Below are 70742 nucleotides of genomic sequence, written 5' to 3'. Positions count from 1 at the left end.
CGACATGATAAGACGAGCGTAGTGGTCTGATTTCATGTTCGGTAGTGATTTTGTTTTGGGCTTAGTCCAGTCAGTCGAACTTGCGCCTTCTTCGACTAGACTTGAAGGGGAGGCTTGTGATATGGAGATGGTTCAGTGGCAGAGAAGAGATTAGGAGAGAAAGGCAGGGGTATTTAGGTCTTTGCACAAGTTAGGGCTTGAGGGGAGAAGGAGCACTGTTCATGAGAGAGAGGGGGTTCGTGTTTGCCAGGGGGAGCTGGGCCGCCACCATAGGGAAGCAGAAAACAAGCTCCCTCTTGGTCCCTCGTCGGGGCCACCACTGCTCTTCTCCCTGTCCTCCTCGCGACATCGGCGATGACCGCCCCTCCTCTCCTTCACCATCTCGCGTCGCAACCACCTCGAGCAGAGGGAAGGGAAAGCTCCCTTCCTCTTCGCGGCGCCGCCCCCGGGCGGACTCGATGCCTCTCTCGCTCACGTACCTCGTCGATGCGTCTAACGACCTTTGTCATCTCCGCCGCTGCTCTCGTGGATCCTCCTCGTATGTCGTGGCCTCTTCTCGCCATCGACACCACTGACAGCATGCCACAGCCCCTGGGCTAGCCACCTCCACGCGCCGCAGCAGCCTCTGCGTGCCGTAGCTAGCGGGCTTTGCTGCCAACGCGCACCACCGCCCCCTCCAATGGGCGCCGACACCACCTCCAGCAGCGGGCACCGCCTCTCGCGGTCGGCGCCGCTCGTCCTATTTGCCTGCGCCGGCCTTCGAGCCGAGATGATGTTCGGTCGGTGAGCCGATGTAGTTCCGGCCATCGAGCCGTTATGATTGCGTTATTCGCATCGTTATTATGTTTGTTACTGGTATTATCCGTCCTACGTGTCACTACTGTATTTCAGCCTACGAGCCGCTCTAGACTAACCGCGTGCCATCTTGCGGATACATATCGCCTCCGACTTTGAGCCGCCTAAGCCAGCTCCTCAGCTGACCACTCTCGTCTACTCTTCACGGCCGCGACGACTCGATCAGCACTGCGATCAGCTCACCGATCCATCCGAGGGCGCCCCGGGGCCAGGGTACGTCACTGTACTTGTCTTGTATTTATTTAGTTTCTCTACTATTATTCGATTGCTTATATATTATTGGGATCCGCCTCGAGTATCGGGGTACCAGAGAGCGGGGCAACCCGGTCGCTGGCTACAGGTACTGTTGACCGGAGGACTTCAGACGACTTGGTCAACGCAGAAGACAGCTCGCCATCGAGTCATGGAGATGCGGTCAACCTTCCAAATACGACACACCGGCAGGTCCGTCTTCTCAGCTTGACAGGATCAAATAGTAAATTTTTATATTTTTTTACGTGGCACATTAATGAGGATTATAAAAAAAAAACTCGTCTAGAACTCTATAAAATGCCCCAAAAAATATTATTTCATAAGGGCATTTTTTTTCTTTTTAATTAACTCTCAAAGAACCCCATAATATATTCCTCCTGACGAAGTTCCTGACGAAGTTAGCAATAGAATTTAGCAAACTAAATGCTCTTGACGAAGTTCTCGATCAATCGATGGAATCTCTATCTTAGGAGCCACTGACACAGATTATGGTGAAGACAGTGGAAAAGGTTTCACGAAACATGTGATCCCAATATTGTCACCAACTAGGGCGTTGGATGCATGGCCGCAAGTTGAATCCTCAAGGAGGGCTATGACTCTAGATCCTTAGAAAGCCCTCAACGACCAAATTTACATAGATATCGATCAATACAACTAGCCTTTGAAGGGGGAAAGGGGCATAGTATCCCCAAAAAGCAATTCCTTTTCACAAGAAATATTGGCAGAGGAACTACCACACAATTTCCAATTGCCGCATGAGGAGAATGCAATGGCTCTTCGATCCTTTTTGTCATTTTGAGAATGCGGTACTTCTAACCCTACTGCACAATTTTCAATTTTCACATGTAGAGAAATACAATGGCTCTTTGATCCTAAGAAACTTTTTTGTCATTCTGAGAATGTGATACTTCTTTGTTAATTAATATCCATATATACAGGTGAGCTCGATTAAACCAAACAAACCGATCAAAAAAAATTAAAAAATTCAGTTCAATATTTTCAAAATTTTATTTTTTTAAATAAATCCATTAATTCAGTTAATTTGGTTCGGATTTGATTTTAAAATTTCTTATTTGATTAAATTGAATAGACCGAATAAATCAAAATTTTAGACCAAATTAAATTTTTAGATCCTAATTAGAAAATTTTGGTTAATTCAATTTTTTAACTAAATTAAATTGATATTTTATCTGTTCGATTTATTCGATTTTTATTAAAAATTCAATCAGTTCTATAGGATTGAAAAAGTAGGTGAAATGCATGTGTCACTTTTTCATGATTTTTGAAAAGTACATAGCGAAAATGAAATAAACACGAGCGCAATGCTAATACCAATTCTATTTACTTGGTTCACAACATATGCTACTAGTTCAAGGTCCGCGATCGTTGATCGCTTTCGTCAGAAAATTCACTAAGTATTCATCAAGTATAAAAAATATAAATATGAAAACAAAATACAAATATTAATAATATTGACAATAAGAATGAAATGGAGACTTGATTGTAGTTGTTGGAGTAGTACTTCGATGCTGTAGTAGAATTTCAAAGCAACACGAAGATCATTTGAGTGTAGATAATTGTTGTATTGAACTGTTGGTCGAACACTGTATTTATAGTGCATTTGGACCACCTCGAATGACGTAGGTGCCTCTAGAATAAATCTTATCTGATGCATCGTATGTTATCCTCTTCAAGATAAAAATTCTGATCCAGGGCACCTTGGATGATCCAGGGAATTACGATGCCCTGGATGTTCTAGGGCACCTGGAACCTTTCGAGGTGCCTTGAATTGTTCCAGGGCACCTGGAACCTTCCGGGGTGCCCTGGATTATTCCAGGGCGCCTAGAACCTTCTAGTGCCCAAAAACTCCTCCAAGCATCTGGGACTTCATCCAAGCTATTTAATTCCGCTGATTGCATCACAGAATTAGCACACAAGCATAATAACAAAGCAGACATAAACTAATTTGACAGTGTTATGACTGTTTCATCCTAGCTTTTGGATTTCCAATGAAATATTAGGTCAGACTAATGTCTACTGTTCCATTCAAGAAGGTTTACTTAACTTGCCAAACATCTGGTACTCCAGACCTATTTAGACTTTGTGCTTGGCATCCAATCCTCTGACCCCTAAGGCTTTATCTCGATGTCTGGTCCTCCAGACCTATCGAGCTATTAGACATCCAGTCTTCCAGACCCATCTAGTCTTCTTGCCTAGTCTCACCGGCCAAGACTTCTTTGTCTAACCTCAACTATGACTTCCACTTGCCTAGTCATAATAGGATTTTTCCTTTGCCTAGTCTCCACTAAGACTTTTGTCTTGCCTAATATCCATTCAACTTGGCCTACTAGGATTTTCTGGTTGAGCTACCTGTATATTTAGTTAAACTGATTAGATAGCTTAACTTTGAACCTTTTACCATATCAAAACTCAAGTTTGATTAACTGATGCTCCTTGTACCAACTTCAATTGGTTCAAAAAAAATCAATTTAGTTTGATTACTTCGGTTTAATTCGACTTGGTATTAACCAAATACTCACAATTGTCCATATGGTGTGAAGTATGAGTATTTCTTACTAAAGTTGTCAAATGGGCCAACTCATAGCGGCTGGACCAACTTGTAGTGGAGTGGGCCAACCCATAGCAGGTGGTCGCCCATTTGGCGAGGCAGGGGTGGGAGGAGGGGGAGGGGGTGATCCGCCATCTTGGCGGATTGAAAAATCCTCAACCCAACTCAAGACGGGTTACAGGTGCAGGTCAACCCATGAGCCCATAAAAACCACGGAGTCCTTTCACCGCTGCATTACTCTCCTTGTGCTTATGGTGTTATTCACAGGCCACTATAAGCAATGTTATCAAAATCGTGAGTGAACTCGTGAAATCGTACAAAATCGCGAGTTTATTCATGAAAATCGAGTGAAATCATAATAAAATCGTGTATTAAAGTAAAATCGGAGCAAAATCGTAAAATCGGATCAAAATCGTAAAATCGCATTTAAACTTGTAAAAACATGATTTTTGAGATAATTTTATCGATTTTGTGTAGTAAATAAAAGGGAATTATTTTGGACAAAATGATATCATTTTGGGACGATTTTAGATTTATATTTATCTATAAATGATTTATATTAATTTGTTATCGTGTGTTTTTATTTATCTTTATATTTAAATTCAGACTTGAATTTATGTTTATGTTGTATTTACATGGTAAGTATTTAGTTGTTTAAAAGTTTAAATATGGGTATTTTATGATTATATGAATTAAAATATTCTATATATAGATTTACGTTATAATTTGAATTAAAATATTTAATGATCAATTAAAAAGAATATATAATTTCTTTTAAAATTGATTTAAAGTATGATGTAAAATCTTACAATTTTACGATTCGATTTTATGACTGCTCTAACGATTTTATCTAAACTCTCGATTTTGACAACACTGATTGTAAGGCTTAGTCATCAGGTTCATCTACAGTTGATGCAAGATCGTTAGATACTCTCCATTAGGACTATGCTTACCATGTCGTTGTTCATCACCGCACTGGATTTGTATATGATGGCACTGTCCCTTCTAATCTCATCGGTATTAGAATTGCAGCAATATATAAGGCTTAGAAGTGGGAGTTTGAGAAGGAGAGGAGTTGATAGCTGCAAGGAATTTGACATCCCATTTGACATTGTTGTTCAACCTTATGTAAAAACATCCCATTTGACATTGTTGTTCAACCTTATGTAAAAAGGTTGATTCTGATTTACCAGAATTTGGGCAACTCGTCTTCATTCTACTACCATCTTTCTAGTCATACCTACTTGACTCATGTGCTTGGTCTCTGATACGGGGATAAGGACGGGGGACCCTTGTGAGCGGAAGGTCAATGGCACGTGGAGATCAAAGGTCAAGAGATCCAACCCAGAGACCCGTCTGACTGGGGCGAAGGGCGAAGCAGGGCGACCGACCGGCCGTAGTGAGACCGACCGGCCGTAGGGGGGACCGACCGGCCGTAGGGGGGACCGACCGGCCTTGAATCCCCCGCCGAATGAAAGACAACCCGACCTCTACCAGAGGTCGGGTTTCCGATGCTCAAAGGTAAAAAGGTTTCAAGGGCCGATTGGGATGTCCGTTCGGCCGGTGCACAAGGCAACACAGGCAAGAGCAGTCTAGTCCGAGCATACAACCGAGGCAGAGTGATATACCCGCCGAGCGGCCGACACGCTCAGCCTTGGAACAGACAAAGAACGCAAGAGGACAAAGAAGATAGAGGATAACATCATCCTCGAGACACCTGCAGCCGACAAGCAGCAGAGTTGGCGGCCGAGCCGTACACAAGATCATACGATGGAAGCTTCCACCGTCACATCCGGGATATGCTCGGACGATTGCGGAATGACGCCAAAGGTACTTTTCTGACACAGGCTCGTTAAGGTATGTTTGGGGAAGCGTGCACGCATCAGGAAGCGTGCTTGTGTTTCCCCGAGATCCTATATAAGGACCCCCAGACGTTGACGAAGGTATGCGCAACTCTTTACTGTAGCCACATTACGCTGCCTCTCTCGTTGCCTGACTTGAGCGTCGGAGGACCGTCGCCGGGAACACCTTCTGGCTCGGCTTCTTTGCAGGTTCGCCGGAGAGCTACACCACCAGTCGGAGACAGCGGAGCGTGCCACGTCCCCAGCATCCGTCGACTCAACGCTCGGACAGGATCAAATTGACGTCGTCTGTGGGAAGGCACCTGAATTCGAGTCGAGAAGATGGAAGAAGCTGGGCGTCAACTTCTGGTAACGCTCTCTCCCGAAGAGCTCGAAGCACTCGTCCAAGCGCGAGCAGCAAAAATCGTGGAGCAGCAGCAGAAAGCTCAGACTAAGCGGGCAGCACAACAAGCGACATCAGCCTCGGGGGGTCGAGCCCCGCCCGAAGACAGGCAGGAGCAGCTCTCAATATGGGGGCAAAATAAAGGGCGGCACTCAGATGGGGGCGTCGCCCGCTCCGATACCTTTTCACCGGGCTCTGTTCCAGACGCCCTCGGAAGTAGCACAAACTAATCAAGACAAGGAATCTTCATCGGATGAAGCACCCATCCGGGACGTCAGAAAAGGAAAGGCGCCCCGAACAGACTCGTCACCCGAGCAGATCAACTGACAGTTTTCAGACGCCATTCTCCGTGACCCGTTGCCGAAGCATTATGCGCCCCCCGCGATCGGGGAGTACAATGGGACAACCGACCTAGACGACCACCTGGGTAAGTTCGACAGCACCGCCACTCTGGATCAATACACAGATGGTGTGAAGTGCCGAGTATTCCTCACCACGCTTTCGGGATCGGCGCATCGGTGGTTTCGGAGACTGTCGGACAGATCCATCACAAGTTTCAAGAAATTCCGAACGGTGTTCCTCCATCATTTTGCAAGCAGCAGGCGCCACCAGAAGACAAGCGTCAGCCTGTTTGCCATCAAGCAAGGCGCGAGGGAGCCGCTCCGAGCGTACATTCAGCGCTTCAACCAGGTGGCCATGGACATGTCAACGGTCACCTCGGAAACAATGGTGAACGCGTTCACGTAAGGGCTCGTGGATGGTGACTTCTTCCGCTCGCTCATCCGGAAGCCGCCCCGGGACTACGACCACATGCTGTATAAAGCCAACGAATACATCAATGTGGAGGAAGCCCAGGCGGCGAAAAGAAAAGAAGCCCAGAGTGACCAACCAGCTCCCGTTGAGTGGAAGCAGCCCATCAGTCACCAGCCACCCAGAGGACCGAGAGCTGAAGCCGCCCGTCCTCATCAGCACACTCGGCTGCACGCCGTCCAGCAAGTCACGGCTGATCGGCCCAAACCCAGGGGGAAGGTATGGACCCCGATGTTTTGTTCACTCCATCAGTCGGCTACTCACAACACCCGCGACTGTCGGAGCCTCCCCCCCTATCGCTCATCCCGCGCCGAGGAGTTACCATCGCCGATCGCCTTCACCAGACCGGCAACACCGACAACGGAGCCCCGTTCAAAGGATAGAAACGAGATCCCCCGAGCGGCAGCATCATCAGCAGCCCGGAGCTCACCATCGGGCATCACACGAACGACCTCGACCTTCCGCTCGGGAGGAGGAAAATAGGGGCAACGCATCTCGGGGAGAGATCAACATCATCACCGGAGGCCCGACTGGCGGAGATTCCAATAGAGCCAGAAAGGCACACGCACGGCAGCTGAGGATCCACGCGGTCGGCTGCAGCCAGGAAAGGGCGAGCGGACCTGAGAGCAGCTTCGGGCCCAGGGACCTCGAAGGAGTTGAAGTCCCTCACGATGACGCCATGATCATCCAAGCGGTAATAGCCAATTATACTATTCACCGCATTTTCATTGACACAGGCAGCTCGGTCAACATAATATTCAAGAAGGCCTTCGACCAACTGTAAATCGACCGAGCTGAATTACTGCCAATGACGACCCCCCTCTATGGATTCACGGGAAACGAAGTCTTGCCGGTCGGCCACATCCGGCTGGCTATATCGCTGAGAGAAGAGCCGCTCAGAAGGACGAGAACCACAAGCTTCATTATGGTTGATGCTCCTTCGGCGTACAACGTTATCTTGGGACGACCGGCGCTCAACGAGTTCCGGGCGGTCGTCTCTACCTTCTGCCAGAAGATTAAGTTCCCAGTGGAAGATCAAGTAGGGGAGGTGCGGGGAGATCAACTAGCGGCTCGGAGATGCTACGTGGAGATGGTCCGAGCCGAATCCAAGTCCGCTCGGAAGGTGCCGCAGGTCGACGTAAATACTATAACCGAGAAACCTCCTTTGGTTTATGAAGAGAAAGAGGAGGTGCAGATTTACTCTTCCCGACCGGAGGCCACCACCTTCATAGCATCCGATCTGGAGGAGGAGCAGAAGGAGATGCTGATCAAATGCCTGCAGCGGAACTGCGACGTCTTCGCTTGGTCGACCCATGAGCTGCCCGGAAGAAAGTGAAGCCGGTCGGTGACGTGGGCAAGCTGGAGGCTCCTTGGGCGGGACCCTTCAAAGTCGTCGAGAAGCTCCGATCTGGAGCCTACTACTTGGAGGATGAGGATGGGCGGCGGCTGGATAGGCCATGGAGAGCAAACCATCTCCAGCCCTATCGGGTCGGATGAAAGGTGCGCCGATGTAATATATTTTCATGATTATTCTATTCGGAGGTATCTTGTGGCTGCAGGAATGAAAGTTATAAGAACAAAGCAAAGGCATGAACATTGTGCGCCCAGCGGATAGTTGTATAAAGACATGGTGAAGACCCCGTGCCGTTCGGCCGGGAGTATATTATCCGAGCCATAGGCTCGATGGGGAAGACCCCGTGCCGTTCGATCGGAAGTATATTATCCGAGCCAAATGCTCGATGGTGAAGACCCCATGTCGTTCGGCCGGGAGTATATTATCCGAGCCATAGGCTCGATGGCGAAGACCCTGTGCCGTTCGGCCTGGCGTATATTATCTGAGCTAAAAGCTCATTTCTAAAGACCGTCGAGCGGCGACGTTAAACTCTAGAGTCGAACTGGCGACTATAAACCCCCCGGCCTGAAGACCGTCGAGCGGCGACGTTAAACTCTAGAGTCGAACCGGCGACTATAAACCCCCCGGCCTGAAGACCGTCGAGCGGCGACGTTAAACTCTAAAGTCGAACCGGCGATTATAAACCCCCCGGTTTGAAGACCGTCGAGCGACGACGTTAAACTCTAGAGTCGAACCGGCGACTATAAACCCCCCGGCCTGAAGACCTTCGAGCGGCGACGTTAAACTCTAGAGTCGAACGGGCGACTATAAACCCCCCGGCCTGAACACTGTCGAGCGGCGACGTTAAACTCTAGAGTCGAACCAGCGACTATAAACCCTCCGGCCAGAAGACCGTCGAGCGACGATGTTAAACTCTAGAGTCGAACCGGCGACTATAAACCCTCCGGCCAGAAGACCGTCGAGCGGCGACGTTAAACTCTAGAGTCGAACTGGCGACTATAAACCCCCCGGCCTGAAGACCGTCGAGTGGCGACGTTAAACTCTAGAGTCGAACCGGCGACTATAAACCCTCCGGCCAGAAGACCGTCGAGCGACGATGTTAAACTCTAGAGTCGAACCGGCGACTATAAACCTTCCGGCCAGAAGACCATCGAATGGCGACGTTAAACTCTAGAGTCGAACCGGCGACTATAAACCCTCCACCCAGAAGACCGTCGAGCAGCGACGTTAAATCTTAGAGTCGAACCGGCGACTATAAACCCTCCAGCCAGAAGACCGTCGAGCAGCGACGTTAAATCTTAGAGTCGGACTGGCGACTATAAATCCCCCAGATGAGGCAGCGTCGCGTTGGGGCACTTCAACGATACAGTAACGGAAAGTCCATGAAAAATGGAAACGATTTTCCGTTTGACCGATCGGCGCAATAGAAAAGAACACCGACAAACTCATAGAAGTCCCAGGTATAGTATAGGTCATTTAATCGATCGGCGAAATTAAGAAATTACCTGCGGGAAAAGGGTCGAGCGGTCGGTCGGCAAAGTTGAAAGAAACACTTGAAATGGAGGATCAACTCAACAAGAAGAAACACTTGAAATGGAAGGTCAACTCAGCAAGAACGGGCATTCATTTAAAGATAACATTGGAAAGTTACAGATGCCACATGAAAATAAAAGACGTGCAGATCGGAAGCACTCTTGAAAACACTTCACTCAAGGAAGTCAAAGATATGCTTTGGGATGATAGTAAGGAGCGCCGCGTGCTCCGCCGCAGGGATGACCACGGACTCGGGGAGCTGACCTTTGGCCTTCAGATAATCCGCCGTAGCTGTGATGGCCCACTCGAAGGCAATGACCAGCCGGTCGCAGACCTTCTCTACAAACCCCACCGAGCGGATGTAATTTTGCCTCAAGGCGGCGACACGGCCCGGCTCCGCCTCTTGGTACTCTTTGAAGGCGGCTCGAGAAGCTTCAAGAGCCTCATGCAGGTCCTTTAAATCGCCCTTGAGCTTAGTTACCTCCTCCGAGCGGCCTTTCCGTTCGCCTTCCAGCAGCTCGGCTAGCTCATTCACGCGCTGCTCCAGAGCGCGGGCTTCCACGTTCTTCTTTTCCAGATCGGCGATGGCGGTGTTCTTCCGAGTGGTGGCCAGCTCAATCTTGCGGTCATAGGATTTGACCTTCTTGTCCAGCTGGTCCAACATGTAGGCCTGATCGGTCGTTTTCTTCCGCTCGGCCTCTAATAGATCCTTGGTTTTGTCGAGCTCCTTAAGCAGCTCGGCATAAGAAGGGCCTCGGGAAGAGGACGGGCCGCCCTGACTCTTCAGCCTTTTCAACTCGTCCTCCACCATCGCTAAGCGGTTGGAGACAACAATCTCTTCCACCCATCGCTGGAGTACAATGAAAAGTTAAGGAAGCCGATCGGGAAAATTACAGTAAAAAGAAGTAAACCTTACCCCGGTGGACTGCTGCATGTGGCTATCAGCCAGCTTGTCGAGTGGTATCATGGCCACACGGGTCCGAGCATCCGCCCACATTTCAGCGAGGGGCCCCTTCATAGTGATCATATGCTCGGGGGTCGTCGGCCGATCAGACTCAGCCATAAAAGCCTCAGTAGGGAGATGCAAAGTAGCCCTAACTGTGCGTTGCTGGCCCGGAGTCGTCTGAGCGGATGCCAAAGGATTGGAGGCTGGGCTAGAGAAGGTGGACAAAATGCCCGAGCGGAGGACTCGGCGTGGTGTAGGAGGAAGGGAGGCAACCGGAACCGCTTCGATGGGAGTCGCAGGTGCCTCCAGTTGAGAAGGAGTCCGGTCGGAAGATAGCGCCTCGACCGATGGTGCTTGGTCGTGTGGAGTGGTGGTGCCCGTCCGTTCGGACGCTTGCACTGCGGAGGCTGCCGAACGGAGGGGCTTCTCAACTCTCCGTCTTTTCTTGTTAAGCGGGAGTTCGTCCTCGGAATCGGAGCTTTCCTCCCGAACGACCGATGCTTTGCCAGAAGTTGTACCAACGACAGTATCCATGTGCGAAGCCTGAGCGGCCGACTCACCTGCCTGCGCTTCTCTCTCGTCCTCATGAGAGTCGACCGGAGCAATGCCCAGTTGCTCCATTTCCTTGCCCGCTGTCGCTTCGAGCGCGACAGCTTTCTTCTTCAAAATGCCGAACAACACCGACTCCATTACGATATTCGCTGCAAAGAAAAGAGAAAGAAATCAGTTAGAACTCAAGGCAGATATACAAGTGAAGTTCTTACCGAAGCTGCTCGGGAGGGGGGTCCGGCTCGGACTCAGACCAAATATGTACATCACTCTTTCAGGTAGGAGTTTGTTGATGTCGAGCTTCAGACCGGCTAGCAGATTCGCTGCTTGTAGATAGTCCGGTTGGGTCTTGTATTTCTTCAGCTCGGGAGAGATGGGCGGTTCAACCTGCCATTTCGCGCGGAAGGGGAGCCGCCCGGGAACACGAAGGTAGAAAAAATTCTCCTTCCAGTGTTTATTGGAAGAAGGCAACTTATCAAAAAAGACTAAGCCAGGCCGAGCTTGAAATAGATAAGTGTCCGGCTCGGATTGTTTGGGGTAATAAAAATAATAGAAGATCTTTGGACGGAGGGGAATGTTGTGGATCTTAAATAAGACCACAACCCTGCACAGGAGGCGAAAGGTGTTGGGAACCAGTTGGGTGAGCGGGATGCCAAAAAAGTTACAAACTTCAACGATGAAGGGGTGAAGAGGAAACCGCAGACCGACTACAAATTGGTCGCGGAAAAGACAAAAGGCGTCGTTCGGCGGTTTATGAGGCCGAGCGGAAGGTGAAGGTAAAATTAGTTCAAAGTCGGATGGGATATCAAAAGCATTGAACAGGTTCTCGGCATCGCGCCGATCGAACCGCAACTCCATGGTGGTATACCATGGGCCGAGAGCCGGGTCTGCGGGTTGAGAGGAGCTTGCCATCGCCGGAGCAATGGAAGAAGCAAAGACTGAAAGGGAAAGCAAATGCACAAGCGAGAAAAAGAGTAAAACAGTAGCCAAAGGACGAAATGCAGCCGAGAGCGCGAAGAAAAAACAGGAATGAAAAGGAGAAAGGAGAAAGAACCTTACAAAGGAGTTGAGGATCGAAGGAAGGAGGCGGAAGGTCGTCGGAGAAGGGGAAATCGAAGTCGCCGGAACGCTGGAGCACCGAGGAAGGATACGGGACACGCGAAAGCAAGGGTGCGGCGGAGGAAGAAGGTGAAGGCTTTATAAGGTCGGGCCCGATCGGCCTCGACCGTCGGATGCAGGTCACAGGGATTGAGGCCCACATCAGGCCGTCCATTTCAAACCGCCGGTGTCCCCTCGGACACGTCGCCGCACTGTACAAGGACGCCAGCAGAGTCGCCACGTGGCACCAGGCCACAGAGGCGCATTTAATGAGCGCCATTACGGCGCACCACGCGCGTGCTCGGTCTTAATGGCGAAGATTTTGCACGAATTCCGAGGAGATCCGAAGGACGTCAGCGTTGACCATCGACAGAGTTATAAAGCCAGCAGCAGTAATAGGCCGAGCGACCGTTTGGAGGATATTCCCGAGTGGCAGAGCGGTATCACTCAGGCCGGCCGGCGGTCCAGTCAGTCAGACTTAGCGCCTCCTTCGACTAGACTTGAAGGGGAGGCATGTGATATGGGGATAAGGACGGGGGACCCTTGTGGGCGGAAGGTCAACGACACGTGGAGGTCAAAGGTCAAGAGATCCAACCCAGAGACCCATCTGACCGGGGCGAAGGGCGAAGCAGGGCAACCGACCGGCCGTAGTGAGACCGACCGGCCGTAGGGGGGACCGACCGGCCGTAGGGGGGACCGACCGGCCTTGAATCCCCCGCCGAATGAAAGACAACCCGACCTCTACCAGAGGTCGGGTTTCCGATGCTCAAAGGTAAAAAGGTTTCAAGGGTCGATTGGGATGTCCGTTCGGCATGTGCACAAGGCAACACAGGCAAGAGCAGTCTAGTCCGAGCATACGACCGAGGCAGAGTGATATACTCGCCGAGCGGCCGACACGCTCGGCCCTGGAACAGACAGAGAACGCAAGAGGACAAAGGAGACAGAGGATAACATCATCCTCGAGACACCTGCCGCCGACAAGCAGCAGAGTTGGTGGCCGAGACGTACACAAGATCATACGATGGAAGCTTCCACCGTCACATCCGGGATATGCTCGGACGATTGCGGAATGGCGCCAGAGGTACTTTTCTGACACATGCTCATTAAGGTATGTTTGGGGAAGCGTGCACGCATCAGGAAGCGTGCCCGCATTTCCCCGGGGTCCTATATAAGGACCCCCAGACGTCGACGAAGGTATGCGCAACTCTTTACTGTAGCCACATTACGCTGCCTCTCTCGTTGCCTGACTTGAGCGTCGGAGGGTCGTCGCCGAGAAACCCCTCCCGGCTCGGCTTCTTTGCAGGTTCGTCGGAGAGCTACACCACCAGTCGGAGACAGCGGAGCGTACCACGTCCCTAGCGTCTGTCGACTCAGCGCTCGGACAGGATCAGTCTCCTTGCCTATGATGCCACAAATCTCTCTTCTACCAACTTGCCTAAATTAAATTTACAGCTACAAGCTTACCCATGTCTATTAATTTCTCAAATGTTCTTGTGCCTGTGCCTAGTGGTGTAATTTCTAAATGTATGTTGTTTGGTCTAAATGGCTCACCATATTTCATAGATTTGGAATCAGGAAGTATATGCACTGCGTTCTGCCAAGGCCACTTCTCTATTATGGTCAATTTTAGTGAGATTGTTCTTCCTCTGCACCAAGTGAAGATCTAGGGTTCTCTCTGAATCCAGGGTTGTCTCCTGTCAAATTTCAATTAATCTGAACTTCCTTCTGTCATATTTCAACCAATCTGAACTTCATGCCAGCTATCAACCTAGCTAGACTTCAGCTAGGTATTTCCTCTAGACTCATCAAGTCTTGCACACTTGGTAAAAAGATTAGACAAACAACACATCTAATTCTTTAAGCTATTTGTTATACATCAAAACTTGTTTATCAGTGCAACTTGCACCTGTTGGAACCCCAAGGTTGGTTTTGGTGTGACCAACAAGTTAAGTTAGGTCCTATCTGTTTCTAACCTGATGTCTAAGTGTGCAGGAGCTTAGGAGCACAGGTACTCGAGCGGAAGACGCAGCTAGCGAGAAGGATGGCATGAGGGACTAGGTGTCATGGAAGAGTACACCGGGACGAGAAGGAAGTGCGCGGTGGTTCCGAGGTATGAAAGTCGGAGCGGAAGATTGCTCGGGAGCAAGAGACGCAGCCAGCGAGAAGGTTGGCACGGGTGCGACCGAGGGACTAAGTCTGCGGATACGCCGGTGGACGAGAAGGGACACGCGGCAATTCCGAGGGACGAGAAGCCGGAGGGAAGCACGGAAGACCGGAAGATGGGTTCGGTGAGCCCTATTCCGGATGTCGAGATCACCCAAGCAAGCGAGCCGGAAAGACGAGCAGGCAGCCGGAGAAGAGAGCTCGGACCAAAAGTCAACTGGTTGACTTTGGCCCGGCGCCTGGAGTTGCCCGGCGCCGAATCGCCCGGCGCCTGAAGTGACTTTTCAGGATCGAGCTTGACTCGATTCAACCGCTGGGGATAAATTTTATCCCCTGTGGCGAACCCTTCAAGCGCCTCACCAAGGCTATAAATATAGCCTTGGTCCTGAAGCTTTTCAACAATCACGATCATTCTATTTCCAAACACTTGTATGCTTTAGTTGTAGTTAAGCTTCTGTTTTCTGTGCCTAAACGCTGTAAGAGGCTTCTCCGCCTGAAGGAGTTTTTGAGCTTAATCTTCCTTGGATTAACAACCACATCGGTTGTAACCAAGTAAACATCTGGTGCCTCGTCTTTTCTTTTATGATTTTTTATCTGCTTAATTCATTTTACAAGTGTTAGCTTAATCGTTCGAGGAAAGGTTGTTTGTTTTTAATTGACAGGTTATTTAACAACCCTTCTAGCTGGCCCAACGGTCCCACAGCACCAACATGTTAGACCTCATACGGAATCATATCAGGCCCAACTTATAATTGTAGCAGCTATGATTTTATAAATGTAGATCTGCTACATTAACAACCCCCTAATGTTGACCTCACGGATATGGAGGGAGGTACATGCAGGTACACAGGCGTCAGGCGCATGATGAGGTAAACTCCAGGTTGTCAGTTCCTGAGAATCAACCCTTGGCCATTACACCAGAGATGTCATACACTCACCGTCTATGCTACGTTATGAGGACAACAACTATGATTTTATAACTCCAAAAACATGTTGATCTTTGAAAGACCAACAATAACATTGTTACTGACTTAAATTTTAAGAGATCATAACTTTTAATTGAGATTAAATTACAAGATGCACAATATATTAAATAAAAGATCTCCAAATGAACTTCGATATGATACATTTTGCATCCCATGATTTAATCTCAATAAAAAGTTATGGTCTTTTGAATATCAATAGGAAAAACAACAATGTGCTGATTTTTTTAACAACACAATAGTGTTATGTTGGTGATTTTTAGAAAAATCAGCTACATTGCGTTGATTTTTCAGCCATATAAAATCAGCAACATAATACATTATGTTGCTGATTTTTTATGACAAAATTGTGTTGTTTATTTCTGAAATCAACAATATAGTTAAAAAAATGGTTGAATTTTTTTTTAATAAATAGTAAAAATAAAAAGAGATACGTAAAAACGAAGTGAGAAATAAAAAGGAAGAGAGAGATTACATTGAACAGAAAAAATACATAATCATTGACGTTGTTTAGTAAATTGTCAATCATCATATCATAAAATTACAATAATAATAGTGATAATAGTTTTATTGAGTTTTACAATAACAATATCATACAGTATCATAATACGGTAGCAACTGCAATTTAAGCATCCTTCAAATGGCCAACCAATGCGATCGATATCATGTAGTACCAGAACTTAAGACTGCAAATTTTAAAAAGCATCAAAGCAATTGAGAGATATATAACAAAGAATTTGCTTGATGTATAGTTGTAGTTTCGAATCGATCTATTCATCTTTCATTATATATGTTAATTACCAAAGCATTATAGAGGATCCAATGGAGAACCACGTGAAGGAGCCTAGTTCGACGAAGGATGCCCAGCTAAAGTCGTTCCATGTGTTGGGGGTAGTTCCTCATGGCAATGTATGCCAACTAGCCTCCCACCACGATCTACCAGGCCAAGTTGAGCGACACCGCCGCACCAAGAGGCCAAGGTCGAAGTGGCCAATGAGGAACCAACTAAGGGTGATGTGGAAGACTAGGGCGATGACGGCGACCCCAACCATAAGCTCTATGCCTGCAGGAACTTGAAGATGGGGAAGTTGAGGACGTAAGCAAATAATTGTGAGATCAAGTAGAGGACAAAGCATCCAACGAGAACCGCGATGTCGTCGTCCTACTTGAACAGCTAGAAGAGAGGAGTAGCGAAGGTCCAAAGCTTAACATTAATCTCAAACTGTCGCTGACTTACCATGTCTCTTTGTACTGCTAGACGAAGGCAAAGGGACGACGACGGACAACCACTGTCGATGCTCCAACAACGATAGAGAAAACGGAGATAAAAAAGGAGAGATGGGGCCGCATTTGATTTGGTTATTTTCTATTTTCAGTTTTTGAGAAAAGAAAAAATATATTGTTTTATTTTTTGAGAAAAAGAAAAATATTATTTGGTTGATAATTTCTATATTTATTTTCTAGAAAAGTAGATATCATTATTTTATGAAAAAATAGAGAATATCTAAACGTGTCTTTATAAAAAAAATAAAATAAAATACAAAAGAAAAAGGAGTTTTATGAAAAATAAAATAAGAAAAACGGATCAATTTCATAACGGATACAATTTTTGGATAATAAGTAAAACTAACTACTTTGCTTGATAAATTGCCGAAATTTCAAAGGCCGGTTCTGTATTCAATGTTTTAATAATTTTGGATTTTTTTTTTATCATTTACTATGAAAATTAATACAAATAAATAAATAAGAATCAAAAATCAAAACGCACTAGGAATTACATTGCCAAAGCTTCGGGCAAAGCTTCCAAAACACCACGGATCCCGTAACTGAACGGAGATCAAAGAGGGCGCTTCGACATGTAACTGCTTCACGTGATCGCGAGACGTCAGCTTTAACCATTGCAGTTTCTGGCAAATAATTCGAAGCTTGGGCGGAGCAGGTCGGAGGGACAATCTCACAAGATTTGGGGCCGCTATCTCAATGGCATCGCACCAGAGAGCATATCTTGCCTTCAATGTCAGTTCTTCCAGATTAGGGCAGCTCGAGATCAGCCTCGCCAAGCTCTCCTTGCGAATTTCACTCGGGTCGAGCGAAAGGGAAAGCGTCTTTAGATTGCTCAGGACGATGCAATCGGGAAGCCTAAATACGCAGGGATTGTAGGGCACCAGCTGCAGTTCCAGCGACACCAGCGATGGCCAATCGAACAGGATTTCGAATGCGCGAGGGATGTATTCCCAATCGCTGAACCGGAGGAGGGCGACGTCTCGGGCGCCGTGGGATTTGGCGTAGTCGAGCCAGTCGCAGAGGGGAGCTCCGTCTCGAAGAGCGAGTCGGGAGAGACGGAGGCGAGAAATGGAGCAAGAGCCGCTGCGGGAGGCGACGAATCGGCCGATCTTCTTGGCGCTCGGCTCGGTGATGAAGAAGAAGTCGATGGCGGGGACGGAGGCCCACAGGTGGCGCCATCGGCGGGCGAGAAGGGAGGTGCGGACGGATTCGGAGGTGGGGAGGAAGGAGAGGATGTGGAGGAGAAGGGCATCTGGGAGACGGCTGAGGTAGTCTTCCCCGTCCGGCGAAGGGAGGCAGTAAAAGCGGTGGTGGAGGCGGACGCAGCCGTCGTCGAAGATCCAGACGAAGTCGTCCATGGAGAGAGCGAGGGGGGGCGTTCCATTGGGCTCCATATTTATAGCAGAATAATTTAATAAAATTTATGAAAATAAAAATATAATTCAAATATCTAATTTTCACTTTTTAATTAAATATTTATATCTTTTATATTTTTTTGTAATTAAATAAATTTCGAAGATTAATTTCTATAGAAAATTTTACTAATTCAAATCTTAATTTCAGAATTTTATAAAACTTTTCTTATCTTACAGAAAAATCATATTATTATTTTCATCAAGAGTATTTTTAAAAAAATATTTAAAAAAATAACCGATTCCATGTCATCTAAATTTTTCAGTCCATTAAAAAAAATTTATAGTTAAATTTGCTTTTAATGCTCATCAATCATGATAAATAACATATTTATAGGAAATGTTATGAATAAATAAAAAAAATCATGTTATACTGTCAACGTCATTCACAATGATTTTTATTTATTTAGTTTTTAATGTTCATATTTTATTTTTAAACTAATTTCATCCATGAGAAACTAGTCACTGGTCCCAAACCTAGATAAAGAAGGAGAATTGTATTATGTTGTCAGTCAGTGTTAAAATTATGACAAATATTCAATGAATGAATTCATTAAATTATTGTGTTAATACTAGATTGTTCCTTGGAAAGATCACATTATAGGATCCGACTGTAACGTTTCGGTAAGGACCGCTGCATCTTTAGAACTCAAGTATAGTGCTAAATATGCAAGAGTTCGCATTACAGGATCCGACTGTAACGCATCGGCAAAGACCACTATATTTCTATGAGAACTTGGGTGTAGTGTTAAATAAATAAGAGTTCTCACACCATAAGTTAGATAAAAACAAATATGATAGGAAAACTAATAATCTAAAATTTGAAATATGGAACATAGAAACCCTCACTAGTAAATCAATGAAAGTAGTAGATATAATTATTAGGAGAAGTATTAGTATTTTGTAAGTACAAGAAACAAAATGGGTAGGCGAGAAGGTAAAACTAATAGAGAACTCAAGTTTTAAGTTATGATACACAAGAAAGAGTAAAGTAAGAAATGGAGTGGATATTGTTGTAGATAGTTCGTTAAAGAATGATGTTGTAGGAGTAGTTAGAAAATAGGATAGAATTTAGGGTGCATTTGGTTCGGGGTTATCCATCCAAGGTTATCAACGAAAACCATGTTTGGTTTAGGTAATTGATGATTCTCGAGTAATGTTTCATGTCTGATACGTTAGCAAAAGGGATATACAACCCGGAATCGGAAAACCTCGGAAAACTAAGGGTGTGTTTGATTTGCCCCATTTTCATTTTCATTTTCTGAAAAACGCGCGTTTTTCATTTTTTAGAAAATGACTTTTCCGCGTTTTTCGTTTTCTTAGAAAACGTTCTCTTATTTTCTTATAAATGAACGTGGAAAACGCAAACCAAACACGTTTTCCATTTTCTCAGAAAATGAAAACAGAAAATAGCGTGGAAAACGAAAACCAAACACCCCCTAGGGTGCGTTTGGTTCAAGTTATCATGCATAACCTTGGTTATGTGATTACCTGGTAATCACATAACTAAGGTTATATGGAATAAAACATAACCAAATTGTTATTTGGTTCAACATAGGTAATGGTATAATCTAACTTGATATTTACTATATTACCCCTATTTAATTATATGATTAATTGTCTTAGAATAAATTAAATAAAATTAATAATAATAATTATTATATATTTTAAAATATAATTATATATATATATATATATATATATATATATATATATATATTAAATGTTTTAATTCTTTATCTTTTTTACTTTGCTTCTTCCTCCGTCCGATTTTTTCACGCCGACATTTCTTCCTCTCACGCAGCAACGCCTAGCTTCTGAAGAGGAAGCGAAAGTGATCGGAGAGATCGACGACTAGCTTTAGCCCCGATCATCTCCATGATGTAGTGTCGCGTGACCCCATGGGGTTGGGTCGGATCTGTCGCACAGAGCGCTTTGGCGATGTTGATCACGATGAGCTCGCAGTGGCTGTTGGAGGCAAAAAGGAAGACGCCTCTGGAGGCAACGAGGAAGTAGAGGTCCTCGCCGAGGGCGCCGGCCACGCTAGCGAAGGGGATCTTGAACGACCAGCCGAAGCTGTCATTGAATCAGCGCAGTACGGAATTCCTAGGGAGATACGGGTGCCTTGGAGATGGATCGGACATGGAGAAGCTCCGAGAGGGTGAAGCTGAAGAAAAGATCGTGGAGGAAGGAGCTCAAAGGGGAGAAGGAAGAGGCCGACGGCAGTGACACCGCGTTCAGCGTCCCTCGTAATTTACTCCTACTCATATCTTGCTAAAAGGGTAATTTGGGGAAAAAATATTGATAACCCCGGAATGGTGGAAAATCTAAAGTTTCCAAGGTTTTCTGATTCCCGATTATATTCCCTAATTGTTGACGTGACGGGAATATTACATTACCAGGAATTACTGATTACTTAAACCAAACAAGGTTATCATTGATAACCTACTAAGGTTATCATCCATAACCCCCAACCAAACACGCCCCTAAGGTTTTCTTGATTCCGGAGTTAATAAAATTTTTTACCCAAAATACCCTCGAATAAGAGAAAAATGTGATAAAAAAGGAAAATGTAAAGGAAAAATAAAAAATATAAGAAAATAAATTTTTTTAAAAAATTAAAAATATTTAAAAAAACATATAAAATTATATAAAAAATAATAAAATAATAAAAAAGGGAAAATGAAAAAAATAGGAAAAAACGTAAAAAAAAAGTAAAAAATAAAAAATGTAAACAATAATAAAAAATATTAAAAAATAAAATAAAATAAAAAATAAAAAAACTTTAATTTTTTTTTAAAATAAAAAAAAAATAAATCACATAAAAATAAAGAGAAACTTGAAAAAACACATAGAGTTTAAATAATAATAATAATATATGATTGATTTGTAACTAAGGGTAATATAGTAAAATATTAAACTACATTATTTATTAGAACTTTCAAACGAACAAGTTTTTATTGTATTATTTAGCTTGAACCAAAAACATTTGATTATGTTTTATTCCCCATAATCTTGGTTATGTATTATTTGATAATCACATAACAAAGGTTATACATGATAACTTGAACCAAACATACCTTTAAGATAATAGTGGCGAAAGAAACTATGAACATAATTAACGTATATACACCGCAAGTAAGATTAGATGCAACAACCAAATCAAGATTTTGGGACGGCTTAGATAAAAAATTACAAAACATTCTGCCAACTAAAATGATTTTAATAGGAGGTGATTTAAATGGCCATGTCGGAGTGAAAAATAAGGAATATGAGAATGTACATGGGGTTATGAGTTTGTAACAAGAAATGAGGAAAGAAAAACTATATTAGATTTTGTGATAGTATATGACCTTATATTAACTATACACTTTTTAAGAAAAAAAAAGGAACACTTAGTTATGTTCAAAAGTAGGAATAATAAATCGTAAATTGATTTTCTTATAATTAAAAAGAAAGATAGAAAGATTTGTAAAGAATGTAAGGTCATCTTTGGAGAAAGCTTAACTACCCAATATAGGTTAGTAGTATTAGATATACACCTCAAATACAATATCAAAAGAAAGAAAATATATACAACTCCTAGAATTAAGTGATGAAAGTTAAAATATGAGAAACAAAATATATTTAAGGAGAAAGTAGGAGTACAAACATTAGATGAAATATACGATGATTCTAATACAACATGAGATAAGATAGTATCAAAGTTAAAAATAGCAACTAAAAATGTACTCAGTGAGTCAAAGAGGCATGTACCACTAAGTAATGAATCTTGGTGGTGGAATGAAAAAGTACAAGACAAAGTGAAAGAAAAAACAAATAACTTATAAAGAATTAAATATTTGTAAAAACGAGAAAAACAAAAAAAAACATACAATAGCTAAAAAAGAAGCTAAGAGAGTAGTGAATGAGGCAAAGAATGAAACTTTTGAATAATTATATCAAAAATTGGATATAAAAGAAGGGAAAAGAGACATTTATAGAATAATTAAAGTGAGAGAAAGTAAGACAAGAGATCGTATCCAAATGAAATGTATTAAAGATAAATGTAATAGAATACTAGTAAACGAGGAATAAATAAAAGAACTGTGGAAAAGATATTTTTATTAACTTTTTAATGAAAATTTAGATGATCAACTTAACTTAGGTAATTTAAGTATGTCAAATGAGTATAGAAATTTTAATTTTTATCGTAGAGTTTAAACTCCAGAAGTAAAACAAGTTTTAAATAAGATGCACATTGAAAATGTCATTAGACTAGATGATATTCGGATAAAGGTATGAAAGTGCCTAGAAAAATAAGATATTGAATGATTTACAAAATTATTTAACATGATATTGAAAATAAAAAACAAATGTCTGATCAATAGAGAATAAGTACTCTAGTTCCCTTATATAAAAACAGTGGAGACATACAAAATTATGCAAACTATAGGAGTATTAAACTAATGAGTTATACCATGAAATTTTGGAAAAAAAATAATAGAAAAAAAAAAGATTAAGGAAGGAGACCACAGTGACCGAAAATCAATTTGAGTTCATGCTTGGAATGTCGGCATATGATATTTATTAATTTAGAAAAAACTTATGATAGAGTCTCAAAAGAAATTATATAGAAAATTCTAGAAAAGAGAGATGTTAGCATAACATATATTGAGCTAATTAAGGATATGTATGAGGATTTAACGACTAGAGTAAAGATTTAGGCAGAATAACTAAAATATTTTCAATAAAGATAGGGTTACATCAAAGATCAGCTCTAAGTCACTATCTTTTTACACTAATTATGGACAAACTCACTGCATATATTTAAGACACATTATCTGTAATACCCCGGGTCTGAGATTCTGGTTAAGTATGACTTAAAAGGTTAGATGGTGTTAGGACCTTGACGTCCGCTAGAGGGGGGTGAATAGCGGCTCACCCAAATCGTTCGCTTCCTACGTTGTTAGCTTGCGCAGCGGAATAATACAAAAATAAACAAGCTAAACAAAATACAAGACAAGAAAAAATGCAAACCAAGCTACACGATCATTTACGTGGTTCGGAGATAAAGCTCCTACTCCACGGCGTGTCCGTAAGGTGGACGATCCCTATCCGTCGGTGGATTACTCCCCGGAAGACCTCCGGCTAGCTCAAACTCCTTGTGGGTGGAGAAACCTCACCACAAACTCACCAAGACCTCTTGGACACAAGGAAAACTCTTGAGCACTTGTAGACTACTAATTAGACCTTAACCAAGTCTAATTTTGTCAACTCAAACCAAGCTCCCAAGCTTTGGTTTTATAGCCCGCGGGTTGAAAACCCCGCCTACCTACCGATCGCTAAAACATGCAATCGATCGCCCCGTGGAAATTCAATCTACACCTCAACGACTGATTTCACACATTCGCTCACGCCAATGATCGCTTCCAGCCGATCGCACTACGATCGCTAAAACACGCAATGATCACATAAGATCGCACAAGATTACTACAAGAACGCCACAAGATTACCACAAGAACCCTAATTCTTATATTTTACCCGAGTACAATCTCTCAAGACTCTTCTCCCCCGACCAACCTAGACCTAGCCTTCTAGCCTCCTCTATCAGCCTGCGTCCCCTGATGCCTCCCCATCCTTCACGCCTTGCCTCCGGAGCTTCCATCGCCTTGTCAGGTCTTCCTTCGCCAAGATGTCGCGCCCGGACTTCATCCATCGCTTACACTGGACTTACGTTGCCAAGACTACATGCTTGGACTTACATCGCCAAGACTCATCCTTGGACTTTCCTCCTTTGCCAAGATCACACTTGGACTTCCTTGTTGTACCTGTATCCTGCACACTCACACTGCATATCAAATACAACAATAAACCTAACTTAAACCTTTGCCCAAACATCAAAACCTAGGGTCACTAGATTGCTCCAACAGATGGTACTATCCATATCACCAAGATGCACCTTCCTTTTCGGAAGCACAAACTTAAGAACTCCAAAGTTAAGCGTGTTTGGCTCAGAGAAATCTGAGGATGGGTGACCTCCTGGGAAGTTTTCCAGGGTGCGTGCAAGTGAGGACAAAGTACGCTGAAAGGATCTCTGGTGGTCTGTGGAGCTAGTCGTCAACCCGATTGGCAATTCGATGGCATTCCTGGTTCGGTCCAGGTGGGGCCTGCCCGAGCCGGGGTCTTATAGATGGTATCAGAGCGACCTTGCGACTGTGAGTGCGCCTGTGGCAGAAGCACCCAGGGCACCACCTAGCGAGGGAGATTCTGGGATTTGTCTATGGTGTGATTCGTGGTTACACAATGAGGATGTTGTGTCTTTAAATGGGGGTGATTGTAATACCCCGGGTCTGAGATTCTGGTTAAGTATGACTTAAAAGGTTAGATGGTACTATCCATATCACCAAGGTGCACCTTTCTTTTCGGAAGCCCAAATTTAAGAACTTCAAAGTTTAAGCGTGCTTGGCTTGGAGAAATCTGAGGATGGGTGATCTCCTGGGAAGTTTTCCAGGATGCGTGCAAGTGAGGACAAAGTACGCTGAAAGGATCTCTGGTGGTCTGTGGAGCTAGTCGTCAACCCGATGGGTAATTCGATGGCATTCCCGGTTCGGTCCGGGTGAGCCCTGCCCGAGCCGGGGTCTTACAATATCATGGAGCATGTTTTTTTACATATGATATTATTTTGATAGATAAAATACATGAAATAGTAAATACTAAATTAGAATCTTGGTAGGAAACACTAGAAGGGAAAGATTTTAAGCTTAGTAGAATAAAAACAGAATATATGAAATTTAAATTTAACAATATTAGATATAATGAGATAATTGTTAAGATAAGAGACAACGAATTACCCGGAACTGAGAGGTTTAAATATTTAGGATCATTTTTATAAAATAATGGATGAATTGAGAAAAATATCTTATATAGAATATAAACAGAATAGTTGAAATAGAGAAGAGAGTTTGGTATTTTATGTCACCGTAAAGTGCCTTTAAAACTTAAAGGAAAATTCTATAAAATCATAATTAGACCCAATATGTTATATAGAGCTGAATATTAGACTATAACTCAAACATATGAACAAAAGATGAGAGTTGCAAAGATAAAGATGTTAAGATTGATATATAGACATACAAAAATGAACAGAATAAGAAATAAGAATATTAGTGAAAAAGTCGAAATGACATCTATTAAAGAAAAATTCCAAGAGACAGGTTTAAGATGAAACAAACATATACTTATACGACCAATAAATGTTCCAGTTAGACAATGTGAAATTATAACAAACACACATATCAAACGAGAAAGACAAAAAAAACTTAATTAACAACAATAAAATAAGATAAACTTTATTTAAATATAAATGATGATTTAGTTAGAGATAATCAACCTTGTAGTATTATTTATTTTTTTAAACTCCCCACTATACTAATAAGGTTTGAATTATAACAATAAAACCAACAAAAATTCAAGTCTAAAAAAAATTTAAATGCTCAAGAGACACACTAACTAAAATTAAGGGTTGATTTAATAAGTGAATAATAATATTCACCATTACAATAATATTATCAAATACAATTAGTTTCGTATAAAATACTAGATTTTAAAAAAAGATGTTATATTTAGATCCGGCCTGGATCATATTAATCTATTAACCTAAACATTAATCATACAAATAACATATCATGTAAACAACAGCAAAAGAAATGCCACCGCAGTAAGCAGACTCCTGCATGAAATACTCACCTGCAACAAGATACAAGGTTACGAGCAAGAGTAAGCACATAGCCATCGTCTAACAAAGGCTTTTCTGATAATTCAAACTCTAACCGCTTCGCTAAATGATTTCCTAGGCCGCGGCCATCAGAACAACTGACAGCACAATGCAGATGGATGAACAAACGACTAGGGATGCTATCGATGAATACGACTAAGATGACGATGAGCATCCAACTTGCCTTCGGATCCCACTTCTCTTGAGGTTCTCACTTTGTTTCTTGGTTAGATTTACTTTCATAGACAGCTGCCTCTTGAGATGGTTTTTACTCAACAAAGCCATTCTACTTTGTTTTGGCGCATGTAAAACACCTTCTACACAATCACCCGCTTGTGCACAGCTCCAAAGTCTTGAAGGCCCTTCCTCTGGTGATTTTAGCTTTGGAATCCCATTTCTCATCCGGCAGACAGCCCGGCGATCAGATGTGTTCTCATCCGACTTTGAACAAAGTGGGCATGGCGGGTCGTGTTTGGATACCTTGGGGGTGGTTTGCTCTAAGCATTCAGAATGATACACATGCCGGCACGACAGGACACTTGCTGTTGGCAAATCTCCACTACAGACAATCCGACAGGAGCACCATGGTGATCTCTGGGACAACAGCCTCTCACATAGTCCACATTTGGATAAGTCATGCAAAGAACTATTAGGCGGACGAGCTTTGGGCTCCAGCAGTTCGCATATGTCCATAAGCAAGTTGTCGGTGCTATCCCAAAGCACTGGTTCCTTCTGGAGGATGGCACCAGGTTCTGATAAACCAATAGAATGAAGTTCAGGAAGTGGTCTGACAAGTCTATGATTAGTCTGTAAACTGTTACAGGATCTTGTGAAAAAGAAAAAGAAAAAGATATTACTGCTTTGTTCTTCACCTCCTACATCGTGATCTGGAACTGATAGAGGATGAATGGCCTTTGGCATGAAAAATCGATGATTTGAGAAGCTGCAACCAGCAGAACCATGAGATTTTGATATAGCATCAAATTCGCTGCCATCTGAACACGAGGAAAAGGAACCATTAAAGGATGGAAGCCCTAGATTCCCCTGTAGAACAAGTCAGTCCAGGTCACGACATAAGAATCCATGTTGCAGTATATTTTTGGTATTCAAGAGTGCAACAGAGGTACCTCCACAAACTGTGGGATCACCAGTGGCCCAGACAATGGATCTGTAATATCAATGAAACAACTTTTGCTTGAGAATTCAAGAAGATATTTAGCTATGCACATTTGTTTTCCGTTGCAATATAGTGTAGAGAAATGCTTAGCATGCTAAAACAACATGGTTCAATGTAATTGTTGACTCACTGAACATTTCAACTGAAAGTACATAGTGAAGCTCCTGGTCATGAGGCCATATCTTGCAGTTCTAGGATTACATCTAACTAAAAGATGTGCAGAAACAAAATGGAGGGCTCTTGTGAAAGGGAAAGTTAGTTTAAATTTCCTTGATGACACCACATGAAACAAGAGAAAGGACAGATGTATATTTAATCTTCAATTAAAAGTACATAGCTAAGCTTCATGTGGTCATATCTTGCAATTCTAGGGCTGCACTTAACTAAAAGAGCCACACAAATGAAGTTTGAAATGTGAAAGCTCTTTTGGAAGGGCAAATCAATGTAAATTTCCTTGATGATAGGTGATAATACATATAACATGAGAAAGGCCAAATATATGTTTAGTCCATCTAGAAAGTATAACACAAGGAATAGAACTGAGAAATTAAGATTGTTCCATCAAATCCATGCTAGTCCCAACAGATGGGGTCAACCATGTGGATCTTATCCTTCCACTGAATAATGTGCATTGTTTAAAAGAGCACGAACACATGTTTTGATATGAGTACATAGAATAGCCGAACAACGGAATATGTTTAAATTAGTGCAGTGCCAAAATGCACATATCCTTTCAGTCCGCTAAATGCCAGTATTTGAGTTTTCTGCAATACTGGAGAGCAGACCAACTCAAAATTAACAGCTAGAATTGAATTTTCTACAAAATGCCATTATGCTGTCTAATCAAGCGAAAATGATAGTCAGGGACCAAATCCAAAGAGAAGAACCAACAAAACCTAGCTCAATCATTTTTCTTTCAACTTCTAGCAAAGAATTTATCTTTGGAATGGGAATGAAAGAACTCTCTACTTCATTCCAAAATAAAAGTGAATCCAATTTTCAGCTTACCTCTGGTGTATTCTTCAATGCTAGCTCCTTGTGTAACTGAGTGTCTCAATTGGTAGTTTTTGAAGCTATCAGAAGGGCTGTCGGTGAACGAGAGAGCACCATCAGATACAGAGAATTGATGATTGGCAAATGACTCACTCCTCCCCCAACCCCTGGAACTTTTATCACTCAATGAAACACAAGATCCATAATGTGCAACTCTGTCATCACCTAGAGAGCCAAAAGAAAACCCTTCTGCATGGAATCGATAGTCCCGCCTTGTTGACAAGGGTGGCGAAAAGTTTGAGCTTGTTGGCCAAAATGGTTCGTTGCATCCCACTGACCACTCCCTACTGGTAGCACGAGAACCGTGTGGCCTTGCGGCCACACAACAAAGCGCCCCTATCTTAGCTACAACTTAAACCTCCTGCACTCAGATTACAGCCGATCAAATCCAAACCTCACCATAACTCCAGAAGAACAACATATCGGCATAGCTCCTTATGCTTCTCAAAGTACCAACTCCAACCCTGAAGAAGCGGCTGCTGACCTTTTTGGTCCTCCAGAACATAAAAATCACGACGAGAAGGTCACAAACTGTTCAAATTAACCACCGAAAAATCCAACCTTTAGCAGAGAGAGGAACTCAAAAGGCCCAGAGGAAACAACCGGAGAAACAAGCAAACACAAGCAGATAAACTAAGAAGCATCAGCAGAAACTCTTACTCAACATTTGAATCTTACAAGTCCAGAGAAAGAAAACTCAAAAATCGATTCTTTTTTCCACTGATTCCAGTGGAGAAACTTACAGAGATTCAGGTGCAGGAAATGGAGCGTGAACGGGGAGAAGGAACGGGGGCGGAGTCGCGGTCGCAAGAGGGAGGGATAAAAGCCCTAATCTGGTTTTTCGGTGGAGGACAGAGGAGTGTGTCGGACTTGGAGAAACGAGAGAGTGAAGTAAATAAGCTTTCATTAATGCCCTTCAGCGAATACGAAATGACGGATTACCTGGTGATGCGCGAAGAGAAAATACCATTTCCGTACACCGTGTATAATAATTAGAAAAATGATATATTTAAGAAAAAAATCTCAATAAAATATTAAAGGATAGACACTTGAATATTTCATTAAGATTTTTTTTAAATGTATCATGCTCTAATAATTATATAAAAAACATATTTAGAGATTTATTATGAACATCAATATAAGGAATTTTATTTAAAAAAAAAAACTAATAACTGAATGTTGATCTTTTAGGTCATCTATCATTAACATATTTTAATTTATTCAAATAGTAGATAAATTTTTCTTTTTAAGACGGGATCGGTCATCTAAGTACCTATTTATTATTTTTTTCATAAAAAGTAAAATCAAGAGAATTAACCTCCATTTGTTTTTCTGATAGCTCGATAATTAGGGTAACATTCATAATAATTAATCATCAGATTAGCACCTTTTTCATTAAAAAAAAAAATCAAATATACATCCCTTCCATGATTTTATACCGAAAATATATATAGATTTAATATTATGGTAGAAATCGAGTAACCTCTACAATGTATAAAAGCTAACAAGTAGTTATTACATATTGTAAGTCAAATGGTACCTTCTACCCACTCAATTATTATTGAATTATATTTATTTGAAATGTAATAAATATCATAGAATTTATATGTTTATTTTATTCATTGAAATATTATTTTTACTAGATTATCAAACAAAAATAAAAATGATATAAAGTCATAGTTATAGAAACGATCTATAAACTTCTATATGTTATAAAAGTTACATACTAGCATCTACACAGTCAATCATGATCAAATAATATTCATTTAAAATAAATTTATTTTACTAGTTGAAATATTATTTTAATCAAATTATTACTCAGAGAAGTAATATCAAAATATTCAAAATTACTATTATAAAAACTAACAACTAACTTCTATAATTATAAAAACTAATTATTAGCTTCTACTTGTCCGAATGATCAGCTTCTATAATTATAAAAACTAATTATTAGCTTCTACTTGTCCGAATGATCAGCTAATGTAAGAGCATTTGGACAATTTGTGTTAAATAAGACATCCATTTGACTTTAATTAGAAATGCCGATTCATCAGATGATTTTGCAAATGATAAGAGCCCTTTTAATTTTTACCCAAATTTGTTCTTACAATTTGAATACAAAAACAGTGACAAATTAATGCAACCTCCAAAATAGTGGCATCCTTAAAAAGTCAACTAGGTGCAGAAAGCTCCCGACAATGTGGAGTCTCGAAAAAAAGATCGGACCACATTGAGTCCTGTGACCTCAAAGCGAGATTGCAATAACTTACCATTAGCTCATCTTTTAAATGAACTTGCATAGCTTACAGTTGTGGCATCGCAAAAATAACTTATAAACAAAAGAATGTGGCGTATCCAACAAAGTGACCAGATCAGGAAATGATCTGCGATCATCCTGTGGAACAAGCTTGGTTTCACCAAGAGGGAGCTTCAAAGTTGCGAGGTATCTGTTTTCATCTCGCCGTGCTTGAATTTCCCAATACCTTAAGGCAATCTTTGGCATTGGGTAGGCACTCTTGCGGGTTGGCATAGAAGTAGTCTTCCTCCTTGGGTTTGTCGGTAAGAACTTTTCGACAGGTCGGTTGTCCAAGGCTCTCATCAACAACGCGCTTAGCAGAAGATGCAAAGTCATCCCATGGAAGTGTCTTGTTGTTATGCATATCGAGGAACTCGACCAATTTCCTGCGGTTCAGCAACATGGTTTTCCGAAAACCAAGGTACCTGCTGAAGCCAAAATCAGGGCCGAGGCTAGTGACAATCAGAAAAGAAATGGCAAAGGGAAGATGTACCTCCGATGCCCCTCAACGACTTTAGCCATGTTCCCATTGTATGTTGGGATGAAAATGTCACTCTCCAAAGAAACCATATAATCGAGTGCAGCCATTTGGGACGAGTGATTCTGAAACTGATGCAGATCTTCTGGATGAAGCAACGTTTCCTTTTTAACCTGCATACCGAATGTATCACAGTGATTCAAGGATTGATAAAAGAAAATCTGAAGCAGAGTTGTAAATGGAAGAAGATCCTACAAGGTTGGGAAATTCTGCACGCAATACCGATAGCCTCTCTTCCCCACCGTAAATCTCACCGGAGGCAATATATATTACAGTATCCTTGTCAAATCCCAATGCTTTGAGGATAAGGGTGGTCTCCTCGGGTGTAAGTGGGCACAAACCTTGCAGTCTCTTGGCCACAGAATCAATCTCTTTTTCTCTCCACCATGGATAGGCATACCTGAATAAGTACATTAGTTAGTTTCATGTATGTATAGCCGGGATGAGACTGTTTTCCAGAATAAAATGAAATGGCGGCACCTGATAAGAAACCTTATTATGCAATATCAGAATTTCCTAAAACCTTCTGTCCTTGAACCACAGTTATTGATTCCATGGTAGATAGAAATGGCTGTTTCATGTGCGATTGGAGACTATTTTAGGTGTAACAAAGATAAGAACACTAAGATCTAATGTGAAACTAGTTTAGGGTTATTTTCTCTTTTGACGACAAGATGAGCTCATAATGTGTTGGATATATCCTTGCGGTATATTCAATGTGAAACTATTCTCCATTCGGGACAGAAGCAACAAAGTTAAACTCCTCTTAAGTTATTATAGGAATTCAAATCTCCAATCTTTGGCTAAAAGCCCTCCAATTTAAATCACCTACTAAGAGACCAACCAACTATTGGATTAGGTATAACTTAAATTGAAAATTGAAATGCAAAAAAGATAAATTCTAAAAAGGACAACTTTAAAGCCAATCAAGAAATTCTATATTTAATAAATTGAAATGATTTTATTGAAAGTGTTAGGAAAACTTAAAAAATCAATCCAATTAATGTAATTGAAAGTGTTTTAAGAAACACAAATATATATAATGATAAAGTTGTACATAATATTTGTTGGAAGGATAAGAATGATGGAAACTACCCAAAATAGAGATCAGCATAGTTTGTTGATGTTGATACTAGCATGGTTTAAAGTATCGAGTTGTGTCGCTTGGCATGATTGATACTTTTCATTCCAGTGGAGGACCATGATATGATAATCGTTCCCTGTTTCAAAATAATCTCGCCCATGTTGAGTACAGTTGAGTACATTTCTTTTGTTTTGGTCAACAAGGACAAAGCCAATTGAATATGTCAACGTTAACATGTGAATATAGAAATTATTGTCAATTATAGGGAGAGAAAGCACAAAGGACAAGCGAGTCAGAGGGAAAGAGGAGCGGAGAATAGCCTATATAATGCATACCTGACCATCCAACAACTTGATTTGACAAAGGTGGGGAGTCATGGAGTTCCATACCAACGAAGAAGAACTAGATAAGGTGACCAAAACATTGGTGTTGTAGTCATGGGTGGAAGCTCAATTGTAACAAGTCTGCCACACTCTAGCCAATTGGGTGGAAGCTCAAAAAAAAAAAATGATAAACCCAACTAGCCTCATTGACTAGCCCTGGGGTGATCGCCCTGCCTCACTGAATTTTTCCACTGGCCACTAAAGTAATGATCCTGTTCGAACCAGAAATCAACAGACGCTGGGCACGTGGCGCTCCCTGGCTCGCTGATGTAGATCTCCGACTGGTGGCACGATGCTCCGGCTAACCTGCACAGAAGTCGGGCCGGGAAGGGGGTTCCCGGCGACGACCCTCCGACGCTCAAGTCAGGTAAATTACGATGAACAAGGTGGCTCCCAAAGTCTCAGAGTACGTACCCCGGATCCCTTGTCGATGAAACCTGAGGTTCTTTATATAGAGCTGTGAAAGGTTTGGGCACGCGTACCAAGGTGCATAAGTGTCCTCTGTCCTATCCTAAGTATGCGGCTGTCAGAAAGCTTACCTGTCCTTTCCTAGGTACGCGGCTGTCAGAAAGTTTACCTGACCCATATCGCTACAGTCAAAACATGCCCTCGATGGGACAGCAGAATCCCCTGTCACAAGATTTGGAGCATGGCACACACGTGAAACCTACAGGTTGTCAAAGAAAGAAATCCTCTGGCCTTTTCCTTTGCTCCAAACTTGTAGTCCGAGCGGACAGATACCTAAACATCCGACCGGACATCCGCAGTGGTTTGCTTTGTGGAGACTAACAAACAGGGTGCTTTACGATCGGGCTCGGTCAAAGGTCACCGGTCCACGACCTTTAATCGAGGCCGAACCCCGATTCGACAGGTGCCTCCGAACTATAAGTGCGAGCCACCGACCCTCCGGTACTCGATTCCATCGGCACGCCAATCGACCGGCTGCTCACTACGCCGTCCGTCCGGCCGACCACACTCCTCCGGGCTACCGCTCCTGACTTCCTCGTGACTTTGCAAGAAAAAGGGGGGCCACCTTACTACCGGATCACTTGCCTTCCTTCAAGTCTAGTCAAGGAGGCGATAGTCCGACCGACTATCTGAGTCTAGCCGAACGGCTCTTCCATGCTAATACTCTCCGCCGGTCAGCCGCAGAGATATCCTCGAATGAATCAATGATGGCTTTCGACGGATCTCCCCGTGCCAATCTTCGACATCAATGTCGATCATACCTTCATTAAATGCTCCAAATGATCGACCGCCACGTGGAGCAATGCCATCAGAGTACGGAGACGGTTGCATGATATTTTGATGTGACCGAAGCAATTCGAAATAAACGGCTAGATGTATGCATTGATTCCCGTGACCTGGATCCGACGGTGGAGGCCGACCGGCCCTCACCCTATAAATTCGCCTTCACACGCCTCCATTACCTCTACTGTTGCTCTCTACGCTGTGGAGCTCCGGCGATCTTGTTGCTGCCTTCTGACGCTCTCCGGCGCCTTTCCTCGATTCATCTCCCCTCAGTAAGGTTTTAGATCTCTCCTCCTTCCTTTCCGGTATCTAATCCGTATTTCTTCCCCTAGCTCGAGTCTTTGAAATTCCATTCCTTCGTCTTTGGAACTTCCTTTTTGATTTATCCTGTCCGGATCATGGCCGTTCCTCTCCTCTCGAAGAACAATCCCTAGGCCCATGGTATACATCTACGCGATCCTGCTTCAACAACGGATTTTGATATATCACGACAATTTCAAATCCCCGAGGATATCGGGTTCGCCTGGTCGTCCCGCCTTGCCATGCCACACGCCATGCGGTGGTTTCTGTCTTCATGACCAATTTATCACGGCTCATGGCCTCGACATCCTTTTATAGCAGACGTCTGCAATTATTTCGGCGTGCCGCTCGGAAGTTTAGTACTAAACACCTTCCGTCTCCTCTGCGGTGTCGTTTTGTTTAAGATTCACAACATTCCTCTCCCCGGAGGTCTTCTTTATTTCTATTATCCTAAGTGCGAGCCTGCACCTTTATGTTCCAAGCTCCTCGTCTTCTTCAATAACTACCCACTTCCAATAAACATCGAAGGACTATTATTTCTATATCCGCATGCCCAGTCAGCCAAACTTTCCGACCCAGAGGCAAGTCAGTCTACCTCCTACCCCGAGTCAAGAAATTCAAGACCCGACCGGATTATCTTCACGCCACGAATGTACTATGCGGCTCGACATCAACAAACTTCTTCACGAGGGAGTGATGTACATTTTGGGCTGAGTCCTATACGGACCCCACTCCCGACCGGCTTCGAAGAATTTTGCTTGGGCACTTGCTTTAATTGCTAACCGATTTCTTCTTCTTCACGCACCGACATCGCCATGGACTGGATGGCCTGCTCAAGAGGAAGGCATACTGGAAAGGAAACGGCTACCGGGTATTCAAATGGCCGGTTCTCACGAAGGAGAGAGCGATCAGTCAGCCGAACCAGCCTCTAACAACAAAGGCCAGTGAGCTACCCTCCGGAACCAACGCCCCGAGGAAGGGTCCGTCGAGGAGGAACAACATCGCAAAAGAGGCGCCGGTGGAGATCGCGCCACCTCCGCTGTCCAACCATCCGATCGGGCCGTGTGGCTACTAAAGGAAAGGAGCTCGTGCTCGAGACCATTTCGTCCGACCGACGCTTCGACGACGAGCCGCCGCTATTACCCGCCGATATTTCCCCGCTGCTCACCCAACGCCCACCATCAAGGATTCGACGTTCCCGTCGACCTGCCGCTGCCGTCGTCACGATCTCTTCTTCATCTTCCGATCAAGAGTTGCTGGAAGCCGATCGCCCACCGTGCCCGAGCACACCATTACTAAAGGGCCCTCGCCGAGACGCGGCCGACGCCGCGTTGATCCTCCTAACTTAGCCAACACCACACGCAAGCTGCCACGGGGTAAGTTTGTTTTTTCAAGTTTTCTAAATATTTCAGCTCGCTTTTAACAACCGGCCTTCTTGCTCGTAGACGGGTGGAAGAGATTTCAAGACTGCATTGAGGAGATAAGACAATCATGGCAAAGCGGTCCGAAAGGCCCCTTAAGGCCCATCCTACTCCGAAATGCAAAAAGAGTCAAGAGGGCTCAAACTCGCTAGTCCGAGCGTAAGAAAACAATGACTGCACCCACGCCCTAGCCGAGTCCGAGCGATGTGTCAAGTCGCTGACACAAAGATAACTCCGCCACCACTTAAGAACACACCATCTCCGATCCGAGAAGAAAACGGAGGCCCGGCCCTGAGTCGAAGATAAAGGAGCCGACGAGCCCGACGGAGAAGGCAGCCGCCTACCGATGCGAGAAGATCAACGTCCGAACGAGGCCCTCACAAGCTCCCGTGCAACCTTCAAAGAATACCAGATGCCGAGCCGAGCCGAGTCGCCGCCTCCGACAAAGCCACATCCGATCGCCCGAGTTCTCGAGAAAATTTGCGGCGGATGTACTGGCCGATTGGCCATTACTACCACTACGACCTATCCAAGTCGGCCCTTCCCGAGTCCACCAATATTCCGGCGATCGTGGAGCTCCCGAGCATTCCGAGGGACCTCTACGACTACATCGAGTAATTCTTGTAATTTCGCCGCTCGACTGAATGTACTTAGGCCACTCGGCCTAAGGTTTTAATTTTAATGAAATGCTTTCCTTCCGTGTCTGTGCTTGTACCTTTATCACCATGCAATCGTCTCTTAATTTTAGCATGAGAGAGTAGTCCGATTTTTATTGACGGAGCTCGCTTGATCGGTCGGCGCGGCGCTCGATCTTTAACGACGAGCTCGTCGGCTCGGATATTTATGGACGGCGCAGCCCTCGATCTTTAACGACGGAGTCCGCCGGATTATTTATAAACGCCATTGCCTCGATTTTTAACGATTGAGCTCGCCATGATATTTATAATGACCTCGATCTTTAACGACTGAGCTCGCCGATATTTATAATGGACTCGATTTTAACGACTGAGCTCGCGGATATTTATAATGGACGCGGCCTCGATCTTTAACGACGAGCTCGTCGGCGCGGAGCCGGACGGCGCGCTCTCGATCTTTAACGACGAGCTCGGTCCGCCGGATTATTTATGACTGCCTCGATTTTAAACGACGGAGCTCTTCTACGGATATTTATAATGGACCGCTGCTCGATCTTTAACGACTGAGCTCGCGGATATTTATAATGGACCGCTGCTCACGGTTTAACGTCTGGCTGACGACCTTCAAGGTTAACTCCTTACTGTGTCGAGCGACTCGCCTTCCTTTCAGAGAGGATACCCGTGCTTTCATCTTTCTACTCGCATCGCAAGTACATAAAGCACCCAAAAGTATATAAGTTTATATTTAGCGACCTTTCACCCAACTCGAGAACGATTCATGGCCGAACGGCTCGTGGTCTACTTCGGCATTTCGCTCGTCGCCTCGTCCGAACGGCACGGGCCTTCGCCTCGGCTTGGCTCGACCCATTTACCTCCGCCGAGCGCGGGCCTCGCCTCGAGCTGCTCGACCCATTTACCTCCTACCGAGCGCGGGCCTCGCCTCGAGCGCTGCTCGACCCATTTACCTCCCACGGCGGCGGGCCTTCGCTCATGATAATGCCTTATATTCGCTCTTTTGACTTTTCATTTCTGCATTTCCAGTAATCAATCGAAAAATGTTCACAGGATGATTTACATAGGCACACCTTTCACCCCGCCCGGTAAGGCTGGAGGTGGTTCGCGCTCCACGGGGAATTTTATCTTCTGGTGGAAGGTTGAGACAACCGCTCGGAATTCGCCGAGCGCCGGTCGTCCCAAAATGACGTTGTAGGATGAGGGAGAGTCGACCACCACGAAGTTTATTGTCCTGGTCCTCCCGAGCTCCTTCCCAATGAGGTAGCCACCGGATCCGTCCGACCATCAACTTTTTCAGAAACCCGTAGAGCGGGTCGCATGGCAGCACTGCTCGATCAATTGCAACCGATCAAACGCTTGAATACGATGTCGACCGAGCTCCCCGTGTCAACAAATATGAATGTGTAATTTCATCACGAATGAGCAAAAGGCGTCAGGGGCACTTCTACCTCTAAGTCCCCGGTCCAAAGTGATTTCCGTCCACTTGCCCGCACCCACCGCTGGATCTCGGACGCCGCTTTTGATTCTCCTCCGCCGCCCACCAAAGAATAACGCTGATCTCGCCCGGAAGTATTGCTTCTATTTTCCTCCTCCCGGACGGCCGCGACCGCCTCGACGCCCCGATTCTCCCGCCGAGGTTTCAGGCCGATCGGGTGTCTCGCCCCTGTGGGTCCGGCCACGCACGAGTCCCACGCCTCGTCACGGAGGCGCACCGCTGTTCGCTTTCCGGAATAGATCGACACAAAGGGGAAGACTTCGCAACTGTTGCGATCCGTCCCGTGGAAGGTGCAACATGGGGTCCACCTCTTCGCTTCAGCCGAGCGCACCACCAGACGCGCGATCCGCGCATGATCGAATTGCCGGTCCTCCGGGTGGTCAGCGAGCGCCGCAGCACCGAGTTTTTCCGAAGGGCTCGCGCTTCTTCCACGCTTATATATTCGCCGTCTGGCCGTAGCATGTGATCATAATCTCGGGGCGGCTAGCGACCGGAAGAAGTCCCCATCCACAAGGCTCTGTGAAGGCATTCATCATCGCCTCCTGACGGGGATATCCATCGCCACTGGTCAATCGAATATAACCTCAAGCGATTCTCTCTCTGACGGCGGTGTCGACACTGTCTTTGATAACGCCGACCATGCGGTGGAGAAAGACCGCTCGAATTTCAAGCTAGTGATGGATCCGTGAACCTCCCGAACCACCGCTGAGCGTATCCCAGAGAGTGGTAAGAAAGACTTCGGACTTCACCCATCTGTATCATGGAGCGTGGTCAGTTATCAAACTTACCTGACGATCATCCGGTCCGCTGCTCCATCAGACTCGCCGATCGCTTGAGGCACGTAGCTGGGCAGAGGGTCTCGTAGAATAGCCTCCGAGAATCGATCGATCCGCCGGAGACGAGTCCGCCGGAGCTTTTCCTTTTCGCTATCCCGCCTGAATTTCGTCAAGAAGAGCCTCTATCTCTTCGAGCTTCCGGGGTGCGAAATAAGGCCCGGGAACGCGACGGTCGGAGGTGCGGTCGGAGGTGCTTCCGCCACCGACGCAGTTGCCCGCCGCTCACCGATGTTTTCGCCTTGCCCACTAGTTCGCGCCCCTCATCTCGACCGTAGCTTCGAGTTCTTCGCTGAAAGCGCCACCGTGTTGTCGCCCGGCCCATCGCTTTGTTCAACGCAGTGCTCCGTGCGCCGATCCCCTGCTCAACCAAATGCACGTGGCGCCCCTCGGCTCACGATGTAGATCTCGACCGTGGCGCGATGCCACTTAACTCAAGTCGGCCGGAAGGGGGGCGACGACCTCCGACGCCAAGTCGTAAATTACGAACAAGGTGGCTCCCAAAGTCTCGCAGCACGGATCCCTCGTCACGAAACCCGAGGTTCTTTATATGCCGAAAGGTTTGGGCACGCTGCACAAGGTGCATAAGTGTCCTCCGTCCTATCCTAGGTACGCTACCGTCGTAAAGCTTACCGTCCTTTCCTAGGTACGCGTCACGTAAAGTTTACCCGACCCATATCGCTACCAAAGCACGCCTCACGGGACAGAATCCGTCACAAGATTGGAGTACGGCACACACGTGAAATCAAAGAAAGAAATCCTCCGCCTTTTCCTTTCCAAACTCAGAGTCCGAAAGACAGATACCTAAACATCCGACGGACATCCGCAGTGGTTTACTCAGGAGACTAACAAACAGGGTGGATCGCGGCTTCGGTCACTGTCCACGACCTTTTAATCGAAAGGCCTAACCCGATTCGACTGTGGTGCCTCCAACTATAAGTGCGAGCCAGCCGGACCCTCCGGGTACTCGATTCCATCGACTCGGCCGTCTACGGCCGTCCGTCCAGTCGGACCACACTCTCCTCTGGGTGGGCGGCTGTTCCGGTGACTTCCCCTTGGCGTTGACTTTGCAAGAAAAAGGGGGGGGCCCACTCTTACTACCGGATCAAGTAAATCTGGAAGCGCTCGCAGCAGGAGGCTAAGAAACCCAGTATTCTTTGGTTGCACGCCCCATTTGCAGGAAAAATTCTTGCAAATTTATCATAGCTGGGGATTGAACCACGGGTGCCTGGGTGACAACCTGGAAGCTAAAAAAAAATGACAATCCCAGTTAACCTCATTGACTATCCCTGGGTGTGGGTGACCGACAACCTGGAAGCTCAAGATTGCATTGTTGGTGGACCATGGGGCTTTATTAAGGAGGTTTTATGATTTCATGATTTTCTTAGCTCGTAATTTGGCAATTGGGAGTTGACTTTTATAAACATATAACATATATCTATTATCTATTACATATTATATAGCATATATCCATTATAGATTGCTATTAAACATATAAAAATCCATATATCATATAACATTAATTAATTAATTAATTATTAATTAGATAGTCTAAAATATGGCTGGTATGATAGTTACATTAATGCATTTACTGGTGATGCTTTTTTTATTTTTCTTTAGTACTTTTTTAATGATGCATAGGTCCACAATTGAGACCAAATAACAATCTTATAATTCAGTTTAAAAACAAGTGAACGGGTTAGAGAATCAATTTCATTGATTATGTTTACATTGTGATAGGATTCAACATGGACGTGAAATCACATGTCACAAGAAACACCTTACTAGTGAATACTCGAATGTTTTAAAGTGTTCAAAGTCAATAAATTTGTCATGCAACGAAGAAGGAACTTAATGTCAAAAAATATCAAATACAACAATAACAATGCGAAGATTTTGATATACAAGCTTCTGGAGAACTAGATTAAAGGTCATGACAATGATATTCCAAATGCCTAAAATTTCTAGCCATTGTTTGTGATTTCCAAGATAAATATGAATATGAGCAACAAAAATGATAGAGTCCTCACACAACTGGTGTTAATAGAAGTGTTCAGTCACTGCACTAACATTGGGATGAGTGCAACTACTCATGTTACCTCATCACAAGGTGGTGTTGGTCATCTCTTTCCTTCGATGTGAAGGATTAGCCCAATATAAAAATCTAAAAAAGATTGTATTATGAATTCTCTCACAAACAACATTTTTCAATAATTACAAAAGAAATTGATCAACTTTCTTTCTCATTATTAAAAAAATGCAAAATTATCTCTTTTATGATCATTTAAAGAAGATAGTCTATATGACTATATTCACTACAATATGTGTTTTCAATTAAGGGTTATAATAGAAGAAAAGTAAGAAAATTATAATGATATAGATCCATTTATTATTGAATTCATTCAGAATAAGGATAATCTAATAATGTATTGATGAAACGTTCTCGAGGTTAAGAATCCATTACTTAATAAAGCAAGAGATCCACCATAACCATCTCAGTTCATTACCCAACTTATTGAAAAATGCAAGCTAGAGGAGATGTTGAGGAAGGTAATAATAATGGAACTTTGACCATAGATTTCTAATTGTCTAGATCTCGATTTAAATGTTCTCAAACATCTAAACCTTAAACACAACTAAAGACAACGAATAGAAAAATGCAAAGTTCCTACAATTTTTAGTAAAGAGAGAAATATTCTAAATGTATTCATCAAAAACTAACAAAGGAAAGGGTTAATTGGTCAGAACCTATTTGATGCATTTGATGAGCAATTACACGATAAGAGTAATGAAACATCATTATATTCTGACATTACAATCCAATGAGAAGTTTGAAATGAAGATAGCGATGTAAACAGTGTTGCAACTACTTATGGAAGCGAAAATAGTGAAAGGTAGTTGTTAAAATAAAGCTCATGATTATCAAGATATACAGGACAATTTAGTTGACATTGATTCTAGTTGAGGTTCATCGTATTGTTAGCGGTCTTATTATAACCCTAATATATCATACAATGGTGATCCATCATAGCTCAAGAACATATGTGTATCCTTGACTATGCGAGTTTTAGTTCCAATGATATTATTGCAAGTCCAACTTCTAATAGTGAATCAAGACATGTTAATAGACATATAGAGAAATTAATACGAGTACCCATAGTTTTGAAATAATTATTTAATTTGGGTATTGGAAAACTATGGGACTAATCTTACAAGGACAACTCAATACTCTCATCCAATATACAACACACCTTTTGGTATTAGCAGCATTCTCATTAGATACACAGCAGTCTTTTTGATATTAGTACGGTGGTTGAGATTATTGTAATAATTTATAACTTATTACTCTCAAATGTTAATGAAGTGATTTGTTAAAATTAGTATACACTTAATATTTGAAAGTAGATAAGTATCAAAATTATAACAACACAATACGATATGGTATACAAATCACATCATTCTAGTCATTGATTGAAACTCCAATTTGACTTGAGATTTTAAATCTTGTGTCTTGAATGCAAGTACACTTAATTTCCACCAAATAGAACACAACTTCAACAGTAGGTAAGTGATGATTGAATATAAATCATACGAAAATGGCTTGACAAATAAAAATGGTGAATCCACAAAATGTGATACTAATCATCTCAAGTTCTCCCATTGTAAGAAACGAACAATATACATCCTAAATTAGTACAATAATCAAGATGACATATGTTTCTTTTTTATTTTACCCTTTTCCTTTTCTTATCCACTGTGAGAAGGAAGAAAAATGGATAAAGAGAAAATTTTCTTTTGCAATTTAACATCAATTCATTGAGTACCATAATTTGATTTCCAACACTGTGTTAATTTGTAATAAAAAGCCCTCAAATCCCATAGAAGACATGATAGCATAATTTATAGAAGCTAGAACTTCTGTGTCGATAAATCAAAACATGTGAATGAGTTATGAGAGGATCAAAGAAGTTTAATTGCCGTGTACCTTAAACTTTTAAGCTCTTCAACTTCTTTCTCAGAACAACCATGAGTGCAACCAGAGAAAGCCAGCATGTCCATTTCATATCTCAAATGTAAGGCAACAAAGGACCCCTTCCCTCGAAGAATATGAAGCAACTTGTTTCCTAATGTCATGATCTGAGGAGTAAATTTCAATGAATGATAGTTTACACGGCATCTAAGCTTCTGGAGCTCAAAAGCCAGATTGTTTGCCAATCGTGCATCTGTTTTATTAAACTGAATCACATTGAACTTGTTGAACAGTGGCAAAATCTGCAGTATAAGAAAAGAGAGAGAGACAGAGATAACATGAGAATTACAAATTCGCACAAATCAGGGAGCAATTTGCAAGAACACAGACAACACTGCAGAAACCAAATAGCACTATTTTCTTACTCTTTGGCAAAAAATGAGCAAGTCATTCCATAGTTAGCAATTCAAGTAAAAGAATAAGATGTCAAATATAATAAGCTAAAGATGATAAGTTCACACCTTTTGTAAGTAGTATCTCTCATCTGACCAACTCACAGGACGCATCATAAGAAAATGGCTTGAAGTATTTCTACTAATGCTCTTCGGTAGCTTTTTAATTATGTGCACTTCATCTTTCAATGATGTGATGAAATGCCTCACATCAAAGATATCATCAAAATTACTGCAGTTAGAAGACAGGTATAAATAAAGAACAGAGTGATAAGAAACAACAGGATAAAATGAGTTAATACAAAGCAAAGAACTACTATAAATAAGTGTCAATGTCAGATGATATGTATGAATATTTGATATACTGCTCAGCAATGGACTATACCAGTTTTATAATTTATTGACAATATAATACATGCTCATCAATGGGTTTTTGTAGTGTCGGATTAGAATGCACTTTGGATGTGATATACAAATGAACGGTACCTTGGGTCAGCCCAGAATGAATTCTTGTCCAGTTCCGGGACCACTAATGTTAGGTTTAGTAAGCGAGCCACCATCACCATGTCACATATCTAGAAGCCAAATAACATAATCTCAATAGTTGCATTTGGTGGGATGTATCAGAAGGAATCTACCAACCGCTGCACGCATTTGGTTCAAGCCTCCATTGCATGATAGTTTCAGATAACCATTGCTTGTATAATTGCCTGAAAATGGTTGGATTTGGAAGGCATTAGACACCAGAAGATAGTTAAATTAGCATTCCAATTTATTAATCTCTGTCCAAAAATGAATTGCTACAAAATTAGTATTATACTTGTTGTGTTCAACTCCAAATATAGTTTGTAAATATTAAAGATTGATCATTTGTGTTTGAAATTTGAATGGCTTGGAAAATCATGTTTGACCATCAGGAACTTATGTTTAAAATCTAAGTCTGTCTGATGCAGTTCATATTTAAGTGGGAAAAAAACATCATCCAGAGGAATCATTAAACTATCATCTGTAGGCCAAGAACTATGATTAAATCATGAACACTAAAGCGCAAATTCAAGCCAATGAGTACAGAAGAAAAGAAAATCAACTGCATGTAAACTTATTGTTTGCCTTGGTATGAACACCTTCAAAATGCAAGCTGCTGAATATTTGCCTTGCCTAGCATGCGAAGCAGAAGATCAAAGGCCAAAGAATGAATACACCGAAGAATCTACGAATTCTATTTTATATATAGTAAATCACGTTTACTTGTTCTAGGTATTTACTCATTAGGCGTCTACTGTGCGCTTAGAAGTGCCTTGATCTGCAGTAAAATCGTTTCTCTACTAGCGAATCAAGACAGGTCAAAGTTTTACCCTCACTCGGGGGTCAAAGAGGATGGTGAAATCTATTGTGTTTTCTCATAAGACACCTCTAACACGCAACAGTCCAATAAAAAAAAAGGATTTTTATGCCGTGCCATAATAACGTTGTGCAAAACAGATAGGTTGCATACTCGACCGTAGCACTGGAGACGGAGCCACGAGCGGCGGAGGAGCGAAACTCGATTCAACCGCAGGGACGCCGTCCCTGATGACAAGGAATAACCGCGCGGGATTCCAACCCCGCCAGACACGGCCATAGGTAAGGAGCTGGATCAGGCACGTCCAGAGTAGCACGCAACCGCACGCCGTCACGAACCACGCCTGCCGCCGCGCCCGCGCCGGCACCGTCGTTCTCACCTGAGGCAGCCCGCAGGCCTCAACTGCGACGACGCCCCCAGTCATCGCACCGTCACTTCATCGGAATCGGGAGGCACCACGAACCCTAAATCCCAATACCCACCTCCAAGTATCGATCTTTTCTGAACTCCTGCGCCAAATCAGGTTCCAGGATCGAGAGAGAAGGGAAGGCCGGAAGGGAAGAAATTCCCACGGACTCAATTTTTTCTATGGTAAAACGAAGAAGAAGGCAAATTTGAATATATTTTTTAAAATAATTTTTTTAAATAAAACACATAACCCCAAAATTAAAATATTGCATACACATGCCTCATGAATTCTTAGAATAATAATTTAAGAAAAAAAATTGATACTCTCAGTCTCATTATTATCTTGGGTGATTGATCTGGTCCCATGAAAATTTTCTATTATCATCAGAATAAATTAAGAAGCGCATGTGGTGACTCAACCCAGAAGCCCAAACATCATGTGGCGACTCAATCCAGAAGCCCAAACATCTTTTGATTACGTCTTTCATTTAAAAGAAAAATTTTGTAATTGAAATTCGAACCGTGAGTGTCTAGGATATCCTACCACGACACTATGGCCCGGGAGACTTAGAATAATAATTTAAGATTATTAGTGCAAAGGATGGACATATGATATTTCTTATATAATAATAAGGGTCGATTATCATGAAGAAATTAATGATATGATGTTTATCGTACCATACTTATAATATCTATGTATCCGTATTTATCGTGTAAAAAAAAATCTCTTCATAATTTTTTTATTCAGATCGGGTATTAATCTTTTATTAAATTCGAAAAAAATTATTATCCCTAATGTCAATACACAATAATTAGCATAGTATTTTTTACCATCTTAAAAAGGCAGATCGGCCCATGATAGATTATGGGTTTGGTGAGTCAGCTCATCAACTCATTAAAATATAAAAAATAAATAAAAATTATAAATTTGGATGGCAATTAGGAAGCTTGAGTTTTTCATTCTAATTTTAAATTTTGAATTATATTTTATTTTCAATCCGCGAGTCAATTCGAACTGGTCACTAATGGTCCGCTCGGACCTGTAACTTGCCTGAGCTAATTTGTTTAGATTCATTTTTTTAAAATAAATTAATAAAATTACAATTCAATTCATTTAAATTGTTTGGTTTGGTGGGACGAATTAATACCCCAGGTCTAACCCAATCGACGGCTTTATCTTCAACGAGGTTTACGAGAGCCGGTCCATCCAAAAGAAGTGGCTCGCTACATAGAGGGCGAAAAGACGGCTGTTTGGCTCTTCGCACGCCTCCTCTCGCTCTATGCCTTCTGCTTCCCGGCCTTACTCGTCCCCCGCCGCTGTCATCGACTCCGACGCCATGGATTCAGCAGCTCCTGCTGTCACCGTCGAATCTATTAACCCGAAGGTCGGATCTTCCATCACTTTGTTTGTTATAAATGCCTTCGTTGCCACGCCTTCTAGCTTGGTAAAGAGGCCTTCTTGTTAAGCGCGAGACATATCGTTGCTATAAAACTCTCGACTTTCATTTTATCTGATCGATATTGTTCTGTTTGATGATTCGTTCTCCACCACTCAGAAGATTCATTTCTTTGCGTTTGGCGGCTAGAGTCACACTCACTCGATATCTTAGGTTGCTTATGTCTGTTCAGGAACCAATAGTATTTTCTATTGTGAAAATACAATAGACAAAATGTAATTGAGATCAACATGACCTGTTGATAAATGGCGCTATTTGTGAATGTAAAATGGGCCAAAATGTTTTTCCTTCCTTTCCATTGTTAAATTATTATGTTGTTAGATTTTTGTGGGGTCAATCGAGCCCAATCCTTCCAATGTGCCTCCATCCTTGGCCTGCAGGCTCTTAGAAACTTGAATTAGTGGTAAAGGAGAAGAGGCAACATGAATGTTATTTATATATTTTTTTGTCTTTTTTATGTTATTTATTTCCTTCTTTTTCTACTCCAGGTTTTGGGGTGTGAGTATGCGGTCCTAGGCGAAATTGTTAGCCATTCCCAGGTACTTCTATTCTGGTTAATCGTTAATCTGTAGTTTGTTCCCACTTTTGCAGAATGAGTAATATCATACCTAAGCTAGAGTTTTATATGCTTTATCCCATCTTAGATTTGTGTCAAGTAATTAACTTGGTTACTTGATGGTGAGGCGGCTTTTCCCTGTTCGCACTCTACCTATGGTTAGGCAACATGTGGCTTGAAGGCTGTCCATAGTACGAGTTATGTTCGAACCACAAACGGTAATCTCAGCTCACTATGATGCAATACACAAAAACACCAGCACACGACAAACTGACACAAATCTTAATATGGGTCATAATATGAGAGGTCGACAAACCACCTAGCTAATGGACATCAACAACATTAAAAATCATCACTTTGGCAATACTCTGTGAAAATAGGAAAGCACAATAAACTAACAACACTAATATAGGACATAAGATGAATGGTCAACTGATGTCGAAAATGATGGACATCATGGTAGAAGTTGTTATCCCTAAGCCTCATGAATTCTACAAACTGAAAGAGAATTCTAAATAGAGAAACCAACCCTAAGCACAAAGATCTAATAACATCGCAAGCATGACATAATAAACAAATACAAAAATAATGACAATGGAACCTGATTGCAGTGGAAGAGCCATTATCGTAAAACACCGACCACATCGAGGTCTCGAGATCCTGTGGAAAGAGGAAAGGTTTTCCGAAGGAACTAGGGTGATGGCGCCAAAAAAAACTCGTCAATGGAAAACGAGGAGTTCTATCAAGAAGTCATAATCTGGGACCAATCCAATATATCAAAGATCCACATCCATTATCAACCCATAAATGATAACGGAGAGTTCTACACATCGAACTCACATCCAATAACCCGAAACCCAATAAATCGGAGTTAGATCACTTAATGGGTTGCATAATCTGCATGACAAAACACATGTAAGTCCACCTAATAGAAGATTAAATTGAACAATCTCCCACTTAGGCTACATGTGATTTGTATACAACACACAAATTTAACTTTAGTTGACGTCAACAACAATGCTTGACTTTATGGGTATAAAATACCCTGTAAACCATCTAATCCATTAACTTCATTGATATATAACTAAAGAAGTCATACTTACTATATATGATCATAATAAGCCCCAATAGTAATCATAATATCAATGTCATTAATAACATAGATTAAGATGTGGATGTGTAGTATGGAAATTACATAGAATTTGATCAATATATGTCGATTTCCAACTGGTCCAAAGGTGACCCAAAAGGGTTTTATCATATTTGCTAACTCTTTATTACTAAACTACAATAGCAAATCATGATATAAACTTTATTATTCCAAATGTAATCTATATCATATTTACAAACATCATATGCTAAATAGCAGTAGTAAATCATGATGTCAAACAAACAAATAAAATCCCATGAATGTTTTGAGCTTTATATACGTACAATAATCACAACAATATGTTTGTTTTTATAAATAATATAGATGATCCTGTCCGAACGCTGAATCAACGGACGCTGGGCACGTGGCGCTCTCCGAACTGATGACGTGGATCTCCGGCCGGTCGTAGGGATCTCCGGCGAACCTGCAAGGAAGTCGGGCCGGGACGGGGTTCCCGGCGACGACCTTCCGACGCTCAAGTCAGGCAAGAGGAAATTATGAAGTGACTCCGAAGATGCGAGAATGCGTAATAGCGTACCTTCGTCGAAGTATTAGGGCTCTTATATAGAGCTATGGGGAGGCTTGTGCATACTTACCGAGGTGTACACGTGTCGTTTCCCATACCGTAGTATGGGCTTGTCAGAGGAACATGCCTGACACCATACTGCTACAGTCTGATCACCTCTCCGATGGGACAGCAGAACCTTCTGTTATACGATTCTGCGTATGGCCTGGTCGTCAAACATGCCCGCTGTCAGAAAAAGATGTTCCCCCATGTTCCCTCTACCTTTGTCTTCTTTTTCCCCGAGCCGAGTATCCATCCGCTCGACAAGCATCGATCCGACCGGACGTAGGTATCGGCCCGAACGGGTGCTTGGCTCAAACGGTTCCTTTACAGTATCGATGCTTCAAGCCTCGGTCGGCCAGGCGACTCTATTCATCATGAGCGTCGGAGACCCGACTCCCCGTCGGGTTGCCTTTGCTTCTGCTTAGACCCCGTTCGGCCAGTCGATCCCCCTTTTCCGATCGGCCATTTGATCTTTGACCTCCACGTGGCGTTGACTTCCCTCAAAGGGGGTCCCCTGTTCTTACCGCTGGATCAGTACCCATCAAAACTCTTCCCCTGAAGAGTTATCCATACGTTGTTTACAACCTTACTTGTTGTTTACAACCCCACAATGAAGGTCTCATACGCTTCATTATGTCCAATGCTCACCCTCATCGTACGGCGGCGGCGCCTCGGGTGATGAGACCGAGGCGGTTTGAAATGGATGGCGCGATGCGTGCTCCGGTTCTCGCGACCTGAATCCGACGGTGGAGGCCGCTCGGGCTCAACCCTATAAAGCCTTCGCTCTCTCCGCCTTCGCCGCATTTCTGCCCAGAAGCTTCGGCGTTTCAGTGCTCCGGCAGCTTCGGTTCTCTTCTTCCGGTGATCCCGCGTTCTTCGTCGATCCTCCTTCTTCTTTGTAAGGCTCTTTTTCTGTTCTATCTCTGGTTCTTGTGTTTTCTTTACCTTTCTTTTCCCGAGTTTTGGTCCTCGGGGCACTGTTTCGTTTGCCATCTTCTTTCTTCTATCCTCTGCCTTTCCTCGCCTTTTTTGGATTCGTCCGTTCGGACAATGACTAGCTCCTCTCAGCCTCAGGACCAAGCCCTCGGCCCATGGTATACTACCATGGAGTCGCGCTTCGATCGGCGCGACGCTGATATTCTGATGGATAATTTTGACATCCCATCTGACTTCGAAATTATCTTACCCTCTCACTCCGCTCGGCCACACAAACCGCCGCGCGGAGCTTTTTGTGTTTTCCGCGACCAGTTCACAGCCGGTCTGCGATTTCCCATTCATCCCTTCATCGTTGAAGTTTGCAACTTTTTCGGCATTCCTCTTGGAAGCCTAGTCCCCAACACTTTCCGCCTTTTATGCGGCATTGTCGTCCTGTTTAAAATCCACAATATCCCCCTCCGACCGGAGGTTTTTTTACTTTTTTTATTACCCTAAACAGTCCGAGCTGGGCACATATATGTTCTAGGCTCGGCCCGGTTTAGTTTTCTTCAATAAACTGCCTTCTTCCAATAAGCATTGGAAAGAATTCTACTTCTACCTTCGGATGCCCGAGCGGGCCCCCTTCCGAACGCAGTGGCAGATCGGACCACCAACCTCCCCTGAACTAAGAAGATTCAAGACCCGACCGGACTATCTTCATGCCGCCAACATGCTAGCCGGTCTGAGGTTTGACATCAATAAGTTCCTGCCAGAAGGGGTGATGTACATATTCGGCCTGAGTCCGATCAGGACCCCCCTCCCGAGCGGCTTCGGTAAGAATGTTGCTTGTACATTTGCCTTGATTGCTAATTGATTTTCTCCTTTTTCCTTTGCAGCGAACATTGTCATGGAGTCGGTGATGGCTGGAATTTTGAAGAGGAAGGCGGCGGCGCTCGAGGCCGCGGCGGCTAAAGAGATGGAGACGCTTGGCATTCAGCCGGTCGGCTCTAATGAAGGAGAGAGCGAGACAAATGTTGGGGAGTCGACCGCTCAGGCTTCTCTCCCGGAGCCAGCGGCTGGTGCAACTGCTAGTCGAGAGCCTTCCGTCCGGGAGGAAGACTCGGCTCAGGAGGAAGAGCGCCCCCTCCGACAAAAGAGGCGTCGCACGGAGACACCACTCCGCTCGGCTACATCTGCAGTCCATCCATCCGAGCGGACCACCGCTGATTCCCGCGGCAAAGCCCCAGCGGTGGAGGCGATATCATCCGATCGGATCCCATCGCAATTGGACGCGTCCGCGGGCCCCCTGGAGGCCATACCCGTCAGCTCCCTTCCGCCCGCTCCTCACCAAGTCCAACGTTCAACCATTTTATCCCAGTTTTCGGCGCCGGCCTCCGATCCTTCCCCGGCTTCCGCCCAGACGACCCCCGGTCGGCGCCGCACCGTCCGGGTCTCCCTGCATCTCCCTACCGAGGAATTAATGCCCGAGGCCGATCGGCCGACCGCGCCCGAGCATATGATCACAATGAAGGGACCTTTAGCCGAGATGTGGGCCGACGCTCGGGCGCGCGTCGCAATGATTCCCCTCAGCAATCTGGCCAACAGCTATATGCAGCAGGCCACGGGGGTAAGTTTATTTTCTCAAGTCCTTCACGCTTTCTTTCCGATCGGCTATTAACCATCTTTCTTTTGTCAGAGATGGGTGGAGGAGATTGCTGTCTCCAATCGTCTGGCGATGGTGGACGATGAGCTCAAGAGGCTACGGAGTTCGGGCGGCGCTCCTTCCCAAGGCCCATCATATGCCGAGCTGCAGAAGGAGCTCAAAAAGACCCAAGCTTTGCGGGCGGCGGAGCAAAAGAAAACGGCCGACCAGGCGCATACTCTGTCCAAGCTCGATCGACAGGTCAAATCACTTGACCGAAAAATAAGCCTGGCGATCGAGCGGAAGAAGACAGCTATCTCCGATCTGGAGAAGAAGAATATCAAGGCTCGGGGCCTGGAGCAGCGAGTCAAAGAGTTGATGGAGCAGCTGGACGGCGAGAAGGTGGTCCGCTCGACGGAGGCAAATAAGCATAAGAAGGAGTTGAAAACTCTGCAGGAGTCCCTCGCAGCCTCCCAAGCGGCCTTCAAGGAATATCAAGAAGCTGAGCCTGGTCGAGTCGCAGCCCTGGGGATGAATTACATCCGTTCGGAAGTGTTCTCGGAGAAAGTCTGCGAACGGATGTACACTGCCTTCGATCTCGCTATGACTGCCCGAGACCGTCCGGCCGGAAGACCGTCGAGCTCGACGAAAATGAAGTACAAGTGTTGTTTTAAACTCTTAGGACCAAGGCTCTATTTATAGCCTACTGGTCGAATTTGTCCATTGGCTGATGTGGCAACTCCGGACGCCTGGAGCAGATCCAGGTGCCCTAGCAGTGCACCTTATCTGCTTTGCAACGGCTTTTCAACAACTTGATGATAATATTTTATCCTTGCTCGAGCGCCTGGACCAGTCCGGGCACCTAGATTGGTGCTAACATGGACTCCGAACGTCATCCTCTCAACAACATCTCGACGGGGCACCTATGCTGGCCCAATGTGGTTCGGACACCCGGATAGGTCAACGTCGTGTTGACTTGTCCGACTGTTCCCATCGCTTGGGTGATTCTTCGGCTATCTAGAGTTGAGCTCACCCGAACCTAACTTCGGCCTTCTCCTAGAGCAGACTTCCTCCCAGCTTCTCGTCCCTTGGAAGCGCCGCACACGTCCTTCTCGTCCACCGGTGTACTCTTCCACAGCTTCTCGTCCCTCGGATGTATCGAGCCCGTCGACTCTCTTTCCGTGTCATTCTTCTCATCCGCCGCGTCTTCCGCTCGACTTATTGTGTTCCTAAGTCTCAACGCACTTAGACACAAGACATCAAATAATGCAGAGCCTAACTTGACTTGGTTGATCACATCAAAATCAACCCGAGGTACTTACACATAGAATTTTTATTGACGTGCTCTATTATTACCTGACGACTCTATTAGAAACTTGATGTCGATGTGTTTTCGCTTCGACTAACTGCGATTGTACTTTATTATCACAATTGATCCTCAATGGACTGTCAATGCCATCAACGATCTACAACACTATGACGAAGTTCTGCAGCCAAATCTCGTGATTGGTTGCTTTGTAGCATGCTATTAACTCTACCTCCACATTAGAAGTGACTACTAACATCTACTTGATGCTCTTTTAAGATATAACCCCTCCAACAAGCATGAAAATATTGCCTAAAGTGGACCTCTTGCTATCCAAGCATCCAATAAAATCGAAGTGTGAATATCCAATCATCTCCAAATGATCTGACCTCCGGTACACGAGTATGTGTCCTTTAGTGCTTTGCAAATACTGCATCACTCTTTTTACAACTTTTCAGTGTGACATTCCTAGGTTACTTACATATCTGCCTAACATCCCTACTATGAATACTATATCTAGACGCGTGCAAACTTGTGCATACATGAGACTTTCCATGGGTGACACATAAAGGAATTGTTCCATCTTCTTTATTTTAAGTTCAAGCCATAGACATTGTTGTAAACTGAATCTTTCACTTCTGGACACAAGTGTGTCACCAGGTGCAAAGTTTTGCATGTCATACCTTATAAGCACCTTTTTAATATACGTCTTATGTGAACGTCCAAGAATACCTCTTGAACGATCACATTTGTATCCACCAAGATTTTTTATTTCAAAAATATCAGATAGAAATGACTTAGTTTCATACAGTATACCCTTATTATTGTTTGCAAGTAAAATATCATCCACATATAGGGCAAGTATAAGAAACTTGCTCCTAACTTGATATAGATGACCATTTGATCAAATTTCTGGTACTATGGATGGGATGTCTGTTTCAAACCATAAATGGACTTCTTTAATTTACATATTAGGTGCTTTGACTCAAAATTCTCCGATTGCATCATATATATAGACTCCTCAATGTTACCATTGATGAATACAATCTTTACGTCCATCTAGTGTAGATATAAATCAAAATGAGTTATAAGTGTCATGATTACTCCAAGGGAATCTCTCGTCAACACAGGCGAGAAAGTCTCCTTGTAATAAGTGTCTTCCTTCTGAGTGAATCCCTTGGCAACAAGATGAGTCTTAGATTTTTCGACATTACCCTTTGAATCCCCATAGTTTTAAATATACATTTACAACCAACATGTTTCGTACCTTCAGGCAATTCGACAAGTTCTCAAACGTCATTATCTATCATAGACTTCAACTCTTCTTGCATAGCGTTAATCCACCTTTTACGGTTAGAGCATTGTTCGACTTCTTGAAAAGATGCAAGATCACTTTCCAACCCTATTGTCAAACTCATGCTCTTGGATATAAACACAATCATGAGAAATCGTTGATCTCCTATCCCTAGTGGATCGCACTTGTGCTTATGGTGATTCAGGTATTTGCTCATCAATACAAGGCAATATCTCACTTTAAGTGGAAGGACCTCCAATTGTGTTGAGATGACACGGGAATATTTTGATTCACTACTCCTACTGGATATGCAATATCCATAATGTGCGGTATAGTAACCATACCGTTACTGATTGCACTAGCAGTGACCACAGGAGGATTGCTTACATTTTCCTCAAAAGATATGTTCCTAACCTTAGTGCTCCCACTGTCCTCAATGAATTTGACTTTTTTCGTTTCGAAGAAGAATCTATTAAAGGGATCATAAAAAATTATACCCCCTTGACTTCTCAGAGTAACCTATAAAATTACAACTAACAGTTCTTAAGTTCAGTTTCTTTTCATTAGACCTATAAGACCTAGATTAAGCTAGACAACCCTGGATATGTAAATGTCTAATGTTAGACTTCCTATCTGTTCACATCTCGTATGGAATTTTAGTTATTGTCTTATTACTGTAATCTTGAGTGCTTCGCCCCCACAAAGATTTAGGTAAAGAAGTAAAAATCATCATACTTCTTACCATATCTTTTAGGGAACGATTTCGTCGCTCAACTACATCATTTTGAGTGAGAGTACCAAGCATGGTTTATTGAGGCACAATCTCATACTCTGCGAGGTAATTCGCAAAAGGTCCCGAATGTTGTTCACCTGATCCATCATATTGATCGTAATATTCACCTCCACGATCAGATCTAACGGTCTTAATTTTCTTACCTAGTTAATTTTCAACTTCGGATTTGAAAGTTTTGAACATGTCCAAAAATTGCGACTTAATAAGGTACAAATAGCCGAATCAAGAGTAATTGTCTATGAATCTAATAACATGTGTCTATTCCATGATATTTTAGGGAATGATCCATAAATATGTGTATGTATTAACTCTAAAACATCACTACAATGGCTAATCTTCTGTTAGTGGTCTTCTCCTTAACACACTCTATGTAGATATCAAAGTTTGACATGTCAAGGGAATCGAGAATTCTATGTGACATTAACCTTTGTAGGTGTTGTTTGAATATATGTCCTAAACGCCTATGCCACAACATAGATGAATTTTCGTCGGTCAATTTGCATTTCGTACCTATACTATATATAATTACGTTTTTAACTGTAGGAGTTAAGGTGTTTAATTTATACGGCTTATCAACCAATACTAAATTAAAGAAAATATTGAAAATTTCATTTTTAACTGAACAAGAATAATTGATTTGTCCAAAGAATAAATTGAAATTAAATTCAATCTTAAAGACGATACAATAAATGTATTTTTTAAATCCAAAAAGATATCAGTTCCTAAATAAAGCCTAAAAATATCATAGACTCTACTTTAGCTTTCTTTCCATTCTCCGTATAGATGTATCTAGGGGAAGATGACTCCTGAGACAATCCTGCACAGTGACACTTATATTAGTAGTAGCATCGGAATCTATCCACCAAGTCTTAGTGGATACCATAGCTAAATTGACTTCCGAACTAACAAGATTGAGAATTTTACCTTTCTTTATACGCCAGTTGGCGTATTTGGGATCGTTTTTATTCATATAACCTTTCTTCTTGCAAAAGAAACAAGTGGTCTCCTTATCTTATTTCTTATGCTCCTTATTGCCACAACCCCAGAATCCGCAGTTCATTTTCCCTTTCCTTTATTGTTGATCCTTTTTCACTTTTTGCTTGAACCTTGAGAACTAGATGCTAGGTGAGCACTCTTAGATATCTCACATCTTAGTCTCACCTCCTCTTGCATGCGCTGAACTATAAGTTCATTCAATGTCCAATTTTGCTTTTGAGTATATACAAGATCTTAAAAGTATTAAACCATACACGCAGAGACATCAACGAAATGCCCTAATATACTCTCAGACATTTCGAGTTTTAGTGCATTTAGACTAATGATAATATTGGACATTTTCATTATGTACTCTTTGATATTTCCTTTGTCATTATACTGCATAGACACTAACTTCGAAAGAAGTGTAGTAGTCTCGACCTTTTTATTTGTCACGAGATGGTGTGTAAGTTGGCTGAGGAAACTCCTAGCATCTTTCCCTTTAGTTATTGAGCCTTTAATTGATGTCAGAATAGAGAGTCTCATGATACTTAGGCTCATGCGGTTTGATCACTCCCACTTTTCAAATTCAACCCTCTGCTCTATAGTACTAGCACTAGTCAAGGGTGCGGGGCGATCATATCTCAATGCATGGTCTAAGTCCATGCAACCGAAGATTACGATTACGTACGCTTTTCATTCAACAAAGTTCGATCCAGTTAATGTGGAGATGTTATTAATATTGACAGTTACTGATTGCATCAAATTAAAAAAGAGAAAACACTGCTCACAATTTAATTAAAGCCAAGAATAAATATAAGTAAGATAGTAAAACATAAGATTATGCAAATAAAAGCATATAAGTGGGGTTCTTATGAGATACCAAACACAATATTGCATTTTACTCTTTGGACTAAAATGCAATTTGTTAGCGGTACTTTCTAATATAACTCAAAGTTTAGTTGCCACATAATGTGCCTTCCTTTGGATCGACCAATTATTCGCACTTTATATTTGTTATATATTGGTCCATATCTCACAACAACCTTAATCACCTACCCAATATTTCTTCCTTTGGACCAATATATTTTGTGCATGATCTAAATAAAAAAATTTTGTTCCTTAGTTGTATGTTACCTTGAACATATATCTAATATAAAAGTAATTCTCATTTAGGCCAATTATTTTTAGCATAGATATACATTTATTTATACAAAATGTATTAAACCTACCTAAGGTGTCTTCCTTTAGACCGACATAATAGTTCAACTTAGTAGCATATGATATTTCATCATACTTAATTGCATAGAATTAGGCTTATAATCAATTAATACCATACAACAATCGATTGGAATCAACCAATCGGTTACATCAATTGATTTGAAAGCCTACTGCATGCCACTTCTGGACCATCAATTGATTGATGGTGTGTGCCAATAGATTGGTATCACCAACCAATCCCACTAGTCGATTATAGAAGGTTCTGTATTCGACAACACATGTATCGATTGATTGCTATAGCATGACAATCAATTGATTGTCACCAATCGATTGTCAATCGATCCCAGAACCTTTTGTGCTCAATTTCAGTATTAGCAATCGACTGGTTACTTTAATCGATCGATCTGATCGATTTTGTGCTCGATTTCAAAATTAGCAATCGATTGGTGTAAATCATCAATTGATTGGCAACTTTAATCGATTGGGCATATCGATTCAAATCCCTACTGTATCCAACCTCAAGACCATCAATCGATTGGTGAAAATCACCAATTGATTGGTTGCAGTGGTCGAACCAGGTAGTAAATTCAAATCGATCCCATGTTCGTCCTGTCATACCAATCGATTGCAGAATGAAGCAATCGATTGATGCCAACTGATTAAACCAGCCAATTGGTTCTTTTCGCTAATTTAGGCTTGGCAATCGATTGCCCTATCACGAGTTTGCCCTAAACAGATCAAATTGTGACGGTTCTTCCCGAAGACGGCGACAATTCACCACTGTTCTTCGTGTTCTTCACGAAAAGACTTGGAAAACAAACCTATCCTAGGATTTCATTTATAGGATTTTTGATGATCAAATGCTAGTAAAACTTCATCTAACATGAAAACAATAGATCAACGAAAAACCCTAACTTTATTGACATAGCATACAATGAAACAACGAGGCTCTGATACCACATGTTATAAATTGTTATCCCTAAGCCTCATGAATTCTTCAAACTGAAAGAGAATTCTAAATTGAGAAAACAACTCTAAGCACAAAGATCTAGTAACATCGCAAGCATGACATAATAAACAAATACAGAAATAACGACAATGGAACTTGATTGCAGCGGAAGAGCCATTGTTGTAAAGCGTCATCCACCTCGAGATCTCAAGATCCTGTGGAAGGAGGAAAGGTCTTCCATGGGAAACGAGGAGTTCTGTCAAGAAGCTCTAATCCAACGGGGACCAATCCAATATATAGAGGACCTGCATCCGTTATCAAACCATCAATGATAACGAATCAGATTAAAGAGTTCTATACATCTAACCCATATTCAATAACTCAAAACCCAATAAACCAGAGTTAGATCACTTAACGGGTCGGTATCTTAACAACATAATCCGTATGACAAAACACATGTAAGCCCACCTAATAGAAGATTAAATCCAACACATACAACAACAAAAACCAAGCCTTATCCCATTAGGTGGCGTCGGCTAAATTAAATCCAACACATCAATGATGAAATTCTGCATATCCACTTATTTCCTACCAGTGTCCAAATACTCTTCTATCCAAACAAACGAAAGTGAGGAAAAAAGGCCCCAAGGGAGAGCCTACCTTCCTCCAACATCCTTTGGATTTCAACAGTAAGACAGTAGTCTGTCTCCAACCCATTCGAGCAGGTCACTTTTGGTTGTTGTTGCATTTTGCTCAAATGAACGAGTAGATCACATATTGACATTCTGATAACCTTTGATCTGCCTGATGAACTTTTCTAATAGTCAGTGATTCCTAAATTTTGGTGAACTTGTATGCTGAGCCAATATTTACTGATTGAAGATTGTTGATAAAATGTACAACATCTAAGGATTATCCCCTTATAGGTCTGTAAATACCATCTAAGGTATATGATAGCATGTGAGTTGTTTTCCAGTATTGGCATATTTGTAGCAAAAATGCATGCCTTTTATATTTGAAAAAAAATGAATTACCATAGTCCACATTCCTCGTGGTTAACCATGTTTTGGCGGTTTGAATATGTTTATGCTATGACATTTTTACTATTGCATTCAATAGTAAAATTGAACTTTTGTTTAATAGTGTGGAAGATAATTGACCTTCTGTTGATTTTCAGTAATCATATCACCTAAATACCATTTTTTTTTTTCAAACTCAATACAGCGATTACAGCATGAGTTACAAAACAAGCCCGGGTGTCATCCATTCAATGAGGTTTGTTTTTTTTTTTTGTTCTCTTTTGCAGATTTTAGGGCACAGCAAGTTTTACTTTTAATGTAATACGATAGCTGATGTTTATAGAGCATTTCTCATTTTGGTTTTCTTTTAGCTCAGATTAGCTTTTTCTCCCAAAAATTCATTGAAATTCTGGATTCTTATTGGCAGATACTTTACTTTAATGTTGGGAATCCCCAGTCTCTTGGTCAAAAGGCTATCACTTTTTTCCGCGAGGTGGGTATATAACTGTTTCTACTAGTGATATGCAATTTAGTTTCCCACTTATACTTAATGTCCTATTTAGGTTCTTGTCCTGTGTGATCATCCACCTCTTTTGGACAAAAGTGAAACTCGGGCTTTGTTCAGGTACATTTGAGCAGTGACTCTGCATGCACTTCTGTTGAATTAAATAATTTTAACAATACTGTGACGCACCAATTTCTTTGTTTTTGTGATATTCCTATGGCAATATTAAAAAGTCATGTTTCATATTCTAAAGGTTTCTTATTAGTATTTGAACTATTCATGCAATTAAGTTTTCATTAAACGGTATAGATGTTTGTCTTTGCCATTGCTCTTTGCTCTTTGGCATGGAATATATTTTTTTTTCTGATCCAATTTTATTACTTGATGTGGCCAATAGCCATTAATATAAAAGTAACTGGACAGAGAATCTATCCACGCTGGACCAATTGTCTCGGTAGTCTCAGAATTTCATGAGATTTCAAACTTTTAGTTGACTTTTTCCTAGCCTTACTTGGCCAATGAATACTAAAGATGCTATATTTCTTCTTTTTCCAAGTAACCTTGATTGAACAACATATACTGGCAAATCCCTCGATTGCCAATACATGATTGATGCAATTTAAGAAGGGCTCTTTAAAACTTTGTGGTGCCTTTTCATCTCACCTTACTGATGCAGTAATACATTATATGCAGTGGTGATGCAATAGCAAGAGCTCGGCATATTCTGGATGTGATTCCTGGAAGGACTACTGGAGCTTACAGTGATAGTTTGGCAAGAACATGCTTTTATTGATTGTGAAAATATTTCTCATCTCCATTTAATCCTAATAAAACTTAATTTCTGTGATTTTACAGGGTGTCAAAGGCTTACGAGATGCAGTTGCTGCTGGAATTGCTTCTCGTGATGGTTTTCCTGCCAATCCAGATGATATTTTCCTAACAGACGGAGCAACTCCTGCAGTATTTAGTTACTTTAGCTTTATTTATGAGACATATCAGACAAATTGCTGATCATGCTGATGAGTGATTGTTATCTTTTACTTCAGGTGCACATTATTATGCAGTTGCTAATAAGATCTGAGAAAGATGGCATACTCTGCCCCATTCCTCAATATCCGTTGTACTCTGCCTCCATTTTTCTTCATGGCGGCTCTCTTGTATATTCATTTATTCATATGCGTATTTAAGTTAGCTCTTCTTTCTCCTACCTTGGTAGGAACATTAAGCGTCGCAGTCTCTATATGATATTTCATATGACAGTTAAAAGAGTAACAAGACATCTAGTTTATTGGCGTTAAGGAGCTAAATGGTACAACTCTGGTGGCTAGGTTCCATATTACCTGGATGAATCAACTGGATGGGGATTGGAGATTGCAGAGCTTAAGAAACAACTAGATGAAGCTCGATCGAAGGGCATCACAGTGAGGGCATTAGTTGTGATCAATCCAGGCAACCCCACTGGGCAGGTTTGTCTTCTTTTTTGGTAGTATTTTTGTTTCGACCTTGCAATCAAGTTGTTGGATGGAAGATCTTTTTCTTTTCACCAGGTTCTTGCAAAAGAAAACCAGAAGCAAATAGTTGATTTTTGTAAGAGTGAGGGATTGGTTCTTCTGGCAGACGAGGTGAATGGCTATGTGATAAATTCTCTCCTTCACTGAATCCTTTTTTTTTTTTTTTGGGTTATAAACTTAGACAAGATATCCTCATTCCCTGTCCATATTGCATTAAATTGTTGTAGGTATACCAGGACAATGTATATGTGGATGATAAGAAATTCAACTCTTTCAAGAAGATTGCAAGGTCTATGGGGTACGAAGATGCAGATCTTCTTTTAGTATCGATTCAGTCGGTTTCTAAAGGTTTGCTGATTTCCTTTCCTGATGAAAATTTTCAACTCCTAGATGCTATTTCTTTCCTCTTCATCAGGTTACTACGGAGAATGCGGTAAGAGAGGAGGGTACATGGAAGTAACTGGCTTCAGTGACGAGGTGAAAGAACAAATCCGCAAGGTGGCAACTGTAAACCTTTGCTTCTCTAACATCTCTGGCCAAATTCTCGTGAGTCTCGTCATGAATCCACCAAAGGTGAATATTAATGTCTAATTATCAGCCAGCTATCTGGTTACCATTCTAACGATAACTTGGGTGGGTGAACCACCTTCAGATCGGGGACGAATCATATGAATCGTTCAATGCAGAGAAACAAGGGATTCTTTCATCTTTAGCAAGACGAGCAAAGGTATATCACCATATCATAATCATCACATGTCTTTGCTTTCGAGATTTTGTGTCTTTGTTGCTTTATAATGCAGGCTCTGGAAGATGCATTCAACGGGTTAGAAGGCGTAATATGCAACAAGGCTGAGGGTGCAATGTACCTCTTCCCTCGCCTACATTTACCTCAAAAGGCAATTGAAGCCGCCAAGGTTATCAATTCAGCCCCCGACGTGTTCTACGCTCGATGCCTGCTCGATGCCACCGGCATTGTAGTCGTTCCCGGATCAGGCTTCGGGCAGGTGCGAGCAAATGCTTAGTGTGTGTGAAAGTTTGCAAGGGGCCCTAGTTAACTTAATACTAAGTTTGTTATTGATTTGGTGGAAATTAAGGTACCTGGAACGTGGCACATCAGATGCACCATCCTGCCCCAAGAAGAGAAGATCCCAGGCATCATCTCCAGGCTCCACGCATTCCATGAAGCTTTTATGCAACAATTCCGTGACTAGAGAAGATTAATCGTTTGTGTTACAGTATTCAGATTTTATCATCATTGAAATAATGCAGCAGAAGATGTAGTCCAGTCTATTTATGATTTCATTGTTTTGGATGGACCGAGTTAATCCTGTTTACTAGATTGTGAAATTTGACATCTAATTATTAAATTGGTGTTTATCAATGGGCAGTTCAGTCCGATGCATCGACAAGTCATTAGAGAGCCGAGATTTTTTTATGCCTTATTTAAATTGCTGCTGTTATCATCCATTCTGGAACGAACAAAGGTTTTTTTTCCCTTAAAAATAAGGAATATAAGAACAACAGTTGCATAAAATCAACTCTACAGTAGATCCGTTCGGAACCAATGATTTGATAGTTGGAAATTACTGGTTCGACGGGATCTATTTTAGTTATGGGTCACTATTGCAATTTGATATGTTCTTATCATGTTAATAATATGCTTGGCCTCTTAGCAACTCGATAAGCTCAACCTTGTGCATTCCACGACCGATAGCAAAATCAATCAGAAGCTTAACAAGAATGTCTAGTGCAGCAAGTTATTTGGATAGCTTCATGCCAGTTCCATTTGGTCTCCCTTCTCAAAAAGAACGGAGGCACAATAAATGTTGCTTGAAAAATAACTTATTTTATCACAGTAAACAACATTAAATGTCTACAAAATTTGACACGCTGGATCAGAACAAGATAGTCTAAAAGTAAAATAAATGTTCTTCGATGTACTCACGAAATCGATCCAGTAACATGTGCAGGTCCAAGACTTGACTAAGAGAGGATTGCCATGACATCAGATGCTCTCAGAACGATGAATTCCGCGCCATCGCTGCTCTTGAACTCGCTTCCGGCGTACTTTGAGTACATGATGGTGCTCCCGACTGCAAGTTTCACTGGGGACCAATTGCCATCAAGATCCCTATTGCCAGGGCCAACTGCGATCACCTGTTCAATGAGGATCACTTGAGACTTCGACATTCTGGCTAAATCAGTCGATAATCAATGTAAAAACTTAAGCATCAAGTTCTGTTTCCTAAGATTGGACATCGCACCGTCCCCACTGAAGGCTTCTCCTTTGTAGCCTGAGTCAGCAGCAAGCCACCAGCAGTCTTCTCCTCTGCTTCTGCCACCTACAGAAAGGAAATAGATAAACGCTGTAGTTTGATTGTAGCAGTTCATTCTTTTTAGGAAACATTGAAAATTTCGTAAGCTTTAACAAAGAAAATAACAGTGAAATTATTACACATGAATGAAATCTATCAAATTATAACAAGACCAAGGCATGTTATTAACTAGAACCTACATACATAATTAATAAAATGCTAAAAGTGCCAAGATAAATTTTTTAGCAACAACAACCGAGAAACAATATTAATAAAATACTATCGAACCAGGTAAATATTGTTAACCAGAACTTAGAACCAAGATCTAGAATTAATCATATTATTTAGCCATAGACATCAAATTGAGGGCATCGATGATGTGCGTAGATTATATATATTATTTTATACTATTTGCCGCACGTCTACTTATATTTCATGCTTACGATCTATGTGTTTTGCACCATTTTCTATCATATTTCACTATAATTACTACTTTGCATCCAAAGATTTACTCGGTGTTTATTTTCATTTACAGAAGTATTTTGGATCGAAAAAGGATTCAAAGCACGCAAAAGAAGATTATTTGAAAAAAGACTAAGACCTAGCCATGCCCTAAGGCATGGCCATGTCTCCCTCATGAATGGACTTTGGGATGAAAAGGATGCCTTTCGGAGCGAAAACAAATGAAGAATACACTTTAGAGCAACTCCGGAAGAGAAAACAAGCAATCATGTCCAGAGACGTTGCCGTGTTCCTTGAAGCATATCAGAGTCTAAGCAAAGTCAAAATGTGCTCAAATTTCACCCACATGACCATGACTTGATGAGGAACAAGGCCATGAGGAGTTTCAGGGCAAAATCACATGGCCAAAAGGCACAGTCGTGCCTCCAAGCACAGGCATGCTAGATTTCAGACTACTGTGCAGACACAAAGTAAAACGGCCATAATGTTTCCCTCGGTTGGAGTTATGGGTCGTTCCAAGTATCAAAGTGAAGATAACTTCGAGCTCTACAACTTTGCTTCAGACTTGACCGTGAGATTTTACACGGATGTGCCCCTAACCGTGCCTCAAAGGCACAGCTGTGTCTCAAGGTGTGCATCCAAGCAGCACCAAAGAAAGGGTGGCCGTGCCTAGAGGCATGGTCGTGCCTCTTGTTCCAGCCAATTTTTGAAGGGGCCATGCTAAATGGTATGGCCAGGAGACCACCCATGCCTTTTTCCAGAGCAAACTTAGCTTGGGTCGTGCCTTGAGGCACGACCATGCGTCTAGAATGGCAGGTTTAAAGATTTGGCTGTGCCAAATGGCACGGCCCAGAAGGCAAAACAGAGCAGCTCATGTTCTGGCCGTGCCAAATGGCACGACCAAGCTATGTGGACAGAGTCAACTTCGCTCTGGCCGTGCCAAATGGCACGACCAAGCTATGTGGACAGAGTCAACTTCGCTCTGGTCGTGCCATAAGGCACGACCAAGAAGCCAAACATAGCTTTGGCCGTGCCAAATGGAACGGCTAAGCCATTTTGCCAGAGACAAGTTGGCTCTAGCGGTGCCAAATGGCTGAAGGGCGATTTGGCTGTATTCCAAGGTACGGACACCCCGTTCCCTTACCTCTATAGAAGAGGCACTTCATCCACTTGCTAAGGAGGAGGATCCAAGGTGAGAAGGGACCATCTAGGTCAAATTCTTACACTCAGAGACGTCATCTGGGCAATCCGAGGTCATCCTACTGCTCCATCCTCATCGACACTCCAAGATCTTGGATGCACTCTAAGATCTGCATCCAAGAGCTTCACTTGACATCAAGGATAAAGTTTTTTCCTTCCCTTCCTTAGGGTTCTTGAAATTCTTATGTATTTGAATTCTTGGATTGTAGTTCTTCAAATTATGGAATAGATTTCTATTGTTCTAGGATGTAGGAAGTAATTGTAATGTGTGGATGTTGTAAACTCTATTGAATTGTCAATTTCCTTGTTTGATGAAGCTTGTATGACACTTGTTCTGTTTGATGAAATACTAGCAAGTAGGCTTTCCTTATGAACATGAATTTATCTATCTAGATTGTATTTCTGTATGCCTAGATCTAATTTCTGAGTTAGATACATTGTTGTGTGTCTATGTCGGGGCGCGAACCTGAATTTTCATTAAATTGATACATAAATTGTTGTCTCTTTTGAGTGTACACCCCGATATAGCTCGGTATGACCTTAGGATATTTGTTTAACGTTGAGTATCTAAGGTAACTGTCCTTTTATATGGAACATAACCTCCTAAGGGAGAATAATTTTATGTATGGATAAGTCTATCACTTGACCTAATGGGCTTTCTCTAACCATATGCTACGCAAGTGATCTACGTAATTACGTACACCCGAGGGAGGCCTTGTGACAGGAGGTTCTCTACTGAAAACCCGGACTCTCTAAGTTACTTCTTCACTTGATAGCATACTTGGTTATTGGCAGGGAAGTACTCTGATACACCATTGTAGGGTGGTATTTGGTAGTAATTTAAACTGCCCTGCAAACATACAAGTGGAGAACTAGGAATGGGCGAATTCATGGCACAACATTCACCATTACAATGAAACCAACGACTTAGAACATTTTCTAAACTAGGACTTCCTTAGTTATCTTTCTTTTATTTTTTTCATATCTTAGTTGAAAACCCAATACAAACAATTATCGATTTTGTCTAGTTAAATTCAAAGTGCAAAACTGATTAGCATTTGATCTTCAGTGCTTGTGAGATCGACTTATATAAATTTTATTACTTGACGACGACCGTGCGCTTGCGGTAACACATCAATCCATTGTGATGAATTTCAACATTTTCCTAAGATAAAAAATTTAATTCAATATGTTATGTGTCAGTAAAAGTAAAAGTAAAAGGTAGGGATGTTAACGTTCGTGAACAATATTCGACAAACCATGTTCATTAATAAAACTTTTTTCAACATACTAAATAAACAAAGAAACTTTTAAAATGAACAAACTAGTTTGAATTATCAAGTTTAATAATCAATCAAACAAGCAAAAGTTTCAAACAATCAAACAAGTTTGAATTGAGAGCTCGATAACATCTAAACAAACCAAGCTCAAGCCAAGCCAGAACCAAGTTCAAACTAAAAAAAAAAAAAAATCAAATCAAACATGAACAATCATTTCAATGGCTTAATTCATTTTAGGTTCGGCTTGCCTCGGTTACCTTATCAAATATGCTTAAACACCCAAAGCTTAGCTCAGCTTGGCTTGTTTGCAGCAAGTAAAAGGTACATGATTCGAAAACCCTACCTTAAAGTTTGGTTGCTCTTCCCATAGTGATGTAAAAGGTAGACTATATATCAATCCCTCCATGAAGGTATAGGTAAATTTTAACAGGGAATGTTTTATAAAATTTAGATTCAGAATTAAAACGTAAAATGGCATGATTGTTAAGCAAACAATCTTCATGCATCATGCTTTCCTTGTTTTTAAATCACTATTTAAGCAAACAATCTTCATGCATGTTTTTAATTAATATTAAGTTGCTTGATCAGCTATTTGAATCATACAAATTAGCAAAGAAATCAGAAAAAATAGACAACTAAATGAATAACACGCCTCAAACATACCTTGATTAGAACTCGATCATTGAGTGGTTCTAGGTCCTTGATATCATCCGTTTCAAGAATACCAATGAGGTCATCTTCTTTCAGCAAAAGATGATTAGATCCATTGAATTCAAGTTCTGTTCCAGCATACTTTGAGTAGACAACTTGTTTACCAACCTACAACCAGATAATCCATATTGTCAAACAAGGAACAAAACTGGTAGGATCAAGACACAATAGCCAGTCCAAAAACAATAAAGCACATTCATTTCTCAAAAAACTAGGTAATAGTAACATTGAATTAAAGTTCTATTCTAGCATGTGGAGTTGAAGAGCTGCTTACCATTCTACTACCAGATACTACATATAATCAAACTTGAGCAACTGATGATGTCTCAAGATAAATTTTTGGTGGACACTGTTTAACGAGTAGAACAGCTAGGTCACAGGCTCAGGTCCAAGAATTAAACTACCTTAAACTATTATTGCCCCAACAATGGAATGGCTCTAAGCAAGAAATGAACATTTGGATAACGCACTTACAAAGTTTCATCTTCTCCAATCAACAACCCTTTATTTCTCTAATTAAACATGGGATCTAGAATCATCCAAAATGGAAATTATTGGTTAAGTGAAAATATAAAAGATTAAGTTGAACTTAAGATTGATACTGGAATCATTCCCCAGTTAAGGATTCATAATTTCCTTCATTAAACATCCAGTTTAAAATTGTACAAAGGGTAGATATTGATTAACTGAAAGCATCAAAGCTAAAGAAATTGAAGCATCACTCCTTCAAATTGATGACAGAAATCTCAATGAAGCACCAAATTTCCAGTATAATGTAAAGACAATGCTTAGAATAAATTACTTTTCTTATATATTGTTCAGAAGCCACAATAGTCTACCACTAGTCCAAATTAAATTACCATAAAAAAATCAAGAGAAGGAATACCTCAACTCCAATTTTTATTTCAATTTTCCCAATTGTTCTACCTTCTCCAACAGCAACCACCTCACCACTTTGAGGTTTTGTCTGAGCAGTAGTAGGCAGCAGTATTCCTCCACTGGTTTGCTCTTCTGAAGACTTGATCTTAACTAGGACTCTATCACCCACAGGCTTGATAGATGAGTACTGCAAAAACCATAATGAGAATCAAATAAAGTTTTTCACAGTAGAGTGCCTCTAGATACATTTTGATAACAATTTAAAAGGCATAAATCAGCAAGGACCAAGCAATACACAGGCCAAAAATTGTTATCCAGAATGGACCATGAGAAGCATATCATGCCTTCCTTATCAAGAATCATAAATACAAGTTGAATAAGATGGAAGTCAAATTTAAAATATCCAGAGAATGACAAAGGCATTGATAATTTAAGTTAAAACTCTCATTAGAATGACAAAGGAATTAATACAATTTATTTCCATTGTAAACGACTATATGGTGTTGAACTATATGGAAGCTAATCTGTAATCTACATAATTAACACAACATCTAAAAGTCATATACCCATTAATGGATCATGATAGGCAAATGAAATATTGGGTATCTAACCAAAAGGTAGAATAACGCACAACTCAAGTTGAAGTAAATAAGAGCATGATAAAGGTATTAACACAATTTAACTCTCAAATATGTGGATAATCTGTAACAGAATAATCCCATAATAAAATGCAATGCATGCAAAAAAAAAAAAAAACACCAATAAAGAAATCTGGAACACAAATATCCATCTATGAAGGAGATACTCAAATTTTATCTGAAGCAGCCCTGTCCAAGCACACTAATTAAGCATATTAATCCCAGAAGCAGAAACAGTATATCTGGTATTCTTAAGCTGTCCACCCGAATAGCATTTTTTTAGCAAACCTTTTAAAAGAGCCAGATGACCTAGATATAAATAAAATAAATTCTCGACTATTAGATCTCACAATGTTGGGGTCTGTGAGTAGGCAAACAAAAGGAAAACTCGATCACAGTCCAATGTACAGGTTTTCTTTCCATCTGCCACCCATGACCCAATAATATGTCCTAGTTTCCACAGAAAAATATAAAACACAAGCTAGTAAGCTCGACAACTATCCTAGCAAAGCATGATTTTAGTTTCTTATACCTTCGGAGAGATAACTGTAGCTGACTTGACGACAAGCCCAGAAAATCTTCTACTTTTTAGCACCAACCCTGGTGTTCCAATGCATGAAGAGGCGTAGCCGTCGGTTGGGGCAACACGGAGACCTTCGAACAAAGGCAAACTACGCACTCCGACCACTCCGCATTTAAATGGCTGCAAAGCTGCCATCAGTCTGAGGACAGAAAGACCTTACCTGAGATAAAATGGAATCCTCTAAGCAATATTAAGAGCGAAAATTTCCAATTTCACGCTAGCAAATGAGAATCATACAAAAACAAAAGTAAATCCTGGAATCGTCTGGGAACATAAAGAAGAGAATTGAAGGAGATTAAGGATCGTGAACGCGCAGTATACCAATCAAGAGGAGCAGAGATGAAACCCTAGCGACAGTGAAGTGGCACTTCCTCTTGCTTGCAGTTGAGAGCAGACGGCGTTAGACATTATCTAAGACGATTATGTTGTCTCGCGGGACTCGCTTAATAAACCGGTACCGTTAGGAAAATGTTCCCGTTGCCGCACACAAGGTAGATCCTCTGGACCCTAGACCGCTTTTTACTATCTAGGGGATAATCTCTTGGTATGGATTCATGAAATAAATGGTCCCTATTAATAAAATAGATAAGGATCATTCATTCCCATCCATTTATATCAAGGGAACATTTCTTGAATCACAAAAAATGATCCAGACGATCCCACACACGCGAATGTCCTACAAATTAGGAAAATGTTTTTGCTAAATAAATAAAAAATGGTCAATTGAAGCCCCACTGTCCCATCATTAACTATTAATTATTATTTTAAAAAATGTACATTAAATTTAAATCCATAATAAAAATACATAAAGTATATTTTTAGTAATTAGCGGAAATTTTAATGGCGGATTGACCGTCACATAGAAGCTTTCTTAGATCAATTTATTTTAACAGCTAAGTCACTCTACCTTCTAACAAGAAATCTATCTTTCAAGATCTGGCTAACCAGGTTAGCCTACCAAATGGCTAGGTCTATCTAATCTACCTTCAAGTAGAATTTTTGTCTCCTAGAATCTATTACATGGGTCGCCCTACCAATCAGTCTAGGTTAGCCTACCTCCCAAAAAAATCTATAATTGCCTAGCATATCTCATATAAGTTGCCCCTAACAACCTATAATCAAGGCCGGTTTTAGAGATAGATCATTATGGCCTAGCCTAGGGAATCATTTTTATTAGGGTTATATATATACAATGAAAAATAATAGGATCCACGTGATAAAAGATTTGTATGATCTCATTCTTTACCAAAATTTCAGATTTTACAAAGATCTCCATATGGTTCTAACGGATAGAGCGGTAAAAGGCTCTCTTGTTAATACTGTAAATTTATTTTTAATTGTGTATGTTATTTTATAAGATCTAATTTATTTCTCTTCAACATCTCTCAGTCCTAACCATCTCTCATTATGTTTCTCTTTTGTTGGTGACGCAATCATTCTCGGGTCAAGGGTGACCAAGTTGACTAAGCTCAGATTGACTCAAGCTTGATTTTTGATATTTGACAATATATGTGAGAGGAAGTCAAATAGGTTAAGGGAGGAATGGATATTTGACTGGAAAAGTCCTAATTGAATATTAGGTAAGGAAAAGTCCTAACTGAGGTTAGGCAAGGGAAAGTCCAACGGAAATATTGACAAGGAAAAGTCCAAGTGGATCAAAGGGTAATCGAACATTTGGTGATCGAAAGTCCAATAAGAAGTTGACAAGGAAAAGTCTAAGTGGATCAAGGAGGACCAGACACTTGGTGAAGAAGACTGACAGGTAAGGTTGACCGAATGGTTGGTAGCAGGAACTCCCAACAGGTCACGAATGACTAGATGTTGGGCAATGAAAGTCCTAGTATGTTGAGGTCAACTGGATACCAAGTAAGATGTGATTTCAACCTCGAAAAGGCTGAAATTGGGGTTAGTAATTGATTGCTAGGATTTGGAATCGATTGGCAAACTCTAAATTCGAAAATTCAGGTTTTACTGCTCAAACTGATTGGCTTAATTGATTGAGAAGCACCAATCGAGGAGTTGGTTTTATAAAGCATAGTAAGTGCTAGAATGGATTGGAGTAATCGATTCAATGTGGTCTAATTGATTGAGACAATTAATTGACATTGTTTTCTCCGTGAACAAAAAGGTTTTGAATCGATTGAGGTGCCCCCAGAGCGTAGCACAGACGGTTGGCACATGACATCTCTAGCATAATGATCAGAGGTCGATTCTCAGGAACTGACAACCTGGGGTTTACTCCACCATGCATCTGACGCCTGTGTACCTACATATACCTCCCTCCATATTCGTGGGGTCGGCACTAGGGGGACATTAATGTAGAGGATCTACATTTGAATCGATTGAGACAAT

The 70742-nt window shown here is 42.0% G+C and overlaps 5 protein-coding genes across 15 annotated transcripts; 1 reads left to right on the top strand and 4 right to left on the bottom strand.

The window, feature by feature from the left end:
• Positions 1 to 16255: 16255 nt before the first annotated feature.
• Positions 16256 to 18034, bottom strand: LOC121972478 (F-box/FBD/LRR-repeat protein At3g26920-like). The gene is made up of 3 exons (XM_042524141.1): positions 17135 to 18034; positions 16594 to 16645; positions 16256 to 16419 (listed from the first exon to the last, which is right to left on the bottom strand). Exons 1-3 carry the CDS (start codon positions 18032 to 18034, stop codon positions 16256 to 16258), a joined length of 1116 nt encoding a protein of 371 aa, XP_042380075.1.
• Positions 18035 to 25540: 7506 nt separating this feature from the next.
• LOC121970087 lies at positions 25541 to 28944 on the bottom strand. Of its 6 annotated transcripts, none has more exons than XR_006108836.1 (5): positions 28782 to 28944; positions 27994 to 28671; positions 26936 to 26976; positions 26681 to 26852; positions 25541 to 26560 (listed from the first exon to the last, which is right to left on the bottom strand). XR_006108836.1 is itself a non-coding variant. In XM_042520512.1 (4 exons), the coding sequence occupies exons 3-4, from the start codon at positions 26727 to 26729 to the stop codon at positions 25965 to 25967; spliced, it is 645 nt and encodes a 214-aa protein (XP_042376446.1). In that variant the 5' UTR covers positions 26730 to 26852; positions 26936 to 26976; positions 28782 to 28931; the 3' UTR covers positions 25541 to 25964. The 6 variants fall into 6 exon arrangements, 4 of the variants coding, with proteins under 4 accessions (XP_042376446.1, XP_042376445.1, XP_042376442.1 ...); XR_006108837.1 differs by having other exon boundaries at positions 26666 to 26852; positions 27994 to 28569; positions 28782 to 28941; XM_042520512.1 differs by lacking the exon at positions 27994 to 28671 and having other exon boundaries at positions 28782 to 28931.
• A 1160-nt stretch (positions 28945 to 30104) lies between these two features.
• On the bottom strand, positions 30105 to 44640 carry LOC121970086 (rhamnogalacturonan I rhamnosyltransferase 1-like). Of its 2 annotated transcripts, none has more exons than XM_042520505.1 (8): positions 44207 to 44640; positions 43354 to 43421; positions 43198 to 43286; positions 42781 to 42943; positions 42275 to 42561; positions 31068 to 31272; positions 30828 to 30985; positions 30105 to 30759 (listed from the first exon to the last, which is right to left on the bottom strand). In XM_042520505.1, exons 1-8 carry the CDS (start codon positions 44475 to 44477, stop codon positions 30492 to 30494), a joined length of 1509 nt encoding a protein of 502 aa, XP_042376439.1. In that variant the 5' UTR covers positions 44478 to 44640; the 3' UTR covers positions 30105 to 30491. The 2 variants fall into 2 exon arrangements, with proteins under 2 accessions (XP_042376439.1, XP_042376440.1); XM_042520506.1 differs by having other exon boundaries at positions 44212 to 44464.
• A 1005-nt stretch (positions 44641 to 45645) lies between these two features.
• On the top strand, positions 45646 to 61703 carry LOC121970084 (alanine aminotransferase 2-like). 4 transcript variants are annotated; one of them, XM_042520503.1, is made up of 15 exons: positions 45646 to 45846; positions 46407 to 46457; positions 58512 to 58562; positions 58734 to 58799; positions 58870 to 58931; positions 59505 to 59583; positions 59667 to 59771; positions 59858 to 59968; positions 60140 to 60277; positions 60359 to 60433; positions 60550 to 60670; positions 60738 to 60895; positions 60975 to 61049; positions 61093 to 61236; positions 61417 to 61703. In XM_042520503.1, the coding sequence occupies exons 1-15, from the start codon at positions 45742 to 45744 to the stop codon at positions 61531 to 61533; spliced, it is 1458 nt and encodes a 485-aa protein (XP_042376437.1). In that variant the 5' UTR covers positions 45646 to 45741; the 3' UTR covers positions 61534 to 61703. The 4 variants fall into 4 exon arrangements, with proteins under 4 accessions (XP_042376437.1, XP_042376438.1, XP_042376435.1 ...); XM_042520504.1 differs by having other exon boundaries at positions 45648 to 45846; positions 61123 to 61236; XM_042520501.1 differs by having other exon boundaries at positions 45648 to 45846; positions 61093 to 61326.
• A 364-nt stretch (positions 61704 to 62067) lies between these two features.
• Positions 62068 to 68812, bottom strand: LOC121970083 (20 kDa chaperonin, chloroplastic-like). Of its 2 annotated transcripts, none has more exons than XM_042520499.1 (6): positions 68712 to 68812; positions 68340 to 68550; positions 67177 to 67356; positions 66243 to 66398; positions 62587 to 62664; positions 62068 to 62479 (listed from the first exon to the last, which is right to left on the bottom strand). In XM_042520499.1, exons 2-6 carry the CDS (start codon positions 68523 to 68525, stop codon positions 62306 to 62308), a joined length of 774 nt encoding a protein of 257 aa, XP_042376433.1. In that variant the 5' UTR covers positions 68526 to 68550; positions 68712 to 68812; the 3' UTR covers positions 62068 to 62305. The 2 variants fall into 2 exon arrangements, with proteins under 2 accessions (XP_042376433.1, XP_042376434.1); XM_042520500.1 differs by having other exon boundaries at positions 68340 to 68529; positions 68712 to 68808.
• Positions 68813 to 70742: the final 1930 nt, after the last annotated feature.

The sequence above is a fragment of the Zingiber officinale genome, chromosome 4A (genome assembly GCF_018446385.1).
Source record: "Zingiber officinale cultivar Zhangliang chromosome 4A, Zo_v1.1, whole genome shotgun sequence".
Taxonomy (NCBI): Eukaryota; Viridiplantae; Streptophyta; class Magnoliopsida; order Zingiberales; family Zingiberaceae; genus Zingiber; species Zingiber officinale.
The sequence above is the reverse complement of the archived record's forward strand: the minus strand, read 5'-3'. Positions and strand labels throughout refer to the sequence as shown.

Coding starts and splice junctions, on each gene's coding strand:
- LOC121970087 (XM_042520511.1), bottom strand. CDS start 26,729: ATGCCAAAGGCCATTCATCCTCTATCAGTTCCAGATCACGATGTAGGA. Junction 26,561..26,665: donor AGGAGGTGAAGAACAAAGCA/GTAATATCTTTT, acceptor TTGGTTTATCAG/AACCTGGTGCCATCCTCCAG.
- LOC121970086 (XM_042520505.1), bottom strand. CDS start 44,477: ATGACTGGGGGCGTCGTCGCAGTTGAGGCCTGCGGGCTGCCTCAGGTG. Junction 43,287..43,353: donor TGAACCAAATGCGTGCAGCG/GTTGGTAGATTC, acceptor TTTGGCTTCTAG/ATATGTGACATGGTGATGGT. Junction 42,562..42,780: donor AGAGATACTACTTACAAAAG/GTGTGAACTTAT, acceptor CTTATACTGCAG/ATTTTGCCACTGTTCAACAA.
- LOC121972478 (XM_042524141.1), bottom strand. CDS start 18,034: ATGGAGCCCAATGGAACGCCCCCCCTCGCTCTCTCCATGGACGACTTC. Junction 16,646..17,134: donor TTGCCCGAAGCTTTGGCAAT/GTAATTCCTAGT, acceptor GAGCATCGACAG/TGGTTGTCCGTCGTCGTCCC. Junction 16,420..16,593: donor TAGCAGTACAAAGAGACATG/GTAAGTCAGCGA, acceptor AAGTTCCTGCAG/GCATAGAGCTTATGGTTGGG.
- LOC121970083 (XM_042520499.1), bottom strand. CDS start 68,525: ATGGCAGCTTTGCAGCCATTTAAATGCGGAGTGGTCGGAGTGCGTAGT. Junction 66,399..67,176: donor AAATAAAAATTGGAGTTGAG/GTATTCCTTCTC, acceptor ATCTGGTTGTAG/GTTGGTAAACAAGTTGTCTA. Junction 62,665..66,242: donor ATGATCGAGTTCTAATCAAG/GTATGTTTGAGG, acceptor TCCTTTCTGTAG/GTGGCAGAAGCAGAGGAGAA.
- LOC121970084 (XM_042520501.1), top strand. CDS start 45,742: ATGCCTTCTGCTTCCCGGCCTTACTCGTCCCCCGCCGCTGTCATCGAC. Junction 58,563..58,733: donor GGTGTCATCCATTCAATGAG/GTTTGTTTTTTT, acceptor TCTTATTGGCAG/ATACTTTACTTTAATGTTGG. Junction 59,969..60,139: donor TTCTTCATGGCGGCTCTCTT/GTATATTCATTT, acceptor TCTGGTGGCTAG/GTTCCATATTACCTGGATGA.